The sequence below is a fragment of the Populus alba genome, chromosome 15 (genome assembly GCF_005239225.2).
Source record: "Populus alba chromosome 15, ASM523922v2, whole genome shotgun sequence".
NCBI classification, from domain to species: domain Eukaryota; kingdom Viridiplantae; phylum Streptophyta; class Magnoliopsida; order Malpighiales; family Salicaceae; genus Populus; species Populus alba.
Window position 1 is genome coordinate 14,683,753 of NC_133298.1, and position 55,075 is coordinate 14,738,827.

Sequence of the window (55,075 nt, forward strand, 5' to 3'; positions counted from 1 at the left end):
ATATATGATAAAATGAGTCTATAATATTATAATCAATGAATAATCTAAATAAAATAAAAGAGATAGATAATATTAATCAATAAATTAATAACATGAAAAAATAAAAATTCTCATAACAAAATTTTTCAATACGGGAAAATCATTAAAAAATAGAAAGCACATATAAATCTAGTGACAACCTGGTTGTTTCCATCATAATAAGTCTTCATAGATCCCTTTTAGGTTGCAAGCTAACAAGTTTAAATTAGTAATTAACTAACATAAATTCAATAATGAAATAAACTCCTAAACAATGTATAATATGCTAGAAAAAAAATCAAATTAAAAATAAATATTAAAAATAAATAAATAAATAAAATAGAATATTAAAAAAAGTCTTCATGTTAAAATTCCTCTATGTAGCCTGAATCTTCAATTTTTGCATGTTATTGGTAGATTTGAGTCTTGATTTCAAATATGTCGTTCTCTTCCAATTTAAAGCATGTCGTTCTCTCTCGTTTGAATCAATTTTTGGGCTTACGATATATAGTTGGAAAGTTTCAGATGTTTAGTTTCTATCCCAACTTTAATCGAAGTAAAATTTCACTGGTAACTCTAGATATGTCTCAAATAGTACATGAAGGTCTTGTTTAACATATTTAACAATATTAGTGTACTAATTTTGATCATCTGAAATATTATGTTACCTATCTCCATTTGACCTGAAAATTTACCAGAATATATTTTCATGTATCTAATATTTTCCTGTAAAATTTCATATTTATCCAATATACTGCTTGAAAGATATGTTCAATCTCGTAAAATAAATCAACATACATCTTAAAGCTAAATTTAGACATGATTTAATTTATATCATAAATTTATAAAGTCGAATCAATTTTATTGATTTTGTATGAGTTAAATCTGATTTTATTAATTTTAAATTTTTAATCTGATTTAACATATTAAATATATATTTAATCATAAAATTTTGATAATTAACTCGCAATTCATCCCAAGTAGCCTTGTATCCAACGTAACAAAACAAACACATAAAATAATAATAATAATAATAATTCCGGGAAATCCGAAAGGATAATAAAAAGAAAGCTGAGGTCAGCAAGCATGTCAGAATCAGAATCTCTCGTCCTAGAACTTCGTTGCAACCAAAAAAAAATAAAAATTGAAGTGTTCAGCCGCGGCAGCTGAGGAAGAAAACATGAGTTCCAGCTCCAGAGACTCCTTTTCCACTCTTACTCCTCCTCCTCCACTAGACTGGAAGTTCTCTCAAGTCTTCGGTGAAACAACTCCCGGTGAAGACCTTCAAGATGGTTAGCTCTTACCCATTTCCTTTTAATTTTCTGACTCTGATGTCTCTGTTCTGTTCAACGCTTGATTCTTTCTTGTCTTGCAGTTGATGTTGTATCCTCCATTGGATTCGAGAAGAGCGGTGATTACCTAGCTGTTGGAGATCGGGGTGGTCGTGTTGTAATTTTCCAAGCAAAACATGGCAAACATGTCAGGATTTTTTTTTCTTAGTAAATAAATGTGTTCAGTAAAACCAGCTAGATAGATGATTTTGGCTTTTCTATTTTTTCTTCTTTTTGTTTAGGATGGATAAAAAAATTGAGCTGAATCTGATCATCGTTTTACCCTTAATTAGACTCCGAATTCTTTCCTTAACCGAAACGAGCTGGAGCGGTTGGATTGCGCCTTTACAACACATCCAGAATATCAGTACAAGACAGAGTTTCAGAGTCATGAACCCGAGGTATTGACATCCTATGATTTAGTTGTATGCCTTCTTCTTCTTTTTTTGGTTATGTGTTGCGTGCATTTTTGCTCTTTTAAGTTTGTTATAAATGCTGATCGTGTTGTGTCTGTGTTTCGTTAGTTTGATTACTTGAAGAGTATGGAAATTGAGGAGAAGATTAATAGAGTAAAATGGTGTTCCACTTCCAATGGATCACTGTTTATCCTTTCAACCAATGATAAGACAATTAAATTATGGAAGGTATGAATACACTCTTCTTACTCATGATCACTAGTAGTCAATTTTACGCTAAGATTAGATCAAATGATTGTTCATTGTTGCCATTGAAAGAATTTACCGCATGGATTCGCTTAGGTTTTCTATGGTTGGTGATGTAGCTGTTGAAATTTATAATGGATTACTGCTGCTTGTGTGATGACTGATGGTTGTTTGGTCACTTGCTAGATTTTTTTTTTTCATTCATGATGATGTAGGAAAAAAATTTGAGGTAGAGCATTTTAAGTTACCAGTTTGTGAGGCTTGAAATTGAGGGAAAACGAAGGGCTATGAAATTCCTTCACTTTGACACAACAGGACTGTATGAGGAAAAATCATTTGCAACGAATTGACTGTTTATTATGGAGACGTGTGGTGGTGGATTTTTGCTGTGTCACACGCTGCATACGTCAAGTCATGGTGGAAAGTTTTTGTTTCTTCAGACATATAATTTTCTTTGATGAAAGTTGTCATTAGTCAAGTTCTTTTGGATCATATATTGCATCAGTCCCTTTGTAATGGAGATCTGATGGTGACCAACCAAAGTACTAGGAAAGTTGACTATAGCTGCCAAGTCAATGCAAATTTGGAATATACCAGCAATCTCTGGGTTGAATCAAGATATGAATGGAGAGACAAAAAAATTCTTTCACAGAGAGAAGGAAGGATATGTAATTGTCTGTTGCAGAGAAATATCTCAACTTGTTAGCTGGGTAGGGGGAAAGATCTTTGTCCTGGTAGAAAGATCTTCAGCTTGTTTGGTGTTGTATTCTTCTTGTTTTTGTTCTTTTGACATTTCTGAGTAGTGAGTCCACATCAAACTTTTCTTCCACTGGAAAGTGTGGATTGTCATTTTAGAGAAACCTTAAAGATTGGGTGCTCTGATCTTGTTTGAATATCTATGAACCTGATACTTACAGCACGAGGGTTGATGAAACATAATGGAGGAAGATGATTTTCATGGTTTTGATTATTTCTCCTCTACATCATACAATGGACCTCTACATCATACAATGGAAGGGTATCTTCCTTGAAAGCTCTCACACTTCTGAAGTCGCTTTCTTTATGTGTTTATGTTGGTAGATTTTTACATGACAATTGATTCCAAAGTATGGAAAGATGGGGGATGTCTTACCAATGTTCCTGTCTAAAGGCCTGGTGGACTACTATTTGTTTTGGGATCTGCACATTCCCTCAATCGTAGAATATTTTGCTGACCTTCTCTTTGTATACTTGGAGGATTTTTTCTGCTTGTCTCTTTCTTAATAGGTGATGGTATTTTAATTTAATTTGGTTAAAGTTTGGAGACAATTATTTGGAAACTATTTTTCTCGGTCATGCATGGGCATTTTTTGGAAACTATTAGGATTTTTTGCATTAAGGCAGTTACTAATGATCATTGGCATTTCATTCTTGCTCCAATTAAACGGCCTAGTTACCCAGATGTTTTGCACGAATCCTTCGTTTTGCTATATGTGGCAGTCTCCTGTTTGAAAGGTTCCATACATCACCTTTTCTTTTTTCCAAAGAGGTCCTTAGAGGAAGATCAAATTGCTCTGGTCCTAGACTTTCATTCTTGTGTACCCTATATAATTGGTTGGGTTATTTATCATTCAACATTTCATTTTTAGTTTGTGTTTGCTGAGAGATGGGAGATGAATTTGCAGCCGTGTTCATTTTTCTTGCCTCCTTGATTGGTAATTCTTGGAGAAGAGGCGAATGCAATTAGATTTGTGTTGCTGAACCAAGTGCCTTAAAATGAAATTGCATGTTGCCTCTTTCATTTTGCTCAAAATTTTGAATGGCAATCACTATTAATGGAATCCTAGATTCTCTCTACATTTTTATATGCATTTGACACTCTGATACAGTATTCTGGCGAGGTTTACAGTTAACTTGTGTGATTCTTGAGTCTAGGTCAGGGAAAAAAAAGTGAAAAAGGTAAGAGAAATGGAGCATCATTCAGTTGTGTGCTCAGAAAATGATCTTTTGGGTGAAGGAAGTTTCATGAGTGAGCTAGACAAACCACCTACCACTAATGGTTATAATCTCGACTGGGCAGAGAAGATAGCTAAGGACACTTTGTCATCTCAAGAAGTGCAAACCAAGGTATGCACATGTGGCTAACGTTAAAATATCCCAGATTCTTCATGATACTGTTTTTGTTCGCTGCATGAATTTGCCAAGGATGTGGGATTGTTTACTTGTTTGTTGGGTAAATTAGATCACCCATACTGAAGAAGCCACTCGTGCAAATTGTCGGAAGGTGTATGCTCATGCTCATGATTTTAATATCAACTCGATCTCAAATAATAGGTAAAGTTTTAAAGGGCATCCTTGTCTTGTATACAACATGCGATGTGATACCTTCTACATTCTTCATAATGCACAGGTTTTCTGCTTCTTTTATGATGTTCATGATCTCTGTACAGTGATGGTGAGACATTTATTTCCTCAGACGACCTTCGCATAAACTTATGGAACCTTGAGATCAGTGACCAGTGTTTCAATATCATTGACATGAAACCATTAAACATGGAGGATCTAACCGGTAAACTTTCTGAATCATTTATGTAATGTAGTCAAATTGTCACCTTGTAGGCTCGTACATTTCTAATGCAGTGAAAGAAAATTTTTCATCTTTCTATTTTTTAATTTTGTGATTTATCATAATTTAAAAATTATCTATTTGGCATTTTTTTGTTTCATCAGTATTCTTTTGCCTGTTTTTATTAGGACTTAGGGTTTCTCGGTGCCTATATAAAGCACCTCTTGTGGATTTCAAGGACTCTGCCTGGTGAAATTTAGATTTTCCATCTTTCCTGTTATTTGCCTACCTATTCTCATTAGTTTCTCTGGCATATTACCTGAAGTTACATTACATCGACTTCGCAATGAATTTTGATGAGAAATGATAGTGATTTCTGTAAGATGTATCAGAGAAACTTTCTAACTGGAAATACGTAGTTGAATTAGCTAATATCACTTGTTGCAACCAATCAACAACAGTATTGAAATATGCTGCTTAGGCTCTGCAGTTTGAGACTTATTCCATGGAATTTTCCCTTCTTGACTACCACTTAATTTATAAAGGGAAAAAACTACAAGATCATTTTAGGTCCATTCTGCTACTTTATTCAAGTCCCAATCATCTCCATTAATGACCTTTCCTAATTGAAGTGTTAAAAATTTTGTTCAGAGGTCATTACAGTGGCTGAATTCCACCCAATTCATTGTAATCTGCTAGCATACAGCAGCTCAAGAGGATTTACTCGTCTAGTTGACATGCGTCAGTCAGCAATATGTGATCATAGTGCAAGAATGTGAGCTTAGTTCATTTATCTGTTTCACCACTGAAGCTTATTTATTAGTAAATCTGGTATAAATTTGAAAAAAATTCTGTGATGTCATGTGGATTTTTACTACGCAGATTACAAGATGCAGAATGTCGTGGGTCAAAATCATTCTTTACAGAGCTCATTGCATCTATCTCTGACATGAAGTTCACTTACGATGGGCAGCACATCTTAACTCGCGATTACATGAATTTAAAGGTTTTCCGCACAAGATTTTTTGAATTCTTAAACTCATTTGATTCAGTTATATTTCTTTATATTGATTCTCCCATCCACTAATTAGGGAGGACACAATGATTAAAAAGCTTATATATGTCATAACTTAGTTTATGGTGGCATATAAAGAAGTAGTGATGTAACAATGGCTTCAAGCATAGGTATTATGCAATTAACTCTGTAGCTACTGTCATTTGGAAATTCAGGAAGCAATCACTGAAAACATTTTATATTTATCTGACTTCTATCCTAGCTTTGAAACTTCCCTTTTAAAGCAAAAGGCATGTCTCAGTGTCTTTACTAGTTGAATAATTTATGTCCTTTTGTATGGGTTTTGGGCCACATAAGTTTGTCATTTTCTGGTATGAAATCGTTAGTGTTTAGTTTAGTTTTGCGCTATTTAGTTGTTTTAGTTTATTGGATGAAAAAACTCATATGTAACTCTCATCTGGCATTAAAGTGTATTTCAATTTGATAGTGGTGCATATATCTCTGTTTCTCTGTAGCAACTGATGCTTTCATTTTTTTCTATAGCTGTGGGATATGCGAATGGATTCATCACCGGTTGCTGTATTCAAGATCCATGAGCACCTGCGCCCTAAGGTAAGAGCATTCACTATTAACTCCCTTGTTGAGGAACATAGCTCTATGGATATTTATGTTCAATAATGTAGATCATTTTTCTTTATTCTTTACCTTTACAGTGGTGTTTGCATCAATAATAGAGAGCCTAGTATTTGTGGAACTGATTAATCACTTTAAACAGTTTATATTCATACCCTTCCAATAGATTATCAACCACATTACCTGGCCAAAGATTAGTGAGCTGGTGTCACTGTTTTTTGCTTATCATGAGCTCAAATGAAGGACAGCTCTTTTTTATTCCAGTTTTCTGCTTAAAAGAAATATTTTTATTGTATTTCCTATTGATTTTAAAATATCACTTGCTTGCACTGTAAGCACAGAAAAGATTTTACTCAAATTTCGACCTTAGCTCAGTGGCGAGAGCAGAGGGCTGATTCCTCTAGGTCGCTGGTTCGATTCCGGCAGGTCGAGTGGTTATTACCATGATCATCTTGTCTCTTTTGGTTCAGTAATTATTATCTTAACAAAATTATGGCCTTTTAATTTATGAGCCTTTAATACGTTCAAAAGTAGTTCTACAGTCTCTCCTCAATCTGTTAATTTTACATGCTGCTGTTATAAACAGATTACATGAAGCTATATATGGATGTATGATATTCAATTAAATAAAAACCATGTACTAGTGCATGTTATGCTTCCCTTTTTAAATGGTCTTGGAGTCATTAAATGGAAAATTTATCCAATTTATGTTCTTCTGGTTTAGGTCAGCGATGTAAAAGCAGCTTGTTATATTGAAGTAGAATGATACTTCATCCATAAGAATGATATGTGAAAGGCTTCTGAAAAGTTATTTCTCCATCAAATGATTGATTAAAGAGCCAGTTCTGCATAAGAGAATAGGCTCCTCTGGATTTCTTTAACAGTGAAAAAGTAGACTGTTTAGTAATGTAGAAAAATAGGTGAAAGTCTTTTGAAATGATTATGTATCTTTAGAGATTCAGGGGAATAGGCAAGAGCTTCTTTTGGCTTACTTTTAATTGATAGGACAAAGTGGTCCAACTGAAATACAGAGCAGAAAGCTTCTCAATGCTGAAGTTCTCATAATCTTTAATTGATGATAGTTCTTGATGCTTTTGAAAGAAGGATTGTTGGTGTCCGCTTGACTTTCAAAGTGGAAGAAATAAGTGATTAGTCATTAAATCCAGCTATAGGTTATATTGTATTTGCTAGTATCCTGTGTAAAATGCTTTACACAAATTGGGATGTCAACTTATAGCTGATTGGCTTTGTGTCTTGCAGTTAAGTGATTTATATAATGATGACTCCATATTCGATAAATTTGAGTGCTGCATCAGTGGAGATGGACTTCATTTTGCAACTGGATCTTACAGGTTTGCCCGAGACCTCGTACTCCAGTAACATGTTTAAGTCTTGGCCTTAGTTAACACATGTACATTGCACTTTAAGTGACAGATCTTGTGTGTTTTCTTAGCAATAATTTACGTATATTTTCACATGGTGTTGGAAATGAAGAAGGGATTACAATAGAAGCTAGCAAAAATCCAAACAGGTTGGTTCTTGTCTCTTCTTGAAAAAAATTTTCTTAAATGGTTTATTTGAACTCTTGGCCAAGTTACCTGAAAGGAGCAGCACATGTTACCCTACTAATACAAAGTATTATGGGGGCCGATTTGGTTTGCATACTATGTGTGTAGAATTAAGTGATGAAAGAGTTGAGAAGATAGTTTGTTTTCACAATTAATACATTCCATTTTGATCAATTCGAATTCTTATATAATCTTTCTGTTGCTCACATGTCCTTGAGTTTTCTAGAAATAAATTGCTGCATCCTAGTAAATGTGACCGTGAATACTGGACAGAATTTTGAGATCGACTTTTGGGAATTCAATGTATGAGCCATTAATTGTATCTAGATGACTGATTGCAGTAAAAAGAAAGGGTGGGGGGGGGGGGGGTCATAGGCTTCTTTTAATTGCTAGATTGTCCTCATGAATCTACTCTTGGATTTGATTAGTCAAAGTTCCCTGATTATGAAAGTCCCCTAGAATAACTGCTTTCTCTAGTCTGTATTAGTGTACAGTGCACCATTAAGGTATGGGATGGTATTTCATTTAAACATGAAACTCGTCATACAAACAATGTCTTCAGTTAAATGCCAGTGTCTGTAGTGATTATCATTGCAGTGCTAGAGTTTCTTGTTTCCTGTAAATGCTTGCTTTTGCTGATGGCTTGACAACTGGGAGTACCAGAGAGCATGCAGAAGATTTTACCTTTTTCTTTTCTAAAAAAATCCACAACAGGAGATCAATACTCCATTCCACTTCAAGGCCAAGGAGATCATCCTTAAGCAACATGGCACGTGGATTTTACCGGCAAGGTTGTCATTATCTCTATTTTTAAGCTTTTTTGCTCTGGTTTGGTATCGGATTCATGCATGTCTAATCTTTCAGTTGACTATGTAGGACATGAAAATTACCGCTCAGGCAGCAATGAATTTTCCTGTAACTTAAGCTCCAAGCTGCTTCATCTGGCATGGCATCCAACAACAAACTTCATTGCCTGTGCTTCAGGAAATAGCTTGCTCATGTATCATGCCTAGTGTATATTCGCTCCTCAAAAGAATCATAATGCCACAGATTTTACCTGCTGCTGTCCATGCAATTGTAAAGGAAAAAGATTTCAAGAATGTGCACAAACTTCTCATCATGGATAAAGAACCCAGACAAAGCTGGAAATCAAATGGCTTCACTACAGTTCTCCATGTCAGCTAGAGAAGTCCCCACTCTCATCTAAGGTAGTGCTTTAGTCTTTAGATGGAAACTTCGACTTGTCAAATATTAGGCTGCACTCGTTGCCCGTTGTATGTATTTTGTGCCATAATATCGAAGACTGCTGCTCTCTTCTTCTTTTCTTTTCATTTCTTTTTTCTTACCTTGAAAAGTAGATTGTGGCAACTGATATGTGCATGGTGATTTTTGGAGAACATGTTAATCTTTTCTTTTGTGAGTTTGGGGAGGAGGAAAGATGGCAAAACTCCGGCGTCCGCTGCTATAGAGAGCCAAGCCTGTTCCGATGGGGTTGGAAGTAGCGTGGCATGCAGCTATACGCCAGTTATTGGGAGATCAGTTGAGCTATTGTCTTTTAGTTCTGACGAGGAAATCGTATTCTAGATACAGGGAATCTCTTGGTTAGCACTAGATTGGTGATAAGCTATGCCGTGGTCCGTGCCAAATATTCAGTCTCTATTAGCATATTGTTTAGAAAGAAAAAAAAGCTGCTGTTCGAGTTAGAGTTATATATTTGATTGAGCTCAGTAAGTTAATAAATATACCGAAGTAAAATCATGATGACATACATGAAATCAATGCCTGCCAATATTCTGAAATGATTTCTAAAATCTTGCTTGATAACAAAATTATAATTAAATGGAATTTAATAAGATAGCATCAAAAAAATACATCTTTAATACATATACTTGCTCACACACCAAATATTAAAAGATAGAATTAAATTAAAAAATATTCAATTTTTTTTTAAAAAAATACATCTTTAATATACACACATACAACAATAGATAAAATATTAAAAGATAAAATTAAATTAAAAAATATTTAATTATTTTAAAAAAAAAATTCCCTGAGTAAACACTGGTCAACCTATCAACACGTGTTTTTAGTTCATGAGATCATAATATTCATGTAGAAAGTAAATCGAAAAAAATTATAATATTTAATTTCTAATCAATTCAATGTTGAACAAAATTAAAAACAAATCAATTAAAAAAATGAGAAAAAAAATTATCTCAAATTACCTCGGGTTAGCTTATTAAACACGCAACTTAAGTCGTGAGACTAAGATGACTTAATAGAAAACAAGAAAAAAATTTATGAAATCTAATTCATAAATAGTTCAATGAAAAATGATGAAATTAAAAAAATAATCAATTAACAAAAAAAAAAATCCTCATTACTTGGTCATGAGATAGGGATGACCTCATAGAAAGTAGATCGAAAAAAATTACAAAATCCAATTCCAACTCAACGTTGACGGAAGTAATTGAAAAAAAAATCCGTTTAAAAAATAACCTTAAAAAAAGATCATAGTCAACTTGGACTAATTTTCCAAACCCAAGACTTAAGTCATGAGATCGAGATTACCTCATAAAAGACATTCAAAAAATCATATAGCCAAATTCTCAATTAACCAAATATTGAGGGATGAAATTGAAAAAAATCAATAAAAAAACAAATAATAACAAAAAGAATGATGACCAATTTTAACATAAAAATTAATTAATCCAAATATCGAGGTTTGAAATTAAAAAAAAATCAATTGAGAAAATAATACAAAACAAATAGCAATCAAAAGAATGAAAAATTAAATTTGATATAAAAACTAAATGACACTAAATGTTGAGGAATGAAATTAAAAAATAAAATCGATTCAAAAAAAGATTCAAAACAAAACAAATAGCTATTGAAAAAATAAGAACCAAATTTAATATAAAAATAAAATGGCAAGACACCTTTCAAAGTTGACATGAATTCCGAGGAGATGAGAGAGAAAAGAGGAGAGAGAAGAAAAAATCGATTAAGGCTTATCGCCACTCCTTTGTCAACATGCACTGGACCAACAGGAAGAGCTCAGCTTACCGTTTTCCAACACCACCTTGGATGCTAGCATTTGGCCGTGAGGAAAGTTGCACATGCCACCAGAGTACAATAGGATTCCCCCACTCTCTAGGGCATGTGTTGCACACACCAGCCATTTTGCCTTGCCAATCTACCTTATTTTTTATATTTGTTTTAGTTTTAATTTTGATCCCTTTGCACTTGATTGTTCTAAATTAGTCAAATTTTGTTATATTTGGCAAAATCAAGCATCGAGAATTTCCCTTGCCAAATAAAAAGTTGAGGGAACGAAATAAAAAAGACATTAAATTCTTTTATAATCGTGAAAATCAATCCTTGATGTTTGTAAAAAAAAAAAAAGATTATAAATTTTTTAAGCTTGAAATTGAGTCCTTGAAACTCTATTTATTTCAAGTCATTAAAATTAAATTTTGTTTTACTAAACTAAGCATTAATCAAGTAATGAAATATTTTCTCGATACCATTGAGATCCCCATATACAAGCATTTTCCAAGCTTTTCTATGTTTGTTTTGCTTATTATATCAAATTTGCTCCTCAAACTTTTGATTGTTATATATATTTTGTTTTGAATATTTATTTTTCAATTTCATCTCTTAAAATTTAAATTTTTATATTAATTTTGGTCCTTATTTTTATAATTATTATTTGTTTTTTCCTTGTCATTTTTTATTGAAATTTTTTATTTATCAAATTTGGTCCTCATTCTTTTGATCGTTACTTATTTTATTTGAAATAATTTATGAATGTTAATTATTATTATTTTAATTTCTTCATTTTTTTTTTTTTAGATTTGATCTCTATTATTTTGATTATTATTTATTTTATTTGAGATAATTTATGAAATTATATTTTTTTTCAATTTCATATTTATTCAACTTTTTAATTTGTAAGATTTGTTTTTTATTATTTTAATAATCCTGAGAAAAATAAAATATTAATAAGTTATTTTTTAATTTATTTTCCATGACATAACCAAACACTAGAAATTGTTTTTCCAACTTATTTTTTATTACATCACCAAACATCGAAAAATAATTTACTTTTAAAAAAATAATTTTCAACAAATAAACAAGGCCTAAGAACCACATAAAAAGAAAAAGAAATCGAAGAATCAAAACATAAAAAAATCACAGGGACAAAAGGAACATTTTTCTAATGAATAACATTTCTTCTCCTGGGTTATCCTGAAAGGTTGAGCACTCTTAATTATTATTTTTTTAAATAATAATAACAATAACAATAAATGTTAGGATTCTAGCGAAGGCTCATGAGTGATTTGAATCATTCAAGGGTTGGAACAGTTGATGTTGGTGTTTTGGTGCAGACGTTCCAGTTAATAAATATTTTAGTTTCAAACTCCGTCTTTCTTCTGCAAATATGTTTTTTGGGGTGATCACACCTCAAATCTCCTCTCTTTTATTTTTTTAATACTAAATTTAAATTTTTTTTATTTTTGTATTTTAAAAAATATATATTTTTTTATTTTTTTTGCTTCAAATTAATATATTTTTAGTATTTTTATATCATTTTGATGCGCTAATATCAAGAATAATTTTTTTAAAAATAAAAAAAAAATTATTTTAATATATTTTTAAATAAAAAACACTTTAAAAAACAACTACAAGTCTACAACCACACTCTCAAAATAATTAGAATGGGGTTTTATCTTTTATGGCTGTGTTTAGTAATAAAAAAATGCTTTCTATTTTAAAATCTCATTTTTCTACTCTATTTTTAATTTATATTTTCTAATAGAAAATAAAAAAAAAATCAATTTTCAATAGCTTCTGAATATTTTTTTGTGTGATGAAAAACTAGAAAACATATTTAAATTAGTTGTTTTCAATCTTTTATCATAGGGATTAAGTTGAACGCATCTATATCTTCAATATTTATTTGTAAATAGGTTGTGTTTCACCTCCCAAGCAGCATGCTAGAACAAGAGAAATCAATGGGTATTAATATTAATATTAATAATTATAAAGATGTTAATTAAACTATATAGTCTTTATAATTTAAAAGAAGAAAAGTATAAATAAGTCCATTTTTTAAACATAAATGACCGATAAATTCTATGGTATTTTGCTAGACCAATAAGTTCAGTTTTCAAAATTTTCTTTCAAATAAGTTTATTTCTTTTTATTTTTTCCTATAAAATACCTATCTTTTTTTTCTTGAAAATATTTTACAACAAGTTTATCATGTGACCTTTTTAATTTATACTTTTTGGATTCTTTTCTAACATTTTTTAGATTTTTTTAAAACTTTAGATTTATTATCATATAATTGTATTATTGTTAATTGCTATAATTCCTATAAATTTTTTGATTCAAATATAATTAAAATTTACAATAATGGCAATATAAAAAATAAATTAGAATTATAAATTATTTTACAAGCGAGAGAAATTGGACATTAAAAAAAAGTATTATGAAAGGGTTTTTTTAAAGAAAATAAGGAAAAATAGATTTATTGGTAATTTTTTAAGCATATGAAAAGGGTAATATCGGTAGTACAATTAGATATAAGCTATTTTGAAAGTTAAATTACAAAAGTGAGCTGATTGGTTCTAAAAGATTAGCATAGTTATTTGACTTATATGTACCTTTTTTTTTTTCAAAAAAATAAAAAAAGATATTGTATTAACTCTTGTTTTTCTTTCTTTCTTATATTTTTTAAACAACTTTGTTTGATCAATGAAACAACCCATTAAATTGTACAATATAATGAATACCCATTATATTGGCCCAGAAAGTCTGTCAAAATCTGAGCATGCCTAGACCTAAAAAACCTAACCTAAGTGGAGGAGGTGAGAAGTGGCGGGGAAAGGAAGGAGAAAATTGATTCTCTCTCTCTTTTAAGTCGCTACTGCCGAAAAGGTAAAGAGCTTACATTCTATTGCACTTGTCATTTCTATTTTTTTTTTCCTGATTTTTCTTTGATACCTTTGTGTTTGTGTGTTTGTTTGAGGTTATTGTTTCATGGGGCATTTGAGCTGTTCTGTTTACACTCACTGGAAAGCTTGACTGAAGCCAATTTACTTTTTGCCTTGCTTTGATATGCTGCTTGTCTTGGAATTCTTGAACCTGCTGCTTTAAAATATTAGCTTTGATTTTAAGAGTGGTTAGTGAATTATAGTGGGGATTACAACTCTTTTTTTTTTTTTTTTTGAAATTAAAAATAGAAAACGGATTTTTCCAAGTAAATGGAAGCTATAAAAATGGTGTTGATCTCCCATTATGTGCAAATGGCGCAAATCATATTTCTTTTGTATTTTACATGTTTATTTTTTTCATTTCAGTGATCTGCGTAACATTTGATGAACAGGCCAAGTTTAAGCAAGGTTCTCTTTTTGCTAGTTGATCCATCTAAACCAGCTATGTCCAACTCGGTTCAAGTAAAGCCCCATAAGTCAATCTTTGCTTGCCATAAACACAAGCCTAACTTTGATTTTGCTAAAATTAGACGAGTTGAGTCTGACCAATTTAATACTTGCACTGCTTGATACATTTATAGATTTGGTGGTAGTGGTTGTTGTTGGGTAGAGTGGAGGTGGCCAGCTGGTGCTACAAATGATTGTGGCTGCCGGGCAGTTAAGATGGTGATGACAATGGTGTTAGCTAGCTAGTGGTGCTGCTAACTTATCTAGTAATATATACCAAAGCTCGTTTTACTAAACCAATAGGGATACCATGTTAGTTTTTATCTTTTTTTCTTACTAATCTCTAGCCAAATTTTAGTTGCTGGATCATTTTTTCCCCCCACTTAAATCCACACCATATTTGGCCTATCGCTATTCTCATATTCTTGAACGTGAACTGGATGATGTTTGCACCCTCAAGTCTGTGTGTCGGATATGACCAAATCATCTCAAACAGCCCTAGTCCTTGAGAAGTGCCACCTCCACCTTCCGTCCAATGCAGTCCTTTTTTACTTATTTTTCCTTGTGTTTCCTACTACCATCTGAACATTCTAATATTTCCTATGCTTCTATTTTGAACATGTAGGCTGTAGCTTCTCATCTCTCAATTCTCACTAGCTGAGTTGCAGTTTTGTAAAATTTAGTCTTCACCCTGCTGAGAATTTTTTGTATTTGCTTGATGTCTGCTTATGTTAATATGCCAGAAAGGTTTCAGAGGAACTGCAAGGGTTTGGATGTCTCTTTTATCTGGATTCTAGGATGGAATTTGGATTTGTGCCTGTAGCTTTCTTCTTTCTTTCAGTATTGAACATTTTGTACCAAATGGCAAGAAGAAATAAAAGGCCCCAGAACCCTATTTAGTCTTAGTTGAGCCATGCAGAAGAAGGCATGAAAATCTAAAAGTGTTACACTAAAACTCACACATGACAGATACTCCTCAGCACCCGCAAATGCCCGAAAACCTGGTTTTTGGTTTTTCTCACTCCAAATGCAACTTGTTTTAAACCCCTAAGCCTTACCTTGAAATTTATTTTCATTACTGTAGAAGACGTTTGATTATTATTCCTATGGTATCTTTTCCCAAAACAAGTGAAATGATGTAGTGGCTTGAGCTATAAGGAACTGATTTTAAAAGACTAAAAAAAGAAAAGAAAAAAAGAGAGGTCACCGGTACAGTTACTCTTGAATTTTATACTCCCCATTCTGTATAAAAAATTTTGTATCTTGCCGATGCAATATGTTTTTTGTTTTGGTATGCCAATGTTTCTACCTTTATCTGTTCAGAATGCTTACTCCTCTTGCATAATCCATCCTATCTATTATTTGTTTGAGATGGATTTTACTAGCATTCATTTTTTTTTGTGACAGTGGGCTTCGAAAACATGGTTATGAAAGCTACTGAATTGGATAAAGATGTTGGGGATGGAGTGCAAGGGAACAACTGCCATAGAGGCCAACTAGCTCAGCATCAGAAGTCTGTGAACCATTCCAGAAGACAAGAATCTAAAGAAAATAAAAGCTCAAATGCCTTAAGTAGTGGTCAAAGTAATTCAAATGTATTAGAGCAGGGACGATCTCCAGTAGATGAAAGTGGCACTTATTCTGAATTTATAAAATTTCCAGCACCACCTTGTCGTCAATTTTGGAAAGCTGGGGACTATGATGATGGGCTCAGTTCCAAGCTCACTCTTCAACGTATGCAGCTATCAATTCTTAATTATAATTTCATGATCTTCCCTGCTCGCTGAAAAGCAGCTCTACTTACTATGCATTCTATTATAGATTTTCTGGTGCTACCTTCCTCCTTGTTTTTCCTTATAAGTTGGATGATAAAACCTTGTATGATTTGCCGAAGTATCTATTGTCCATGCTCTGTTCATACTTGATCAGCCATGCTCTGATTTTTTTAATCCTTTTCTTTTTGGGATTACAGATGGGAAAAATTATCTCCATGTCCACCCGATCTTTCTTCATTCAAATGCCACTTCACATAAGTGGGTTTTTGGTGGTATGTCCAGCTTATACAGAGTTCTATTCCATTTGCATTTTGTTGATGATAAATTTAATTGAGTACTGTTCTTTTCTTGTTTGCAGCCATAGCAGAACTGGTCGACAATGCAGTTGATGAGGTGATTTATAATGGAATTTTTTTTAAGTAATCAAATTTCCTTTTATCTGGCATGTAGGAGCCTGATTATCAGGCATTGTAGTGTTGCAAAGCTTGAGTGTATAGAATTTTTGAGATCAAAGTGGGCCTATTTGCCTATATATTTTTGACATGCCAAACTGACAACTACTTGTTTATTCCTGATGGACAAAACAATTTACAAAAGTGGCCAAGATCAATGAGATAATCTGCATATCAGGGGACTGGTGGGACACCAGTCCAGGTGATCTCCTAAAACTGGGGGTCATAAAACTTTCTTGTTTTTTGATGATATAGTATGCTACACTTTTTTTTTCCTAATAATTATTTCTAATGCAACCAGAGATTAGATCCCCTATCCCCACAAAAACACATTCACATGACAATGAAACTAGCAACAAGAAATCTGAACAACTGCTCAATGTATAGTGGATATGAAACCAATATTTATGGAACCTAATACATCACATGTAAGTTTTTTTATTTCTTCTACATGGTTTTCATAAACTTCTAATTTTAAACGACCTCATATTTATTATTCAATGTGTGAATATATGTAACCTGAATTTAATCATTATTTTATACATGGACATCCAAATATTTATTTTTAAATATATGAATAGGTGTGATGTCATGGCTTTACCCTGTTACTTAGTCTCTTATCTAAATCAATGAATGGGCTTTCTTAAGGCATCTAGCATTTTAATTTGACAATTTGAGTCTCAATATATGTTTTTTTTTTCTTTCTTCTTTATGAAGTCTAGCTTCTATCACATTAACAGCCTTTCTAATGTCTGTTTCTCTCTAATATATACTAATTTTGCTGGTCTTTCAATTTTTTGGGATGTTTTGCACCATTTATTTCTGGCTATCATTTTGCTACATCTTCAAGCTTCAAATTTTACTTTTCATTCCCTTTCCCTTTTTTACTTTATAGATCCAAAATGGGGCCTCTTTTGTCATTGTAGATAAAATCTCAAATCCAAGAGATGGAAGTCCTGCACTGTTAATTCAAGGTGCTTTAACTTATCAATCATAAAGAATTGTTCTTAATGTTGTTTTGTAGTCTGTTGATGTAACACATCTTAAAAGGAATGAATTATGCCTGACAATGGTTTTGTAAAACTTGTACTCTGACTAGATGATGGCGGTGGAATGGATCCCGAAGCAATCCGGCGATGCATGAGCTTTGGGTTTTCAGATAAAAAATCCAAATCAGCAATTGGACAATGTATGTAAGTTGTGTATCAACAAGGAAAATTCTATAATAATTTTATCTCACAGTTGTTGCTTGAATGGTCTTTCAGATGGTAATGGCTTCAAGACCAGCACTATGAGACTTGGGGCAGACGCTATTATCTTCAGCCGCCATGCAGATGATGGGTATAAGTGTGATTCTGTAGTTTTCTACTGACTTGCTCATTTGATATTAAATGTTTACAATTTTCATGCGAAGCAAGTGAAGTGATTGTCATGGGTGGCCATACGATATATATGGTCTTATGGCAAACAAACCAGCTCCATTACTCTCAAGTTTGTTTATTAATTGTATAAATCTCTAACCCATGCCCTCTATTCTCCCTCCATTTCAATTGTTTTTTCCCTTGTTTTGATGGTTGGTTTGCTGAACTGTTGAAATGGTCATTACATGCCAGCCAAAATAGGCATGCTTTGATTCCATAAATGAACAAACTTCAGTTCAAGGGAAAAAAAAAGATAAAGATTGAGGTTTTTTTTTAGTTTTGTTTCTAATGTGATATGTATTGTAGTTATAAATTCTAGCTTGTTTCCTTATCAATTTATATAATGAGCAGGGTATTGACTCAAAGCATTGGTCTCCTCTCTTTCACATTTTTGACACAAACAGGACATGACAGAATAGTAGTGCCAATGGTGGGTTTGACTTCCCTACTCAAATATGTTAGTCAAAGTTCTTTCTGAATCTAGCCTATTTAATTTTGGCAGTGTTCTGCAAAAGTTAACAATTATAAATTCATACACATCATTCCTACATCGTATCTAGCATGTGCATATAGTGGTACCTCATGCATCCAAAAACAGCTTGGAGCTGAGGTTTGGCCCTTTTCTTTTCAATCGTTGCTTTATTTGATTATGCAACATTAGCATGTGAAGTGACGAGAAGACCACAGGAAAAACTAAAGAGGGTTTAAAGAGATGAGGTTAGAGGTTTGCACATATTAGGATCCCGGGCTTGTGACAGTGACGGAAACTAGCAAACTCTAAGTTTTAAATCTTGTTAATGAATAGCTGAATTAGTTGTCGACTTTTTGGTCTTGTGGATGGGTAAACAGCTGCATCGGGATTTACTCACTTTTTCCATTTTTGTTATTCTGGAGCCCATTTCAAGAGCTTGTCCTTATGCAGGTGGATTATGAGCTTAACACAGCTGGTAATTTGGAAATTCTAGATCGATATGGGAAAGAATACTTTATGTCTAACCTTTCCTTACTGTTGCAATGGTCTCCTTATTCAACAGAAGCAGAGCTACTGCAACAAGTAAGCACCTTTTGATATGTTCTCCCTTGTGCTATCATTTTTTGCATTGCATGTTGCTCCTCATTCAGATATTTTGTCGTGCATGGATAGGGTTCAACAAGTTAATCTAGTTAATTAAGAGTAGTGTTCTTCTCATTTAATAATTAATTCCCATTGTCCTCTTTTACTCCCGTACAAGTTTTTGAGCAATTTAACACATGCAGACATATATGCACGAAAAATACAACTGCTACCCCCCCCCCCCCCGAGATTGTGGTTGCCTTTTATTAGAGTTGGATTTCTTAAAAGATGTTATATGCTTTAAATGATCATACATGTTAAACTGTTATGTGAAATGATGTATTCCATTTTCAAGAGATATTACACTAATATTCTGGAAAGAACATGATGTTCAGATAAGATTATAAGTATAAGTTTACTGTGGTTGATGGCGAATTGTAGGATTATGGATTGATGTGAGTGGATTAGACACTCATTTTCAGCTGTCAATGTGGTAAAATTGGAATCTAAAAACTTTTCACTTAGCTATTGGAGTGAGATTGCATAGTAGAACTAGTAGTAAAATAGATATTGAGAACGAAGGATTAAGATGAAATAGAATAGAAGAATGAGGAAAAAAATCCTATGTACAAGCAATACCACTTAATCTTATCAAAAAGTTTGGTGGGACTTTGTATTTTTAATGAGTGAGGACTAAATGGAAAATTTCCTGGCTAGACTATAATTCTTGAAAAGAATAACATTGGTAAATGCTCTGTTGATCACCTAATTATTCCTCTCTTCCAAGCTCATTTCCCTATGCATCTAATTTGGTTGCAGTTTGAAGACATTGGATTGCATGGTACTAAAGTGATTGTTTATAATTTGTGGTTCAATGATGATGGAAATGTGGAGCTAGACTTTGATACAGATCCTGAGGTTGAAACTTCTTTCTGTCTCTTCATGCTTGCCTTTTCTTTTAATTCTTTGTTATCTGTTGACAATCTGTCCTTGGGACAAACATTTAGCAAAGGCTGTCTCTGTTTGATTTCGAAATCTTTCTCATTCCCCTCTTCAACAGGAAATAAAAATCTTTGTTAAATGCCACTATCATTCTCAATTAGGTGCTTTCTTGTGGAATGGGGTTGCAGGATATTCGTATTAACGGGGATATAAAAGAAGTGCAGACACGCCCTGCTTGGAGGACAGTAAATGAAGAACACATTTCCAACCGACTACGATATTCTTTGAGGGCAAGTGTTTTTTTTCTCTCTCTCTCTCTCTTCATGTAAGTTCATATTATTTTCATGTTCTAGCCCGTGCAATTTTTTCATGACAAGTCTCCTTGTCTAAGTTAATCATAGAGACATAATAGCTTACTCATACTAGCTCATCTAAGAATTATAAGAATTTAAATCTTGCTGATGCTGGTATCTTATGCGCCACAGGCTTATTTATCCATTTTATACCTGCGAATACCTGAAAGTTTCACAATAGTATTGCGAGGTAAATTTGTCAAGCATCACAATCTTGCCCTTGATCTCAAATTTCAAGAATTTATCGTATATAGACCCCAAAGCAGTGGATGTATACAGGTATTGCTTCGTGCACACTCTCCAAAATATATTGAGTTACTTGGTGTCTTATTTTGCAAGTGGCACCTGATTTTAATTACCTGAATACATTAATGTTATTCTCTGTAGCAAGAACTCCTATTCACCTTTTTTGTTATTATGAGGTTTAAAAACTGTATGTTCAACTGATAGGGTGTATAAAGTGAACTCGGTTTATTGATGGTATTATTAAACATTGCAACTGCCATCTTTGAGCTCTGGCATGTCCAAGTGATGCTTATGTTGTGAAATAGACATGATTCTTTATGTAATTACACTTATCCTCTTCTTGTTTAATAATTCAGGGTGAACTGTTAACCACCATTGGGTTTTTAAAAGAAGCTCCACAAGTTACTGTTCATGGTTTTAACATCTACCACAAGAACCGTCTTATACTAGTGAGTATCCACAAATTAATTTAATTAGTCTTACCTCTGCATTATTAGATAATTGAAAGGACCATTGACCTACTGATTCTTTTTTGATCCATTCCTCCAGTCCTCTTTGTGCAGTTTTTATGAATGCTGTAATTGCTAACTGTGTTAAATTTGGTTGATGTCAGATTTGGGAGTGTAGTTGGAGTGTATATGCATTATATGCTGTTAGTCACTGTTGATAGATCTACTAGATATGGCATTTTTATGTCTAACAGTGAAATTTGCCTTTTTATGGAGTACAAGGTGTGTACGATGTGCTTCCGCCTGACATAGGAAGAGAAGGATGTGCAAGTATATATGCTCATTTGCACGTGTACTATTTATGATTTGAGCTGTTAGGGAGCAAAACCTTAACAGATTGGTTTGAATTGCCTGCCTCTCATTTAGATTAGCCTTTCATTTATATAGGGAAAATTGTCTTGTACACAGTAATTACAAAGAGTAATTCTAGGGAGTTATATATGTTAAGCTAGGTCTAGGGAGCTATCTATGGTAAGAGAAATTTCCTATGTAGTATTTACAGCCTGCTTGAATTCAGCCTTTCTATTAACCTGTATGCTGCTTGATTTTAGCTTTCTATTGACAAACCTGCCACCAGTAGGTATTGCACGTGCAAATTTATATGGTAGAAACATCATTGTTCTGGGGTTTGAATAATTTGAGGTGATGAAATCAGTTGAATTATGTCATGCATTTTAGTAGAGTAACTAGTTTTACAAAAGCAGAATGTTGCAACACCGGAACACCAAAAGATGATGAGAAGTGGATGCTCCATGGAACCCAGTTCCAAGAAAAGAAGATCATTCCATGGAATTGATGTATGACTCGTCCCAAGAGAAATGGCAAGGATAACAGGCAAAGCCATACCACTGGTCATACTTAGTATTACATACAAGAACAATTAGATTGTTTGCCTTTACATGAAAATTTTGAATGAAGCAATAGACTATTTCTTTAATTTGGTATCTGAGTAAAATAAAAAGTTTGCAGCAGCCATTGTATCTGTACCCCACCCCCCTCCCCTCACCACCAAAAACAAATAAAACAAAACAAAACGATGCCCTTTTTATTGTTGAATTCAAATGCAAACTTCTAAAATCTGTTTTCTTTCTCTTCATCGCAGCCATTTTGGCCCATTGTGAGCTATGGAAATAACAGTAGAAGTAGAGGAGTGGTTGGTGAGAAACTGCTAAAACTTTTTTGTTTTTACTTGCTATGGCATTGATGTAAATTTTGGTAAGAATTATAATAAATGCTTGACGGTATTCTAGTAATGTTTCCTTAGGTGTTCTGGAAGCAAATTTTGTTGAGCCCACTCATGACAAACAAGATTTTGAGAGAACTTCCTTGTTTCAGAAGCTTGAAGTTCGGTTGAAGGAGATGACATGGGAGTACTGGTAAACGTTTCAATTTCCACACAAATAATTCTATGTTCTTAACTTGGCTATTTTCATTCTTGCTCTCTTTTGGGGCTCTTGACTTGTTCCCTGTAATTTATTTCGTAGACCTCTAGAACTATAAGGTTTTTGAGCAAACGTCAAGTGTACCTTCCATCAAGTGATCATGTTTCAATTTCATCCCCATACAAATTCAACCAAATTACCTTCCACCTATCCCAATTGTTACAATTTGTTCCCTTTATTGGAACCTGTCCAATTACCATGGCAAACTGCATCTGCCAAGTACATGTTGTGCTTCCCTCCAACATAACTTGCCAAATAATACACAATTCCAATTCCATTTAGCCCCAAAAATCATTGCCCTAAAGTGTACCCTTTATAATCCAGCTTCTCTGTTAAACAAAAATGTCTTTAAAAGTTTGCTTCCATGGAGAGACTTAATTATAAAGGTTCAAACGGTGAAACAATTTGGAGAAAATCTTGTTGTGAAGTTGGACTTCGAAGGTCAAATGGATTGTAAAAGGAAAACTTTAGGGCAGTACTTTTTTATTCTAAAAGGAATTGAGTTTGTGTATCTGGTGGGTTGTGCTGGAAAAAGTGATGCATGGATTAAATAACTCAACTCGGTAATTTAATAGTGTTCTTACAGAGGAAACGAACTGGAACAATTTGGGGGGTGCTGGAACCTGAGCAATTGGTGGAGGGTATATTTGAGGTTTGCCCAAGGTTTTTTTAGGTCTGCTCACTCAATAAAATGATTACTGCACTATCTCAAACTGCCTTTGTTGTTAAATCTGCTTACCTGAATATATGGCAGCTACTAATATAAGTTTTATGCATTTGTTCATATATATGATAACTATGTGATGCAAATTATTTAATTTCAACAGGGATTATCATTGCGGTCTAATTGGTTACCACGTCACCAAAAAGCTTCGACCAACCGAGCCTCCACCAGATTCACCTCTTGGCATCTCAACAGGTAGTGACACATTGAATCATGGTATGCCAAATGTTGCTAAAACAAATCTCGCATTGAATCAAAAGTACCCCTATCTTGTTAGTGCAAAAGCAGCATCTGCTGCAGGTATGCTGTTTCAATCTGTAGAATTTGTGTCCTTGAATAGAAACTAGATAATTATCGTTTCTCATTGTGCTTGAATAAAACTTGATTGTTATCTTTACTATGCTTTTGTTGGAAATAATGCCTCTTGTTGGTGACAGGATTATCTTCAAAGAGGAAGGAACATGGTGATTTAGACAAACTTGAAGGCATAAAACGGCAGGCAGGGACTGGGGCCAATGCATTTTTGTCGGGGCACGGTTTTGAAACAGAGGTCTGCAGGGAACATGGATCTGAATATCTTATTAAAGCCGAACTGTTGTGTGCATGCACATTTCCCATATTTTCTTAAAGCTTCAACCTTAAATCATCTCTAGCAAATTCTATTTGTTCTTTGCCCCTGTATCATATAATAATGTTGCCAGGCCCATTCTGTCTCTTCCTTGCTTTGTGCTTTAGATTTTGATTTCAGTGTCCATAGTGAAGGTAGGAGAACAATGATATGATACCCAAGCAGAAAGTTTTAGTATTGTAGCATCTAAGACAGAAGGCTGCAAAGCACAAATTTAATATAGTCAAACACACTTGCATGGATGCACACGCACAAGCACAGAAGGCAACTTCTTTAGTGTTGATGATGGATCCAGCCCTTTGGCAATATAATAAATTCAATCCCTTTTCATTAATCATATATTTTTTTTAAATTGATCCCTGCCAAATAAAAGGTATCTCATATTTTTCACCCAAAAGACATTTTCACATTGTATTTAACCCTCAAAGGGTGTAATGTTTCCTTCCTTCCCCTTTAAAGAAAGACACGTGGTTTGTTATTGAAAACATTTCAATTTGATCCATAAGAAGATAATTTATTCATTTTACTCCCTCAAAAGAAATTCTTAAGCAAATATAAATGTTGATCTCTATTATCCTAAATTGCCCCCCTCTCCAACTGGCCTTTAATTGTGGATCCATCATTGTTTAGTTTGGGATTGCTTTCATTACATAGGCTGCTTCATTATGTTATTGTTGCAATTCATTTGCTTATATTCATTTGTTTGCACTATTTCATTTTCTTCAAAGAAATCTACCACTAATTTGGTTTGTGAACTTTTGTAGGTTGTCAGTGATATTAAAAACAAGCTGGAAGATCAGGATGTTGTAAACTTGATTCAAGTAAACAAGAATTTCCGTGCAAAGTAAGTATGCATGAAAATGGTCTTACAGGGTCAATTGCAGCTTTCATTATGAATTTGCTTGAGTTACTTTTGTGATTGATTGGATTGAGTGTATTGATATTTCATGCCTGGGATAACTTAGTGTCATGAAGTTAATATTAGACTAGCACCAGGTGAACACTAGTATAACATCATAATGCAATAACAGGAGAATTTACTAATGACTCTAAACATTTTCCCCACATTGGAGGATTGTTTTAAGCATGGTCTTTGAAATATTGACTTCTGTTTTACATTTCAGATGCTTGGACTACAAGAAGAGGACGGAAGACCTTGATTTGAAGGTAATTAGTATTGCACTGTTACCTGCACATTCTATTATTTACTTCTGCTTTTTTTTTTTTTCCATTACAAATATGTCTATTATTTCTTTAGTTGGGCCATCTTGTTTGTATGCTTACCACACTTGATGTTTAGCATCTTGTTGGAGATATCCTGAGAGTTACACCTAATACAAGTCTGTGCTTGTCTTGTATATATATTGGTCAGTGGAGACTAGATCATGAATTTACATTTTGATCCCATCATTCTGATTATAAAAAAAAAAAAAAATGATTATGTTGGCATGCTTATGAATAATACAATAGGATGGAATTAAATAGAGGAAATATCAAATTTTAAATCTTTTATCTAGAGTGTTGGGATATTATCAAGGATGATGTGAGAGTTTTTTCATGAATGTCAAGGGATTTGGGTAGTAACAAGGAGTCAAGGAGCATTATTCTACTCTTATTGCATTGATTTCCTGGAAAGATATTTCCTTGAAAGTGAGATTTCAGGCCAGTTAGTTTATTACCCTTCAATTTACAGTGCTTCCATCTCTCAATTTTATCAGATGGAGGGGGATAATGGTAATTGTGATTTCCACTCTTTCTATAAAAACCTAATGACACTGAAATTCAGGATATCCTGATCTTGTTACTTTTATCGTTTATGATTTTTCATCCCAAGAGACATCGGATTTTAGAATCTGAACATTAGATGGGACTGGAACTTGAACATTTTTCTCTGTTATCTTCCACGAGACCCATACACATCCGAAGATCCTTTGGTTCAAACAATTTGGAAAGCTAAGTACCTTCTGAAGTCGGAACTTTCATTTGGATTCCTTAGCAAGATTAACCCTAATGATTTTTTTGCAAATTAGAAGGCCACACAATGCTTATCTCCTAATACATGTTACCTGTCACCAAAATGGAGAATCTCGGGGGAACTTATTTCTTTGTTGCCATATAGCATGGGATATGTGGCTGAGGGTTTTCATTTGGGAGCGATCTTTGATCATCTTGAGATGGTTTTTGGAAGGGATAAAGATTGTAAGATTTTATGGAGATGTGCTGGTATTTTAATTATTTGATGCGTTTTTTGGAGGATTTCAGGTAATCACTTGATTCCAAAACAGTTGTTGTGGGATGGGGTAGTCTTCTTGGCTTTTTTTATGGTGTCAAACTGCAGGGGCCTTGGAGGCGCTTCCTAGCTAATTTACAATGGGATGGGAGTGCTTTGTTATTTGAACCTTGATTGTTCTTTCTTTTCATCATGGCTTATTCTCCAATTTTGTACTATTCATTTCCATTTTGTTTTAATAAACTTTTCTCCTTTATTTTATGAAAAATAAATAAATAAAATAGGTAGTGTTTTTTTTTTCCACTTCCAGAATCACTGAACTCTTGCCTGCATTTTATTTGTTTTGAATGGCACACTAAACTCTCGCTACAAGTCTAACAGCCTCAGTAATCACAGAGTTTATGCAACTTGATTCCCATTTGGTGTCCAAAAAGATGCAACTAGTAATAAATCAAATCTAAATTGAATCTTGTACACATAGCTTGCTTTGGAAATGAAGAGAGTTTCAATTATTTGACGAGCTGATGAGGGTTGCCATTCTTATTGATGCAGGTTACACGGCTAAGAAGTGAACTGGGACAAGTTCGAACGGAGTATGAACAGCTTATGGCTGAATTAACATCATAAGATAAGAGCCGAGAAAGAAAAGTGGGTACTGGGTAGATATGTGGATTTTGTTGCTAACTAGCCTTGGTTTTATCTTGCAAAGGTCATTTTCTCAACTTAGAGAGGGGATTTTTCATGGCTGTGTGTGTGAACTTGTCAAACTGTTAGTGTTTTGCTTGCAGGTGAAATGAGCTTTTACAAAAGAAACCAAAATGGAGCGTGACAGTTGTTAATTATGAAGTCAACATGCCCCTGTAGAATAGTTCGACGAGCTACGTTTGACTGTGGGTCAGCAATCTGTGTTTTCAGACCTGATATATGCATCTGCAATTTCGTAGGATTGGAATTTTAAAACTACTGATATGGAGTTCTTTTTAAAGTTCAACCAATTTATATGTGCACACGTAGATGAAAAGCAAAAGATCCTTGTTCCTTGATGCCTCTCTGCCCTTGCATGAGTTCTTGTTTTTAGTGTATCTGGCCCTCGCACTTGCTTTCCGCGTGTAGTATTCAATTTATTTGATATTAATTATTTTCTCATCTGCATTGCGTGTAGCATAAATGAGAAATATAAACACAAATGTAAAAGAGAGTCGCGAAGTCTTACTTCTATTATTTGAGTTTTTGTTTGAATCCTACGTATTAGTCTCGGAAAAGGTAAGAGAGGAGTATTTTAAAAATAGAGAGTTGAGGAATTGAAAATTCTTTTATTATTATTATTATTATCGTGAATGTCCGGGTTAACTTGTGTGTATCTAGAATAATCCTACGAACTCTGAAAGTTGAGTAATTAAAAATTCTTTTATTATTATTATTATTATTATTATTATTAAGTTGAGTGTTCAAGTTAATTTGTGCGTACCTTGACTAATCTTACGGGTTCTGAAGTTAATTACAATGTTAGCCTCCAATGGTATTGAGGTTTATGCGACTTGAATCATTAATCTTTAGAGAGCAAATATAGAGCCTGTCTAGTTAAGCTATACTTTTCATGTTAGTAATTTGAAATTCCTACATGATTAAGAAGAGGCAAAAAGGATTGGTGTACCATGAATGTGTGAAAAATTAAAGATTTGGGCCACATGAAAAAATCTTAGCATGAAGAATTTGCTATTATTATTCTACTTTATTTGTTTATTTATTTATAAATATGTTTTTTTTTTTAAATTTAGGTTTGTTTTGGCCCATTAGATATTTTTTAGGAGTTTATTTCATTGTTGAATTTATGTTAGTTAATTACGCTTATTAGCTTGCAATTTAAAAGGGTTCCATTAGAATAAGTTATAGGAGATTATATTATGTTTTTTGATATGCAATTTAGGTAGCGAGTTGAAGAATAAATATAAATTTTTCTTTTGTTTGTTTGTGCCTAAACAACTTTTTTTTGTAGAGATAATAATAGTACATTGATTTATCAAAGATTAAGTGGTTTCGTGGCATCATTCACATATGACTTGGGGCTGGAATCGGGCTTGGTTTATAAAAAAATAATAGTTAAAAACTTGACAGGTTGACCCTATAAAAAATACGGTTGCAACCTATTGACTATTTTTTTATTTTTCTTACCAAAATAATATTGTTTTGATTTATATAAAAAAATTGGAGTTGACCTGAGTGACTTGGTTGAAACTCATGACTCGAGCCCCAGGCTAAGTTGACCACCGTGTCAAGTTTAAAGATACTGCTTAGAGTTTTTATATATAAGATTATCTTTTGTTCTTAGATATAAGATTATCTTTTGGTTCAAGTTTTTTTTAATACATTTGATTTTTAGATATAAATTTTTCAGATTATTATTTATTTTGTTTGAGATTATTTGATCACATAATTAAAAGGTTCACATCAATATGGACTGGTTAAACCTTCAAAATTCGAGTATAAGAAGGTTATTAAAACATCTAGATTATAGAGTTATTTATTTTCAATTTCAAATTGAAACTTGTTTTCATGCGAAGATGGAAGGGGATAACCTGAATGTACAAAATCACGTACGAACTTGGTGGATATGTTAACTACCATTCATGTAGAAAGCAAGTTGGGGTAGTTTCGTTTCACAATAAAAAATATTCAAGGTAAAATTGATACAATCAAAAGATTTGAGACTAAATATATATATAATATATATATAAAAGACAAATTTGAAGTTTCCCTTGATATTTATTAACTTTTATTTCATTCCTTATTTATCCAAACAAGGGAAGGGAAAGGTTTTTATTTTTGTTTTTTTTTTTTTTTTCTTTTATCATTCCTTCCATAGTTTTGAAACCCAGCCCGACTTGACAGGTTGATTCGAGACTTGGAACTACAATCGGGCTGGGTTAAAAAAAACAAAGAAAGAAAAAAACTGGTGTGACCCGGCTGTCATGATGACCAATTGACCCATTCAAAAACCTAGTTGAAACCCATTAATTTTTTTTTTTTTACTAAAATGATGTTGTTTTGATTTAAAAACAAAATTAACTTGGACGATTTGATGATTCGGTCAAAATCTAATAACTTAGTCAAAACCTGAAATCCAGACATTAGACTGACCGGTCTAAAAACTATGGTTACTTCCCCTCTGATTACAAATGTTTTCCAAACACACTTTTAATCTTGACTAGTTGAATGCACGTGTTCTCACTGGCTCTTAACAGAAACAAACGGCAGGGGCCAATTTGTTAATGGTTTGATGATAGGTTGAGGTACTCCTTGGGAAATTCCATCGGCTCAGGACTGACTTGTCAAATTCATTGTATTTATATTGTGGACTGATTTGTAGTTATCCCAAAAAGAGTCAAAAGGACCACCGTTTTTTAAAATATTTGATTTTAAAAAAAAATTAATTAATTTTTATATTTTTATATTGTGTTAATATATTAATATCAATATATTTTTCAATAATTTTATTTTTAAAAAAATAACTGTTACTGCAGGATTAAACAGGCAATTACAGAGTCACAAACTGTAACTGAAACAGAGGGAAGAAGAGAAAAATTGAAGAAGGGGGAACACAGAGGAAGAACTCAAGGAAACAAACCCACTTGTGAAGTCAGTTTTTTATTTTTAATATATTTTTAATGAAATTTAAGTCTGCTGTTCCTTTTCAATTTCATTTTTTGTGCATTATTATTTAATACGCAGGCGGCTCTGCCCAGCTACAGTGAGAGATGAATTGGGCAAAGCGTTTGCATTTGTTTGCCAAGACTTACAAAACTGAATCGTGGATAAAAAATACCATTGCTTCTCACCGATTTGGACATACTAGTAATGTTACCTCCGATCCTCACTTGAGTAGAAAGTTTCTAGCGCAGCTCTGGGTTGCTGATAGGGAAATGGAAAAATTTGCTAAACGAAAAACAACCCAGAAAAAGACTGTTAAGAGCAAGGCGGCTGCTGCTGCTGTATATGATTCACACCCAGTTGGAAAATGGTTTTCTGATGCAACTGTTACAGAGAACCCTCCTCCCAGTCAATCTCTTTCTGGGTTTTTAGAGCCAGGATTTCCTGAGGAGGTGAGATGATTTTTCTGCTACTTCTTTTATTGCATATCTGATGCTTCTGTGTTGATTTATACTCATAAGCAGATTGATCCTTTCTTAGTTTAGTATTGAAATGAGTATGTAGATGACCACCTCTTTCATTGTTTCTTAGGCACGGGTAGCACCTCTTCTGGCTAGGTCCAATTTGCTTATTACCAGGGATATAGAGTGGGCAAATCTTGTACTTGGTTTTGAGCAGGTGATTTTTCTCTACATTAGCTTCTTTCCACCTTCTTGCATTAATCTCATACGATTCTGTGGTTCAAGCTTTTAAAATGCCAAGGTATTGTCTTGTGTATTTTTATTATAGAACTTCACAATACTGATCTTTTCTACTTTGATGTATGGGATAATTTGCTGTTTTTTATTATTATTATTATTATTATTATTATTCAAATATCAGACAACCGTAATTTGATTGGTTGCGTGCAAATTTCTGACTTTTTCCCGATGGTCGGTGATTTCTTATGTTGCACATAGAGCTTTGATGCTGCCTTTATAATATCATCATGTCCTAATGGTAATGTTGCTGTTTCAAATGTCATTGAAGCTATGCATATTGTTATTAAAAAAAATAAGGAATGGTTTTTATTACCGTCTTATTTGGAGTATTTGGCTTTGTAGATGCTGACTGTAATTTTATGAGTTAAATGGTTGGTACTTTGCTATTGATTTACTCAGAATCTATATTTATCTATTGGTTCTTATCTTAATGTTTTTTAAGACTATTGTTGGTAACCTGCTTGTTTTTCAGTCCTCTTGCTGCATTGTGATTAATTTTATGAGGTCTTTACCATAATGATTGATGAGTTATGTTTGGATGCTTGTATTTTGGAAATGACTATGAGGTTTGTTTTTGATATAGTTTGTTTTGGCTTTTAATTGTCAATATTGCTAATTGTATTATTTTGATTGCAGGAGAACCGTTATGCAATAGTAGACGTGTGCTACCCGAAGTCAGTAAGTAATCACAATCACAATTCCTTCTATATTTTTTAATATGAAATTTATGTCTAATAAGAAAATATTGTTTTACAATTGAATTATCATCAAATTTGTAATATACTATGCTTCTTTTGTAGCCTGTAGGTTTTATACGTGAGCAAAGTAATGTAATTGCCAGACAGGTATTCTTCCTTTCCCACTTGTATCCTTCATGAATTTTTTCATGTTCTATCAGAATTCTGAACTTTCTATTGTGGCCCTCATGCTGATTGAATTTGTTTCTCCAAAGCTGCTAGTTTATAGAGGTGCCAATAGGAAAGCTGCTATGTTGCATGAAACCTGCTGCTATCATACTCTGTCATGCATATGATTATATTGAAATACAACAGTGTCTGCATGGTTTGATGAAGTTTCAGTAGATAGAATGTTTAAGTTGATTTTAAAGCTTAATTTAGTTGACTTATTCAGTATATGAAGTTGAAACAGGGTAATGAGCTAATAGTCTTGGAATCATGTGTTTCAATCTTCTTAAAAGATTCCATTTAGGTTTACATGCTGCCAATGCTACATTTTTCTGGCTGCATCATCCACTTATGAATTCGGGCATTAGACATACTATTGTATATTCAATGTATTGTATTAGTGGGGTGGCATTTTTTCTTATAACTAAATAGCAGAGAGATTTTGGGTCGTCATTTTTCGCAGTAGCTGCTTGGTTGGGAGATGTTGTCTGTGTTTGTTGTATGTTGGGAACATTGACAGAAAAGTAGAAAATTTCCTCCAAGTGCATATGGTGGGCGTTGGGAGAAGAAGTTAATTTAAGAGCCTAAAAATATATGCCATGTTTGATCTGAATTCACTTGTTCAGTGTGGTTTTTGTAGTGAAGTCTAATTTTGGAATTTTTAAGATTCCACTCAAATGTTGTAGGTTAGGATTTTTTTTTTAGCCTCTCTTTGGACTATCCTCATTGGTTGTTTAGCACAGGCTTTTGGGGGGACAATTCAGATGGAGTGGCCAGAATTTCTGATATGATTCCTGTCTTTTCATATTTCCTTTCATCTTGGAGGATGTATTGCTGTCCTTGTTGTATTTATTTCACTTCTTCCGAAAAACATTCCTTTTGTGTGTATGTATGTTGAAGAATGATTGCAGTTTCTTCTTTATTTTGGAATTGAAATACTTGAAATTGTTGCCTTGCTCATTTAGGTTGCTGATGCTTGTTTTTTTCTCACAGCTCCTTCGCCTAAGGCGCCCTTTTGTTGCTTACATAACTGATTCTATGGGTAATGAGCTGTTTAGGGTGAGTGCTTTCTACAGATTCTCCTTTGAACCATGTGACAACTTGCCAGGTGCTAGAGTTTTGGATGGGCTGTTGTTTCATCTATAAGGTTTTATTTCATTAAAATTAGGTTCGGAGGCCTTTCTGGTGGTTAACGAGCTCAATTTATGCAGAGATTGATGGTAAGGTGTGTCAATATAACATATCTCTGCTTTGTTAACAATGGGTTATGAAACTGTGAGAATGTAAATTGCATTCCAGTTTTCATTGATCTCAAACATCTGTTCCTTTCTAGGAAATCGGTGTTGTTCACAGACGATGGCACTTGTGGAGAAGGATATATGATTTGTACTTGGGGTAATTTCTGGCATACCATTGCCCATGTCATTTCAATATTATTTATAATTGTAGTGTGCAATTAAGGTTAGTGACCTTGCTGTAGGGAAAATTGGAAAAATTAATTAAAAAGGGACGACAGTAAGTACATTATGAAAACACAGTACTCTCGAGCTAATTAACCTTGCTGTTGACTGCTCAAATTTTACAGAATTACCCCTATAGAAGCAAAATTTCAGAACTACCCCCTGATAATTTAGATCCCAAATCCTACAATATTAGGCAGGAAAGTATTTTTTTGGGAGCCGGTTCCAGTTTAGGTCAAGCCAGCCAAATAGACATGGTTGCTTTAGCATTAGGTTTCTCCCTTGTCTAAAACAGTCGAAATCTTTTTTTTCCGGTTTCTAGAGTATTTTGGGACTCTATCATAGTGAAAAAAAAAAAGAAAGATTTTATAATGTAGTGCAAAAAATATTTAGAAAGATAGCATGATTTAGAGAGTTGCAGATGACATATGTGATTCGCGAGTCGTAAGTGTCATTTACGAGTTGCCAGTGTCATCTGCGACTTGAATTGTAAAATTGTTGGACACAAGATTTAATAAAGAGAGAGGAGAGAGAGAAAAAAAAGGAAAGAAAGAAAGACTTTGGAGGCACACCAAAACTCCTATGATGACACAACCGGTACTGTTAGAAAGATATTGACGAGATGAATCCAATAATACCAAGAAAGGTCATCAACGGTGATCGGAGTGGGTCAAACGAGCAGCCTAAAGGCAAGTGAGCGCCGACACCTTTGGGCGGTTCGTGTGGCCCATTCCATTCATCGTTTATGATCTTCTTTGGTGTTGTTGGATTTGTCTTGTTGAGATTTTTTTATGGTATTGGTGGTGTCATCATCAGGATTTCGGTGTGCCTCCGAGTTGTCAATTTTTTTTTACTTTTTTTTCTCTTCTCTCTCTTCATAAATTACGAGGAGAGAGAAAGAATAATAAAAAAAGGAAAAAAAAAGAAGAAAATAACCTTAGAGACACACTAAAGCTCCAATGACGACACCACTTGTACCTTAAAAAATTCTTGATAAGACGAATCCAACGACACCAAATAAGGTTAATAATGGTGAACGGCGTTGGCCACACGAGCCGTCCAAAGATGTCAGGGCTCACCTACCTTTGGACTTCTCGTGTGGCCCACTCCGATCACTGTTGCTGACCTTCCTTGGTGTTGTTGGATTCATCTTGTTGAGATCTTTTCAACGGTACCGGTGGTGTCATTATCAAAGTTTCAATGTGCCTCTAGGGTTTTTTTTTCCTTTTTTTCTCTTTCTCCTCACTCATCTATTTATTGAATCTTGTGCCCAATAATTTTGCAATTTGAGAGTCGTAGATGACACTTGCGACTCGAGAATCGCAAATGTTATTTGTGACTCTTTAAACTATGCTATTTCCCTAAATACTTTTTGCACTGTTATTTTATCAATATTTTTTTTACTATGCTAAAATTAAAAAAAAAAAAAAAAAAAAACTCTTGGCTTCTGCATCAAAAACCTTAAACACATCTAACTGCTCTACTGAATTTATGGAAACCACTTCAACTCATTTGCTTTGCACTAAATAGCTAGCAAAATGACAATCTACTTCCATGTGCTTATTTCTTTCATTGAAATTGGATTTGAGGAGACACACGTGGCTGCTTTATTTTCAGAAAACGTCTGCATTGGCTTGTCATATAAGAATCTCTTGTAATATAGAGGATTTTCTACTAGGTTATCTATAAATTAGAAAATAGATTTAGTATTAATCAACTCCTAGGGTTCACCCTTTATTAAGATACATGATTTGATTCTGTTCTTGATTCCCGAGAATACTATCTTGCAGGAGAGACCTGACCAATATCATTTACATGCTCTATAAGCCATAGCTATATGCTCTCCCTCTGCACTTCAACTTGTCACAACACAATCAGCATAGGAGAAGCTTACGTTGTTCAATGGATTATTTCTTGAACAGTAGCCCTTACCCAGGAGCTCGAGAAATTTTAAAATCTGTAAACCTTCCCAATGAGATTGTAGAGGACTTTGCATGAGTTGACTAAGCACTCAAAAACAAATGTTATATCAGGTCTAGTTATTTTCAAGTAAATAAGTTTCCCAATTAACATTCAATAATTCTAGGATTATCAACTCAGCATCTTTTTCCCCAGACTTCACATTGGGATCTATTGGGATTACAGTTGGTTTGGCTCCCTAAAGTACCGTCTCTTATAACAAATTGGCAACATACTTCCATTGAGAAAAGCAATACTTTACTATGGTGTGTGCATGTGTCATTCATCTCAGCGTTAGATTCTTTGTTGTACTTGCGTAACTTGTATAGATTGGATATAGTGTTTCCTTCTATTGTGATTTGTGATTCTATTCAATTACTGCTCTATCTAGTGGTCCATTGCCTTAAACCTTAATTTCTTACGTGAATCCATTTTTCTCCCATTTATAGAATATATGCTAACAATATTATTCACAGAAATAAGCAGTTTGCAGTAGTTGAAAATCCTGGTTTATGGAACTGGACCTTTACCCTCAAGGACATTAATGGGGAAGTGCTGGCTCAAATAGATCGTGATTGGAGGGGTTTTGGATTTGAGGTTGTCTCCATTTCTTGTAACATGATGTTTCCGACTATCTAGTGGATTCTCATGCATTTTTTGTTCACTCCCATCAGCTATTACTTCCCCATCAAGCATTGTAACCAAAGTAGAGTTTTGCTGCCAAGGTTTTGGCTAGAAAGGCTTTAATAGTTTTCTGCCATCATTTTATGTTGCTTCAGCAGCTGAATGGAAAGTAAATGTTCACATTTTTTGCTGATGCAATGTAGATCTTTACTGATGCTGGTCAGTACGTGATAAGATTCGGGAGTTCAGATCCCAACTCGAAAATTGGCCCTGCTAGAACGGTAAAATAGCAAACTGATCTCACTATACTCATAACATGTTTCTCTAACACCCAATTTTCATTTTATGCTTTTTTGTCTGTGCTTGTTTTTCCTTTTCTTCCACAGATTCAAGAGTTGGAAGTAACCCGTCCACTGACTCTGGCAGAGAGAGCTGTAGCTGTTGCTCTTGCTATTTCGTTGGATAATGATTACTTTTCAAGACATGGTGGCTTGTAAGCTTGTTTGCTGAATTTTTACAGGGACTCATTTTATATACGTGCATTCTGTTCTCTTCATGACAGCAAGATAATCTCGATTTAATAAATTTCTGGTTTGATTATCTTCAAGTTCAGCTACTCTTTTTTTTATTTTTTGGCATTCCTATTGAAATTCAACTTTGTTTTCTTCCTTGATAACGCAATTTTTATTTTGTGACCTTGCTTTGAATATATATTGATGATCCTTTCTTTTTTGGTGTCAGTGGACTTCCTTTTGTTGAAGTTGGCGAGTAGATTCGAGCGTGTTATGATTACTGAAATGTTATGGTTGCTTTCCAATTTATGTAGCATGAGGGTTCATTGAATAAGACCAAGGAACTCGGAAGCTCCTTCAAGGATTTCTAGCAGAGATCTCCGCTCTTGTTCTCTGTCATTTCAGCGTGTTTATGATTGGAACTACCCACAATAGTGAGTGATCTCTGTAGCCTGTGAGCATATATTTGACTGTTAAGACCTCTAATCTGTTGAAGGAGGACAGTTTTGAGGGTATATTTTCTTGCGCACTGTCCCTCTCCCTCCCTCCTTAATCTCTCTTCTTTTCAAATGATGGATATGTCCATGCATCTTGCTGTTGATGCTTAACAAATTAGGACTCTGTCTCCCTCGCTTTTTAATTACACCTCCAACCATTCTTCCAGTGAATCTTTTCTTATTGCGAGTGTGCTTACCTTTTTCTCTGTTTTTTTTCTTCTTTTTGATAAAAAAAAAAAAAAAAGCTGTTATTTTGGTGATGAACTGACGAGGATATAACTGATACCGAGTACCTTGTAACTTTGTTCTTTTTATTGTTTTTTCATGGCAATTTAGTTGTAGTTAGAAAATCTGGAGAAGTTTTTCCTTGAGTGCACTTCTAGCAGGCCGGCATTCGAAGTAAAATGGCTGAAGCAGGGCTGCATGGGGCATGGCTCTCAGTGCATCTAATCATTGCTAAAATGAACTGGCGATCAAAAATATTTTTCATGTTTTTTTGATGAAAAATAGTTTTTTTTTAAAAAGTGAATTCTAAAAAAAATAAATTCTGGAAAAGTAAATTCTAGAAAAATATTTTCTGATATTTGGTAGTGTAATGGAAAATAAATTGAAAAAAACTTTTCAGTGTCTGGTTATGTCATGAAAAATGAGCTGGAAAATAACTTATTAATATTTTATTTTTCTCAAGTTTATTAAAATAATGAAGAACAAATCTTACAAATTAAAAAGTTAAATAAAAATGAAATTGAAAAAAAATATAATTTTATAAATTATCTCAAATAAAATAAATAATAAACAAAATAATAGAGATTAAATTTAAAAAATAAAAAAAATAAAAAATGAAGAAATTAAAATAATAATAATCAACATTTCATAAATTATTTTCAAATAAAATAAGTAACAATCAAAAGAATGAAGATCAAATTTGATAGATAAAAAATTTCAATATAAAAAATAATAAGAAAAAAGCAAATAACAATTATAAAAATAAGAACCAAAGTTAATATAAAAATAAAATTTTAAGAGATGAAATTGAAAAATAAATTTTCAAAACAAAATATATATAGCAATTAAAAGTTTGAGGATCAAATTTGATATAATTAGTAAATAATGACATTTCTAAATTTTTCACAACTTCCGAAAAGTGTTTTTCGCCCAAATTTTTCAGGAAAACACTTTCTTGAAAACCAAGCCAAATTTTTTTTTTACTAGAAAGTGTTTTCCGTTGACCAACTTTTCTAATGGCAAACAAACACAAAAAAGTTTGGAAAGTGAATTCTCGGAAATCACTTTCCGAAAAACAAACAGAGCTAAAGGAAAACACTTTCCTGAAAACCAAGTCAAATTTTTTTTTGACTAAAGTGTTTTTTCATTGACCGGAAAGTTTTTTTCCATTGATCGGAAAGTATTTTCCGTTGACCAACTTTTCTAAAGGCAAACAAACACGGGAAAGATTGAAAAATGGTTTTCCAAAAACTAGTTTCCGGGAAACAAACATGGCTTTAAATGGAATTTTAATTAATTAAATTTTATTTTCTTAATATGTAGGATATTTTCCCTATAATTTTTCCTCTTTATTTAATTTTCTATATATATATATATATATATATATATATATTACATAATCTCCCGTATACTTTTTTAGTCCCACTCTTTTTAGTCCATTGTTCTCTCTTTCTTCTTATTTCACTCTCCAAACTCCCTTTTTTATTATTATTTATATTACTATCATAATAAAATAATTAAATTCTGAAAATTCAATAATCAGGGGGTTAAAATGAGCTATAACATTGTACATGGATATTTGCTATACATAAACTGATTGACATGTAAATAATGTATTGACAACGTATTGTAAAATGTTCATGATATTATTTTTAGAGATATATCGGACATTATTATCCATGTCAAATTATCATGTAATATTTTTTAGAAAATAAAAAAAATTAAAATGACTGTAGAAGAAGTTAAACGAGGATCTCTTAGGATCAACCCATCTGATCAAGCATTTTAAGTATTAAATGGTGTATTTTGATTTTAATTTTTTTTTATTTATTTTTTTAAAAAATTAATCTTCACTCACTTGATTTTTATTTTTATTTTGGATTATTTTGTGAATTTGTTGACTTAGGAATTAATCAATTTTTTCCTTTAGTTCAAAATTTTGACTTAGACCCTCAATATTTTAATTTTTAATTTTTATTCTTAATCCTTTTATCAAATTTTAATTTTTTTTTAACTTTATCATTGGATTTATAATCATGATTTTTTTCAATTTCATCACTAGTATTTTGGTTTTTTTGGTTCATTGATTTTTTTTCTGATTTTATCCTTCATTAATTATTGGAAAATGATTGCCATTATTTTTTTCAGTTTGTTTTCTATAATATAGTCATTAATATTTTTTTCTTTTTAAAAATACATTTACAATGTTTAAATATAGTCTTATTATGTTTTTTTTTTTTAAAATAGCTTAAAACCTTAGTAAAATACAGGCAAACTACTTAGTGGGTGTTTGGGAGTATGGTAGCAATTGTTTTTTAAAGTGTTTTTTTTATATATATAAATACATCAAAATAATATATTTTTTAAAAAATATATTTTATATTAGCATATTAAAATAATTTAAAATATAAAAAAATAATAAAATAAAAATTGTCAGTGTAAGATGTACAAAAGTCATTATTAATGGAGTAAAAAGCTTGTAGCTGCTTTGCTCTCAATAAAATGTGAGGGACGCTTCCCTTGTGACTGCCACTCTAAGAAGCTTGTGTGAACTTAGCTCTTTTTTCAAAACCATTTATCTCCATGCCACGTTGCTTTACATCACCATTCAAATCTTGTTTGTTTTTAAATCTTACAAAGATTTAAAAAATAATAATTATAAATTTTTTTAGTATATTTTTATATATTTCTTAATATATTTTTAGTATTTTTAGATTATTTAAATATATTAATGTCAAAAATATTTTTTTTTTTTAAAAAAAAAAAAACTTTAAAAAACAATTTCAATCCCACTCTCAATCATTCCTTCAACTCTCTAGCATGCTTCTGACTTGAGCTCTGTCTTTACATCAACATGTGTCTCCATGCCAAGACCCCTAGTGGTGCAAGTAAACCAGCAGTTGGTTCGCTGCTCTTCGAAAATTGGCCAACAAAGAAATGCATCGAACCTCCTAAGATGGGTGCTTTAACATCTGCTCTTGCGGACTTCAACTTGCTAACATGCCTCTCCCTTTTCTGCATAAATATTGTCGACTCACAAATATAAATATCAGAACTTATTATACATAAGAAAGCTATTTTGTTATTGGTCATTGGCCAGGCCCCAAGCCAGTTCTAGCATTTGCTATGGTGTTAGCCCGGTGATGGTTCTTTTGAATCAAGCCACCCAGAAGCCTGATTGTTCTTTCTATAGATTTGAACCAGTATAGTTCAGCCAAGTTGGAAAAGAGAGTGATTGGTCTATGTGTTATCAACGGGTTCTCTTTGCCTCGATTTCTTCTTCTTCTCGGCAGTGTGGTGCTGTAGCCCCTGAAACTGCCTTAGCTGCCATTTTACCTACTTCTGCCCGAGCTTGTTTTCTTGTGAATTTTCTTATGTGATGGAACAAAAACATAGTTTCGGGGCTTGTTTCTCTTGCTCTCATTACCGAAGATTGATCAGAATCAACAATTCAAAACCTATAGACTCATCAGGTGGCAAATACACAGCCGACCACAACGAACGTGGGTAAAAACTTAAGACCACAAATCAGCAATGTGGAAGGAACAAAGCATTGCTATGGTTGCCAGCCGATCACTTGTAGTTTTGAAAACATTTCTTAATGGCTAGTAAATTCCAAACACCACCCGGGGGAAAACCTCCGGGAAAAATCCTTGGTTTTAGTTCGCGAAGCATGACAAAATTAAAGGAAAGGGAAAAGGGAAAAATCATTGCACAAACAGGCAGAGTAAGATTCCTCGGAATGAATATTTTTAATGGTACAGAAAACCTCATGCCTAATCTGTCACATACATCCCAAGAGTTTAAAAAGAATGTTAAAAATAAATATGCTTCAAAATTTTGCACTAAATTGTGCAAACAATACAATAACATAACTAACCCCGGGAGCATAATCCAAGTAAAAACCATGAACTTCATGCAGCATTTTGGGATGCTGCAAGCCTCTTTTTAGCCTCCTCAATGATAGACAACTTGATACCCTTGCCCTTGGGAAGAGAAACCCATGGTTTGGTGCCCTTTCCAATGGTGAACACATTGCCCAGGCGGGTGGCGAACTCATGGCCAGTGGCATCTTGAACATGAATTGTCTCAAAGCTTCCCTTATGCTTCTCCCTGTTCTTGATTACTCCAACTCGGCCTCTGTTCCTTCCTCCAGTGACCATTACAACATTTCCCACGTCAAACTTGATGAAGTCTACTATCTTGTAATTCTCTAGGTCCAGCTTGATGGTGTCATTGGCCTTGATGAGTGGGTCTGGGTAGCGGATAGTGCGCCCATCATAGGTGTTCAGGTAAGGGATGCCTTTCTGCCCAAACTGAACAGACCGAACTTTGCAAAGCTTAAACTGCAAAAGCATTAAAAAAAAAAAAACAACGAATTCAGAACCTACCATGATACCATTCTCAGACATGAAACTAAATACAACACATCTACCCATCAAAAAACAAATATTATCAGAATTGCAGCAACAAAACCACAGAGCCAATAGTATCACAAACCTTGGCCTCATCTTCTCTGAGGGAGTGGAGACGGAAGCGGCCTTTGGTGTCATAGAGGAGTCGGAAGCTCTCGTTTGTCTTTGGGATTGATACAACATCTATAACAGAGATCGAAACTAAATGAACAGCCCATATGAAGATTGCAAAATTCGAGGGAGAAAAAAAAAAAGAAAGGATCTTATAAACAAAAAAGGGGAGAAAGGGACTCTTAAAATCTCATCACACATAGTGACCACTTCCAAACAAGTATAACGGAAAGATGGCGGGCAAAGGCTCTTATAACCTATCTAATGTTCACTTGCCAACAAGCATTTTCTGTATTGCATTCTCAGGCCACAATTTATTAATCATATCATGCCAACCAACAGATAAAGAATCAGAATAACAGCAAGTTCATCCATATCTCTAATTGTGATAAAAACTTCTTGCTACCCATCTAGAACTAGCACCACGTCATTGAAAACACAAACTCCAAATCCCATTTAGAAGATCCACATAAAAAATCATAAAAGTTGCAGGAGTGAAGAGAGAATATTCGCACATACCCATGAAACCAGATGGGTAAGTTTTATCGGTCCTGACCTTGCCATCAACAAAGACATGTCTCTGCATCAAAATAGCAATTACTTCACGGTATGTGAGAGCATACTTTAGCCTGTTTCGCAGAATAAGAATGAGAGGCAAGCATTCTCTGGACTTATGGGGTCCAGAAGATGGCTTGGGTGCCTGCAAAAAACAAGAAATCATCGAGTCACACACAAATACACCACCAAGGAAGAGGGCAGGGCAGAGTTAAAGATTAAAGATTTTGGTAACATACAAATGCACCACCAAGTTTGTCAAGCATCCAATGTTTAGGGGCATTGAGCCTCTTCAAGTGCTTCTTCAATCCTCTAGCCTGTCATGCGTCACAAAACGAAGCATAATCATACCAAAAACACATAGACCAAGACATTGTAAAACACAAACAAGTTCTAGTAGTGTTAAAGCTAACCATTTTGCCTCGCTGAGCTTTGCCGCGGCTTCCAACACTCTGGTCTGGACTGGTTTAAAGTGACGCAAAAACCCTATAAATTCTATCAATGGGGTTCTTATTGGATCCCATGTTTATCCGGGTCAGATTATAACTGTTATTGGGCCCATTATTCCTTGGACTCTTGTTTGAGCCCGACTATTTTCCTTTGGCAAGTGTCAAAACAACAAAACAGAAATTCCTTAAATCCCAAAACAGCAATCCGAGAACATTTCTCCTTAATTGCCATATTAAAATTAAATTAAAATAAAAAATAAAATAGAAGTCATCAGTAAGTATAAGTACTCTTCTTGAGCAAAATCATTGAATTTGTGATGGGAGGTAATATTGTTTTTTAATCGGATTCGTTTATTATTATCAAATTGATTTTAAACAAATATGTTTCTTTCAAAGCAGGATATGATGACTATATTATCCTTAAAAAAAAAAAAAAAAACTTGCATTCAAAGATATTTTTATGTTTTCATCCATGTTTTTTTTTTATACATATAATAGATTAGACTGAGGAACAATTTAGTATTTTAATAAATATTAAATATAATTTTAAAAAAAATTGACAAAGTGAGGCATGTTTTGTAGCCAAACATTAGCTTCCATGACCATATTGGAAGCATCTGGCGCCTTTTTTCATGTGAGGTTGTGCATGTAGTAATTTAGGAGATGGTGTATAATTGATAGTTTTTTTTTTTGTCTTCTTTTCTTGATATTCATGCTGACCATTCAAAATTAAAATTATCATCCAATTACTTTTTATTTAAACTTTAGTTTTTTATGTTTTTATAATTTTTTTTTTGTCGATCCTTTTATCAAAATAAACTTGTTTTTAATTTTATAATTGGATTTTTAATTGCATTTGCTATATTTTAAAATCTTTATCTTGAATCTTATCTTTTTTATTTTAATTTCTTGTGTAACGTTTTAAAATCTAAATCTTGAATCTCATCTTTTTTATTTTAATTTCTTGTGTAACGTCTGCATCCTTAAGAAAAACATGCATTTTAATCCCTAAACAAACATCCATGAAATTTAAAAAATAAGGTGCTACAATATGATAGATGTCCATTATGGTTGCTGGGTTATGGATGGTTCGTCGTGTTCTTGAGTTTGGTGATCTCAAGGGTTTGTAGATGCCTTGAGGTCGAGTTAGATACCTCAAGTATTGTTTGATTCATGATCTCTATGGAAGCTAGCCATTATCGTACGTTCTCATTACACCTTGAGAAAGGCATTCAAGGATTTTTAATAGGATTTAGCTATTGTTTAAGTTTTTATCCTAGCTTTTGTAACAGCAACAACAACAATATTATTAATTAGTAATTAATAATCTAAGATTTCTATCTTACAAATATTTTAAGGTTTCATTCCTGATTGGATTATGAACATATGTGGTGTTCATATGAACATATATATATATATAATGATTTATCAAGCATATATATATATATATATATAGAGAAGGGGAGAAGTTTTAAAGTTTTCTGGAAAATTGTGTGGGATGTCGGCTGAATGAGGTCGAGGGAAGATAATGGGAGAATATGAGATTTTTAGCGGAGAGAGCATGTGTTATAATTTAATGTTTTTATTTTTATTTTTCATCACATATTTATCAGCATCCATATCAATGTGTTGTGAATTTACGAATCTTATTATTCACCTTGTTTAATCTTCTCATTAAAATATTGCAAAAGCTTAACTTCTCATTAATAAAAACACAAAAAAAAAAAAATTTGAAAAACCTACAAACTAGAAAGGTTACAACTAAATCCTATAATTTATGAGTTACAGTTACAACAAACAACGTTTAAATATATTTGAATAATCACAAGCTGATAAGAAATAATGCAAACAGATAAAGGAAAGCCAACAAATTATAAGAAAGTAGCAAATGATAAGAAGGTAGCTAATTATCTTTGATACATCTTATTAATTATTTAATTTTTATCTTTTCTGGGCGAGGAGCAACGGTGTAACTGCAGTTTCATGAAATTTTAATTTTTTAAAATATTTTTAAATTGTATTAATATTGTGTTGTGAAAAATAAATTTTAAACATTAAAAAATATAATTTTAATTTATTTTCATTTATTTTCAAGTAAAAATACTTTAAAAAATTATTACTATTACTATCAGAAACACTACATTTATCCAATTTATCTTTACTCGAATTAATAGTAATATGATTCATCAATTTAACAAAATCTAAACTTATTAATCCTAAAATCAATAACTTACGAATTATATTTTTCAAAGAAAAAAAATCTAACCACCAGTTAATTTTGAAAATAAAGATTTTAACGATTGAAAATCCAAACCAACATCATGAAGCATGTTAGGAGAGCAATCCATGGTAGGCATTTACGCATACAACTAGAGATTTTAATTTAATTTCTCTTTGTTTTCTCGACGATAATAATATATATGAATTAACCTGTTTATTAATTAAGATTAAATATCTTTTCAAATGATATATATATATATATATATATATATATCCAGTGTATGTTTTTTTAAAAAAGAATATAATGAGATTCTCAAAATATTGATCCTAAAATTCATGTTCGAAAGCAATAAAACGACGTCAAATCCTTGAGATCTATTTTCTCTTTGATGTCCAGCTCTCCGTCATGCACGCATGCTATCCTTCTGCAAGTCCAGCGACTCCCCCACTTGTCGCTTGCAAGTTGCACAGCAGGAGATAACCACAACGACAACTTGCATGAAATTAATACTTTTTTAACGCAAGAGCAACCGCCCTGCCCCAACACGTACCTGCTAGGTTTTAATCTGCCCGTTGCCCGAAAACCTTGCACCAGGGTTTGCCCTAGAAGAGCTCAGAGCCTCTGTATAAAACCTCGCTAAGGCCTTCTTCTGAATAGCCTCTCTTCTCCATCCTCCTAGCCGTCTCTCTTCTCATCCTGTTATGACTGCTTTGGATTTCCTTCCTTCCTGGTCTTTACCATCTTGTTTCTTTAGTAGGAAGTCTTCTCCTCCTCTCTCTGTGTGTGTGATGATCGGTTTTGTTCTTAACTAGCTACACAGCGAGAGGCTTAAATCCTAAATCTCTTAGTTAGATGAGCTATAAGTTAATTGAATAGGTATATTTATTAACATGATTTTCTCTTTTTCTGCATTGAGTGCACATGATCATTCTTGTGTTAACGATGAATCTCAGTTATATGTGCAAAATACTTCCATCCGCATGTTCCTCATGGTGAGCAAGGCGGCCATCTTTTGCGCACAGTGGAAAAGAAAGCACCACCATTTATGGTGTGGTTTTCGCTGTTCTAAGAGGTTGTGTATTGCAAGGTATACATCAACCTTTTAGATTAGCATACATTTATATATTAACCAAATTATCTTTATTAATCTCCCTTGTTCTGATAACACTCTGGTTTTCCATGGTTTTGGTTTGATAACAAGTTGTTTTAAATCTGAATATTTAGTATTATCATAGCAAATACTCTAAACATGGCCATAAATCTGTGTTTTTCTACCTCAGATAAAACAAATTTAAATGACACATGGAAGCAGAGTAATTACCAGGTGGCTTCAACTAAATATGTTATGCAGGGAGCAAAAGGCTTCATTATGCTAATCCCCACTTTAATGGCAGATCTTTACACTGATTGACAGACAAGATGGCCTCTTATTTGGTATTATCTTCCCCGTGCTTGTTTTGGTAGCGAACTCTTCTTCATAGCCCCAGCAAACTGGTGATATCTAGATGTAAAACTACACAACAGGAGATCTGTTATCTTGCCCATCATGTCCCCCTCTGTTCGTCATTCTAAAGCCAAGATGCAGGTGATTGATAAATGGATCCGACTAGTTAGACTCAAGGGTAACGACATGACTGCATCATGGATTCTGTCAAAGAAAAAATATAGTAAAATCAAATTTAGGAGTAATTATTGTTTCTAAAGCACAGAAAACACTGGGATGGAAGCTCCACACATGGTTACATTTTTTTTAGTTAAAAAGTGCTTTAATGAGAAGCGCACAAAGGGGACACCAATATATAAAGACAACCTTTGGACGCTAAGAAGATGAGTTCATGTGTATAAATTAGCCAAAATGACTTTTGAAACACATTCTACAATATGCAAAATCTTGAAGGAAAATCCTGATCGGTAACATCAGAAACTGTGAAAGAACTGTAAATTGCAGAAAAGCTTTTTAGCAACACCTTCTCTCCTGTGGAGACCGCAGTCCTGGCAAACAAGTGAAGGTTCTGTCATCAGTTACAGCAGATGCTGGTTGCCTCCTTAATGGTCTATTAGCAGAAGAAAAGCCGCAACACCACAGCAGAAAAGGAGCTTCCATGAAGAACAATAGAAGGAAATTTGCAGATAGATAGTAAAGGGATGTTCAAAGAAGAAGCATATACATCTTCCAATTATACCAGAAGCACAAAGCAAAAACTTAAAGAAATGGCAATGAAACATAGAGGTTTGATGTACAAGCTACTAATCATTCTAACACGTTCACAGCCGAATATTCAGAAATGCGAGCTATTTATTCCTCTATTTTAGATCCATTATCTTTAGAGCCACAACATTTTTCCTGTTTTTTTTTTTTTTTCCGTCTGCATTTTTGGGGGATTGGTGACTTACATCAGTTCTTAAACCTTGCATCAACGTTCTTCATCCATTCAGACTTGCTGTCCTTCCATTTTTTTCAGAAATTCACCTGTACGATCATCACAGAGGTACATTCACTCTGTCTTCAGCCTCCATCTCGGCTAAATAAACCCTTAAAAATACCATTTCTTATTTCTTGAAACAGTAATTGTAATTTAAGTTACATCAGAGACATCACATCCTAGAACTCTGATAGAATCCTCTACCACCATCCTCCATTAATTAATATATACATAGAATCTCGTCTTCCAAGTTGTTAACATCAAGTCATCAACTATCACTTCTGCTTTACAGCTGTCTAAAATAAATGTCAACAGAAATCTCTAAGATGGTCCTTGGCTCTTTGCAAAGAAAAACAATTATATGTGACAAGATAAACAGGGAGATCGACAAGACCATACCTAAAAAGAATTCCGTGGAGAAATCTAAAAGCATATGATATGAAATCTAAGTTCCTGTTTTTTTTTTTTTTAATTTTCCTTAGTTTAAAAATTTTTAATTTATTTAATATTTTACTATTTAGAAATTCTAAAATTTTAGTTTAAAAAACATTTCTATAAAAAATTAGAACTAATAAATAAAGAATATCTAGTTTATTTTTACAATATTATTTAAATTTAATAAAAATACCAATCAATTTTCCTAGATTCTCTATAGCTAGATTTGTGATTCTAAGATTTCATAATTCTTAATTTTATCTTCGTTATATATTACATCAAGAGGTATCAGAGCAAATTAATATCTGAATTGATGGACGAACAGTGAAAAGAAATTGTGGAATAATTGATGACTACCATCTACGTGATGGTTATAAGGGGATGCAAGTTATTTGAGATCAGCTAGATCATCATTCAATAATGATATCAACTTTAGAAGAGAAAGTATAAATTAGGTTTGGCAACATCAACATTAGATTTGATTACCTTACATTTTGGTTTAAGGCACTAGGGTTGCGTTTAAATATGAACTAAGAAAGAAGAAAGGCACACATCGAGGATGACACTCGTGGCACCTGTCCCTCAATCAATTTGTGCAAGTCTCTATGATTAATATGACTATGAATATTCATTTGATGAAGAAGATGGAGGTAGGCTTACTAGAAATAATATGTATGATTAAAAATATGTTAAGCTATTAACAAGAAAAACTTTTTCAATAGAAAAAAAAAATTACCTTCAATATTGTTAACGCCAATTATTTTCCTTTTGAGTTGTCTCTAAAAGTGACCTTTCCTTCATTTAATTTTGGTAATGCTTAAGAATAGGGAGTCATTTTCGGTCATATGTTTTGAGCAAACACTATCCAAACACTATTCCACATACTCCCATGATTTCTCATTTTCTCTTTTGAATGCCATAAAGCACATGTTTGCTGCACGTTTTTTTTCATAACTTGAGCTTGAATCCAAATCATCACTTCAAATAGCTTTCATTATCTTCTTATGATGACAACTCTTCTTGTTTTCAAAGCTTATTTTATGAGGTATGAGAGAGAAATTAAAGGTAAAAAAAAGACCGAACAATGATAAATCAGCCACTATATTCTTACACTCACCACTTAAAAAGAAAGAGCACACAATAAAAAATCAAATGAGACAGCGGTAGCATATTTTATTTCATTGGGAGTCACCGCACATATCGTCTAAAGTGGATGGAGCCTCCCACGTTGGCACTTGCACAACACGCCAATTTTTTTTTAATAAAATAATATAAATTTAATATTAACAAAATTACCCTTTTTCAAACTAATAATTACATAAAAAAAAAAACCATGAGGTAAAAAGACCTTATTACCCGTAATGTCATGCTTTTATTTTTTTGGACAAGAAGGCACATGCATAATTTTACTATATATTAAAAAAGCCAAAATACCCATGTCTAACAGTGTTGGTTTTTATGGCTTTAGTGATTTTTTTTCATCACACCTTCTATTAAAATATTAAGAAAGACAATAATACCCTCAAAAAACATATAATGACTAATTTTCCATGTAAAAGGAAAAAAAACGACTTTAATTCAAAGACAAATATTTTTTTAGGAAAGGCAAAAAGGTTATTTTGTTGTAACATTGAATAGAAAAATATGAGTGAGGCTACAAGGAATTTACCTTCCCTTTTTGTTGATTTATTATGTTTTGTTTCTAAGAGCTCAATGTCGGCTTTATGGGTAAATAAAGATATTTTGCAATGTTTCTCACGCTTGATTTTACAAACGATTGTTTGGGTTTCCTGTTTATATTAAGACATAAAAAATCAAGGGACTGTAATTAATCATTAAAAAAAATAAGCTCTTAAGAAAATGATTGTAAAATTCAAGGGAATGACAGAAAAAAAATTGATTGTCAGGCGATGCCAAAGGGTAAACCATTTGACATGTGCTGCTTAGAATGGATGAGCAATATGTTTTCAGAGATACTAAATAGACCATTTTTGAATATCAGAGGATGTCATAAGAAAGTGGGCCTCCCACACGCCCGGCGCGTGTTTAACACACGCCAACTATTTTTTTTATTTTTTTTTTACTTTGTTCCTTGATTTTTATAAGTACATGTCAATTGAGTCATGAATCTCATCTCCGTGTGTTCAAGTTATTTTCTTTTAATTTAATCCTTAATTATCCAAAAAATTCTTCCATTTGATCCAAGCCCAAAGATAGTTTAACTGAGGAGAGAATAAGGACTAGGAATAAAAATGAGTTGATCAACAGGATGAGTGTATTGTGATTATACCTATAACCCAAGTTGTATTTTTTGTGTTAAATCTAGGTTGACTTGGAGAAGTTAAAATAGTTAAATAAATCATATTTTTTTTTTTAATGTCATCCAGTATTTTTATTTGAATTGTCTTTGTCCTATCAAATTGACTTGGTGGTCATGTTGTGAGAACTCTTTGATGCTAAGCCTATATAAATGATCACGAGAAAGTTTAAAAGTTCAAAGGTTTACCTCAATCTTGCTAGTTTTTTTTTTTTTTTTTCCACACCCAAGAAAACATCGCTCAAAATTTCCTTATAAGAGACTTGTTTTTACTCATATTAGACTTCAACCAAGTTAGCTTTGAATGTTATGAGATTATCCCTAATAAGCTCATAGGAACGTCATTGACAACTCAAAATCCATAGCTGCAGCAAAGCGCTGGCATCAGAACTAGTGTAGTTTAAACCAGCAGACAACCAAGGAAAATTATCCCATACTACCATTTCTATTTCCTTTTTTTTTTTTTAAAAAAAAAAAAAGATATTGTTGAAAACATACAAATTCTCATTAATAACCGAATAATAGAGTTGAAAAACTTTCATGCTACTATGGAACCTCAAAGAACATAATACAAAAAGGAACAAGATGACGGGAATCTCGTGCAAGAATGCCCTGTAAAATTACATGAATCGGAAAAATCAGCTTCTGTTATGATCCTTGACCTGCCTGATGATACTAGAAGACCAGCTAAAATGGGATTGGCCAGCACTTTTTCAAAAATCTCAAACTCTAGAAACATTTCCCAAAGAAACTCCAACCTCGACACTTTGCCCTTTGCCTAAAATTTTAACATCACCAAATCTAAATCAGATTAGCCCTCTTTAGAAACCTGATTGCCCTACAATAGTAGGGCCATATAGATTCCACATAATCTAGGTACTTCTCCATCAACCACTCTTGCAATTCCATCACCTTTTTTCTTGAATACTCTTTGCGGTCCAAGTTCTTAAAGCTTTGCAGAGGTTGCAACACACGAGCTTGTATGTCTTCTTTGAGCTTCCCTTGTCTGATATAGCCGGAGGCCACGAGATAGTAGGTAGGTACATTTTTGATAACTTTAATTGTCTGCCTAAAGCTGAAAACATAGAGTGCCCACAAACCCTGGAGTAACTTGATGTAGAAAGCAACAATAAGGGGACCCAAAATCCACAATGGAGTCAATTCCTTTGACACTCCAGCTCCATACATCACATTGACAGCCAGGAACAAAGGAATGCTGAAAACGAAGCAATGCAGTTAGAAGCTGCCAGAAAATTCTCAAGAAAATAACAAATATTAAAAACTAAACCCAGAACTGTATACATAATGTATTCGTTTAGAAATCAAGCATTGGAAGAATTCTTGTATTGTTAGTAGATTATCATATAGCAGTGTAGCAAAAGGAGCTCAGTTGATAAAGATAATTGAATACTCTGGTCATGCCAGACAAATAATTCAACAAAACCTCACTGCTTCACAGCAGTTGAGTCAGCTAAATGGTGAATCCTTAATCTTTGAGCTATGTTTGTAGCCATATTTAAAATCAGAACAAGTAATGACTAAAATTAATTTTTCAATAGCCGTGTGGAAGAAGCAATAATACTTACAATGTCAGTATGGGTATCTTTATTGTTGCATCCAGACTCAGGAAGTGATACCAAACTGACTTTACAATATCAACTCTCTCCTTATTTTGGGTGGTATTTTGAGCTTGTTGCAATTCTTCCCTTGGAGGAGGTCCTTCTTCCAGAATCTCATCCGCAACTTGACTTGGAGATTGTGTGCGCAACATGCTGAGCCATTTCTTGAATAATTTATTAATAGCAGGGGATCCTGCAATTCTTTCATTTGCTTCAGAAGTATAGGAAACTGGAATACTATGCACCTTTGAAGAGTCCATCATGGTCTCCCCACTTTCTTTTGGCACATAAGAAAGTTTAACAGATTTTTTTGAAACTTTGGATCCATTAGCTCTGCCTCCTGATTCATCATTTTGTGCACTGCCTTTAAAAGCTGAAACTCTCAAGAGCTTTACTTTAGGTCCATGTGAGAAAGCCCCTGCACTGTGGAAACAATGCAGCTCAATCTATATGCTTGAAATTCATTAGATATAAACAAAATACAAAAGTGATTTCAAAGGACAAGTTTGTGCCAATCACATAGTCTACTGATAGACAAGCATAAGACAAATAAAATTCCAAATTATCATTAACCAAGAAATATTCTTGAATTGCACATCAACAAGTAATCAGCCAGAGCCAGGAAGTTTTGTACCATCCTTCTCAGAACAAAGTAAAACAAATAAAACTGACTGAAAAATCCAATATTAAGCAATTTGGATTTGCAAAGACAAGCACCTGATCTTGAATTCAATTATATAGGAAAATTTTACCTTAAACGAAGACTGTGTTTTACTGAAAAACACATATCTGTTCTCCCTACCATCTGAAGTTCTGTTACACGTTGCTTCAACTTCACCCCTTTGCTCCAAGATAAAGGCCTCGAAGGAAATGATGCATAAGAACCCTATGTGCAGCAGACAAAGCAATATGATGTTATAATTACAGTATATAGGAGTGCTAAACAATGGAGATTGCAAAACAATGTGAAAATATGATGTTACGAACTTGAACTAGCATAGCATGGGTGAGCATATATGTTTAGCTTTTTTCACATGTACCCAAACACTTTCAACAAGGCAAGTACAACTGCTGTGATACAAGCACAAGATACTATCAATTTCAATAAATTTCACGTCTCAAAAACATGGAAGGAAAACCAATTAAAATAGTAGAATAAATCATCTCAGCTACCTAGAACATTTTGGCAGAGTAATTCATCCACTACATCATCAATTTAAGTATATCTTCTATTAACACAGCGTGTGTACCACACAAATGACTGATTGAACTTCCATAAACCCAACAGGGACATGTATCAACACTCTAACCCTCAAGTTTAAAAGAAAAATAAACGACAACTGATAAAGCCCCCTTAGACCCTTTAATATACACAAAAGTCCGTACAAGCAGAATTGATAAAATGACATGATAATTTGATTGCTATGGATTAAGGCCTGGTTGACTTAACACTCTTAGAGCACAAGCTCTACACAGAATTATTTTATAAATACCTGCATCTGATGGGTCACCAATGCCATTTTCTCCACTTCAAGCACCCACTCATTAACTCAACAGCGCCTTATTCAATATAAAGCAACAATGCCTTATTCAATTCAAAGCTAAAAAAATAACCAGAAAGATATCAGCGAAGCTGAAAAAAATATCATTTTTTATTAGTGGCATCACTAGGATGAGGCATCAAAAACACTCATGATCCATTCAATTGCAAGAAACCGTAGGAAAAAGAAAATAACAAAGTTTTTTTGTTTGTTTGTTTGTTTTTTCTTTTGCACTGAATCACCAACAGTTCTATCGTCATTAGTTTCAATAAACAAAAAGAACAAGTTGAATTATGCCTTCAAATTATCTGAATTAACCTCGCTTTATTATTTTAGCCAAGAACCCAAAAACTTCAAATTCCTCTCCTTTTTATACCTTCAAATTTCTGAGCAGCAACCAAACAGACAAATAAGGTAAACATAGCCACATCATCTCTAACATTCACATAAAAACTAGGCAAATGCAGAAGGTTCAAGCTTTTCCCTGAAATTTTCATGGCAACCAAATAACAAAGAACCCACAAAGCAAAAACCCTAACCATAGCAAGGTAGAACAGATTGAAGCTAACAAGTGAAGAAAAAGATAGAAATTTGATAGTAACACACTAACCTGTCCACATGAATTCATGAGAATAGCTCTACAGAAAGACAACCTTTATGTGATTATTTGATTGAAAAAGAGAAACCCTTTTGTTATCTGATTGAATTCCTATGGATGGATAGAGAGAAAGAGAGGTATCTCTTCTCTTGTTGGTGAATTTTTATAAAGGGGGCTTCTTTTTTATATTATTATTAACAGACTAACAGTGGTCGTGGATAATCAATTTTGCACCGCACCATAAAAAAGTGAGAGAGGAGGTTTTTGGCTATGGTTCTTTATTTTCCTTTTCCCTTAAATGGGAATACAAGAACTGAAATAAAATTAATATTAAGTGATAGAAAAACTACTGGATGGGCCTTTATCGAACGGCCCACTTAGGCCTGCTCAGGTAACCCGCCCGCATTTTCCCTTCGTTCCTTTTGGATTTCTTTTCTTGTATTTTATTTATGATACAGATTAAATTAATTAATTAATTAATAATTTATGTTTTGGGAAAATAAATAAAATAATTATTGATAAATATGTTTCAATAAAAATATTTTCAAAATTCATCATAATAGAAAAACCACTATTTATGAAACTAAAATATATTAATAATTAAATTTTGAAAATTACAAATTATTTGTTATTATTCATGACCTTGGATATAGTTGATTCTCAGGAAACTTATGAGATAACATAAACAATTCGATAAACATAGAGATATTTAATATTTTTTATTTATAAAAATAATAGAATTAAATTAAATACTATAAAATGAATTGTTTCTAGCATAAATTAATTATTTTATTTATAAAACTAACAAGTAACTATTTCTATAATCAATAAAGAAATAAACATTTTTTTTATTTACAAAAGATTGGATTAGGATATCATTCATTGTCTTTATATTATGTTCACCGAATGCTTTTATATTATGATCGGAGGATACTAATAAATTGTTTTGTATTGTGATGATTTTTTATTTTTATTTTTTTGCTCAATTATAGAGAAAATATTGTTTAATTAGGCAAATAGCTTCTACTTTTTACATTGTATTTATAATTTCCTTTCAAATATTGATTTTTTAAATGCTAAAATAATATATTTTTTTATTTATTTACATGTAAAAATTTATGTCATAATAATTTTAATTAAACACATTTTTAAAAATTTATTTTTAAAAACCTGCAACCAAGTGGTTTTTTTTTTTAAAATTACTTTTTCTAATCCGCAATCACAAAAGCTAGAATAGTGTCAAACAATTGGTCTGCAAAATACAATCGTGGCTCGGAACAATAAAGAGAATAAACAAGATAGTTACTCGTCCAAATTAATAAGCTCCCACTTGTCTAATTCAATCTCGTTTCTTATTAACTAACTGTCTGGAATCAAATTAATTCCACATTAAATTTAAATTTAATTAGTAGCTTTTTCTGTATATATAATCTTAAATTTGATTTACGAGTGAGTGGCTATTTTCAAGAGTCAAATAATAAGGAAGAGCATATGAACTCGAGATTCTCAATAATCACATATTTACATGCAGATTATATAAGCAGTAGAATTCGAATTAGGAATGCTCTCTAATTAATTTTTTACCACTTACTATTGTCAGTTGAATTACTAGCTTAGTTGTTATTTAATTGATAAATTATTATAATTTTTTTTGTTTGCAATACTAGAAATTGAATTTATTTTATTTTAACTTTAATTCAAAAATCATATATTTTTGTTAAAAAAAACATTTATTTATTTTTATTAATGTAAAAATAGAATCCAGACTTAATTTTGCAATGTATCATGGAAGTAGGTGTCAAC

At 33.0% G+C, this 55,075-nt stretch overlaps 5 protein-coding genes across 17 annotated transcripts; 3 read left to right on the forward strand and 2 right to left on the reverse strand.

Moving 5' to 3' along the window:
* The first annotated feature begins 1,083 nt into the window (after window positions 1–1,083).
* LOC118057475 (serine/threonine protein phosphatase 2A 55 kDa regulatory subunit B beta isoform) lies at window positions 1,084–9,097 on the forward strand. Of its 2 annotated transcripts, XM_035070066.2 has the most exons (14): window positions 1,088–1,310; window positions 1,394–1,497; window positions 1,643–1,750; window positions 1,874–1,993; window positions 3,926–4,117; window positions 4,233–4,324; window positions 4,441–4,559; window positions 5,208–5,331; window positions 5,439–5,562; window positions 6,115–6,183; window positions 7,465–7,556; window positions 7,658–7,735; window positions 8,487–8,563; window positions 8,649–9,097. In XM_035070066.2, the coding sequence occupies exons 1-14, from the start codon at window positions 1,199–1,201 to the stop codon at window positions 8,783–8,785; spliced, it is 1,548 nt and encodes a 515-aa protein (XP_034925957.1). In that variant the 5' UTR covers window positions 1,088–1,198; the 3' UTR covers window positions 8,786–9,097. The 2 variants fall into 2 exon arrangements, with proteins under 2 accessions (XP_073261057.1, XP_034925957.1); XM_073404956.1 differs by lacking the exons at window positions 8,487–8,563; window positions 8,649–9,097 and having other exon boundaries at window positions 1,084–1,310; window positions 7,639–7,735.
* Window positions 9,098–13,488: 4,391 nt separating this feature from the next.
* Window positions 13,489–27,143, forward strand: LOC118057473 (protein MICRORCHIDIA 6). Of its 10 annotated transcripts, none has more exons than XM_073404963.1 (22): window positions 13,489–13,718; window positions 14,141–14,236; window positions 15,629–15,955; window positions 16,194–16,268; window positions 16,355–16,389; window positions 17,344–17,422; window positions 17,548–17,637; window positions 17,714–17,789; window positions 18,221–18,326; window positions 18,792–18,923; window positions 19,743–19,841; window positions 20,027–20,155; window positions 20,351–20,497; window positions 20,821–20,913; window positions 22,076–22,130; window positions 22,238–22,349; window positions 23,243–23,439; window positions 23,577–23,689; window positions 24,532–24,611; window positions 24,892–24,934; window positions 26,550–26,645; window positions 26,786–27,143. In XM_073404963.1, coding segments are annotated over exons 2-21 (2,064 nt in total). In that variant the 5' UTR covers window positions 13,489–13,718; window positions 14,141–14,235; the 3' UTR covers window positions 26,625–26,645; window positions 26,786–27,143. The 10 variants fall into 10 exon arrangements, with proteins under 10 accessions (XP_073261064.1, XP_073261068.1, XP_073261062.1 ...); XM_073404967.1 differs by having other exon boundaries at window positions 13,490–13,718; window positions 23,243–23,355; window positions 26,550–26,706; XM_073404961.1 differs by having other exon boundaries at window positions 13,491–13,718; window positions 26,550–26,706.
* A 2,330-nt stretch (window positions 27,144–29,473) lies between these two features.
* LOC118057472 (altered inheritance rate of mitochondria protein 25) lies at window positions 29,474–36,529 on the forward strand. Of its 2 annotated transcripts, XM_035070058.2 has the most exons (12): window positions 29,474–29,633; window positions 29,727–30,097; window positions 30,237–30,323; window positions 31,043–31,084; window positions 31,207–31,251; window positions 32,305–32,370; window positions 32,480–32,536; window positions 32,645–32,706; window positions 35,207–35,327; window positions 35,558–35,635; window positions 35,741–35,847; window positions 36,096–36,529. In XM_035070058.2, the coding sequence occupies exons 2-12, from the start codon at window positions 29,753–29,755 to the stop codon at window positions 36,124–36,126; spliced, it is 1,041 nt and encodes a 346-aa protein (XP_034925949.1). In that variant the 5' UTR covers window positions 29,474–29,633; window positions 29,727–29,752; the 3' UTR covers window positions 36,127–36,529. The 2 variants fall into 2 exon arrangements, with proteins under 2 accessions (XP_034925949.1, XP_073261070.1); XM_073404969.1 differs by lacking the exon at window positions 29,474–29,633 and having other exon boundaries at window positions 29,641–30,097.
* Window positions 36,530–40,298: 3,769 nt separating this feature from the next.
* On the reverse strand, window positions 40,299–42,160 carry LOC118057471 (small ribosomal subunit protein eS4z). The gene is made up of 5 exons (XM_035070057.2): window positions 42,083–42,160; window positions 41,909–41,986; window positions 41,634–41,814; window positions 41,089–41,186; window positions 40,299–40,934 (listed from the first exon to the last, which is right to left on the reverse strand). The coding sequence occupies exons 1-5, from the start codon at window positions 42,083–42,085 to the stop codon at window positions 40,503–40,505; spliced, it is 792 nt and encodes a 263-aa protein (XP_034925948.1). The 5' UTR covers window positions 42,086–42,160; the 3' UTR covers window positions 40,299–40,502.
* Window positions 42,161–49,997: 7,837 nt separating this feature from the next.
* Window positions 49,998–53,565, reverse strand: LOC118057470 (uncharacterized). Of its 2 annotated transcripts, XM_035070054.2 has the most exons (5): window positions 53,285–53,565; window positions 52,627–52,734; window positions 51,886–52,019; window positions 51,101–51,556; window positions 49,998–50,730 (listed from the first exon to the last, which is right to left on the reverse strand). In XM_035070054.2, exons 2-5 carry the CDS (start codon window positions 52,651–52,653, stop codon window positions 50,316–50,318), a joined length of 1,032 nt encoding a protein of 343 aa, XP_034925945.1. In that variant the 5' UTR covers window positions 52,654–52,734; window positions 53,285–53,565; the 3' UTR covers window positions 49,998–50,315. The 2 variants fall into 2 exon arrangements, with proteins under 2 accessions (XP_034925945.1, XP_034925947.1); XM_035070056.2 differs by lacking the exon at window positions 52,627–52,734.
* Between the last annotated feature and the right edge of the window lie 1,510 nt (window positions 53,566–55,075).

Bases quoted from the DNA above. Each gene is read 5' to 3' on its own strand.
- LOC118057475 (XM_035070066.2), top strand. From the start codon at position 1,199: ATGAGTTCCAGCTCCAGAGACTCCTTTTCCACTCTTACTCCTCCTCCT. The intron at 1,994-3,925 runs GTATGAATACAC...TCTTGAGTCTAG, and splicing joins AGACAATTAAATTATGGAAG to GTCAGGGAAAAAAAAGTGAA. The intron at 4,118-4,232 runs GTATGCACATGT...TGGGTAAATTAG, and splicing joins CTCAAGAAGTGCAAACCAAG to ATCACCCATACTGAAGAAGC.
- LOC118057473 (XM_073404963.1), top strand. The intron at 18,924-19,742 runs GTAAGCACCTTT...ATTTGGTTGCAG, and splicing joins AAGCAGAGCTACTGCAACAA to TTTGAAGACATTGGATTGCA. The intron at 20,156-20,350 runs GCAAGTGTTTTT...TATGCGCCACAG, and splicing joins GACTACGATATTCTTTGAGG to GCTTATTTATCCATTTTATA.
- LOC118057472 (XM_035070058.2), top strand. From the start codon at position 29,753: ATGAATTGGGCAAAGCGTTTGCATTTGTTTGCCAAGACTTACAAAACT. The intron at 32,537-32,644 runs GTGTGTCAATAT...GTTCCTTTCTAG, and splicing joins ATGCAGAGATTGATGGTAAG to GAAATCGGTGTTGTTCACAG. The intron at 35,848-36,095 runs GTAAGCTTGTTT...TTTTGGTGTCAG, and splicing joins TTTTCAAGACATGGTGGCTT to TGGACTTCCTTTTGTTGAAG.
- LOC118057471 (XM_035070057.2), bottom strand. The intron at 41,815-41,908 runs GTATGTTACCAA...TGTTTTTTGCAG, and splicing joins ACAAACTTGGTGGTGCATTT to GCACCCAAGCCATCTTCTGG. The intron at 40,935-41,088 runs GTTTGTGATACT...ATGCTTTTGCAG, and splicing joins TCAGAGAAGATGAGGCCAAG to TTTAAGCTTTGCAAAGTTCG.
- LOC118057470 (XM_035070054.2), bottom strand. From the start codon at position 52,653: ATGGCATTGGTGACCCATCAGATGCAG. The intron at 51,557-51,885 runs GTAAAATTTTCC...TTGTTTCCACAG, and splicing joins AAACACAGTCTTCGTTTAAG to TGCAGGGGCTTTCTCACATG. The intron at 50,731-51,100 runs GTAAGTATTATT...CTTCGTTTTCAG, and splicing joins AAGATACCCATACTGACATT to CATTCCTTTGTTCCTGGCTG.